At 39.0% G+C, this 65,019-nt stretch overlaps 1 protein-coding gene, 1 non-coding gene and 1 pseudogene across 2 annotated transcripts; all 3 read left to right on the top strand.

Moving 5' to 3' along the window:
* Positions 1-19,147: 19,147 nt before the first annotated feature.
* Positions 19,148-52,314, top strand: IGBP1 (immunoglobulin binding protein 1). Its single transcript, XM_049767313.1, has 6 exons — positions 19,148-19,369; positions 19,767-20,057; positions 30,431-30,626; positions 32,560-32,639; positions 33,562-33,668; positions 51,879-52,314. The coding sequence occupies exons 1-6, from the start codon at positions 19,179-19,181 to the stop codon at positions 52,013-52,015; spliced, it is 1,002 nt and encodes a 333-aa protein (XP_049623270.1). The 5' UTR covers positions 19,148-19,178; the 3' UTR covers positions 52,016-52,314.
* LOC125999868 (uncharacterized) lies at positions 24,873-25,050 on the top strand (annotated as a pseudogene).
* On the top strand, positions 27,970-28,076 carry LOC126000361 (U6 spliceosomal RNA). Its single transcript, XR_007492704.1, has one exon. It is a non-coding gene; the product is annotated as a U6 spliceosomal RNA (small nuclear RNA).
* Positions 52,315-65,019: the final 12,705 nt, after the last annotated feature.

Below are 65,019 nucleotides of genomic sequence, written 5' to 3' on the forward strand. Positions count from 1 at the left end.
ATCCTCAGAAACCTGGATACACATTCTTTTCCAATGTACATGGATCATTCTCCAGGATAGATCATGTGCTGGCACATAAAACATACCTCCATAAAATAAAAAAGATAGACATTTTGCAGGCTGCCTTTGCTGACCACAAGGCTCTGAAGTTAGATGTGAACTGCAAAGGGACACAGAAGAAAAAATTTAACACCTGGAAGTTAAACAGCCTCATACTCAATAACCAGTGGGTCCGAGATGAAATCAAGGAGGAAATCAAAAGGTTCCTGGAAACAAATGACAATAAAGACACAAACTATCAGAACTTATGGGACACAGCAAAAGCAGTACTGAGAGGAAAATTTATAGCTTTGCAAGCACACATCAGGAAGGAAGAAGGAGCTTACCTGAGTAGCTTAATGACACAGCTAATAGAACTAGAAAGTGCTCAACAAAAGGACCCAAAAATAGGGAGACAGAAGGAAATAACAAAGCTGAGAGCAGAAATCAACGAAGTGGAAACCCAAAAAACAATCCGAAAGATCAACGAAAGCAGAAGTTGGTTCTTTGAAAAAATAAACAAGATTGATAGACCATTGGCAAAACTCACAAAGCAAAAGAAAGAGAGAAACTTGATAACGCGTATTAGAAATGAGAAGGGGGAGATCACTACAGATACTGCAGAGATTCAAAGGGTATTCAGAGAATACTTTGAGAAACTCTATGCCACTAAATATGAGAACCTGGAAGAAATGGATAAATTTCTGAACTCATATAACCTTCCACGGTTGAATAAAGAAGAGGTAGCATATCTAAACACCCCCATCACTATTGAGGAAATTAAAACTGTAATCAAAAATTTACCCAAAAACAAAAGCCCAGGCCCTGATGGATTCACGAATGAATTCTTTCAAACCTTTCAAGAGGAACTACTACCAATTCTGGCCAGGCTCTTTTATGAAATCGAAAAAACAGGAATACTTCCAAATAGCTTTTATGAAGCCAACATCACCTTAATACCAAAACCTGATAGAGATGCTGCCAAAAAAGAAAATTACAGACCAATATCCCTGATGAACACAGATGCAAAGATCCTCAACAAAATCCTGGCGAACAGGATCCAGTGCCTCATCAAGAAGATCATTCACTTTGATCAAGTAGGTTTCATCCCAGGAATGCAAGGATGGTTTAACATCCGTAAATCTATTAATATAATACACAACATAAACAACAACAAAAATAAAAATCACATGGTCATATCAATAGATGCAGAAAAAGCATTTGATAAGGTTCAACACCCATTCTTGATTAAAACTCTCAGCAAGATAGGAATAAAAGGAACCTTTCTCAATATAGTCAAAGCCATCTACCAGAAGCCAGTGGCAAATATTATCCTCAATGGAGAAAAACTAAAATCCTTTCCTCTAAATTCTGGTACAAGACAAGGCTGTCCTCTCTCACCACTCCTATTCAACATAGCACTGGAAGTACTTGCTATAGCGATTAGGCAAGAAAAAGATATCAAGGGAATTCAGATAGGAAAGGAAGAAGTCAAGCTCTCACTGTTTGCAGATGACATGATACTCTACTTAGAAAACCCTAAAGACTCTACCAAAAAGCTTCTAGAAATAATAGATTTGTATAGCAAAGTGGCAGGATACAAAATTAACACACAAAAATCAATGGCCTTTTTATACACGAATAATGATAGGGAAGAAATGGACATTAAGAGAACAATCCCATTCACATTAGTTCCACACAAACTCAAATATCTTGGAGTCAACCTGACTAAAGATGTGAAGGATCTATACAAAGAAAACTACAAAACACTGCTCCAAGAAATAAGAGAGGACACGCGGAAATGGAAACACATACCATGCTCATGGATTGGCAGGATCAACATCATTAAAATGGCAATACTTCCAAAAGCATTGTACAGATTTAACGCGATTCCTCTAAAGATACCCATGACATTTTTCAAAGAAGTGGATCAAATACTTCTGAAATTCATCTGGAACAACAAACAACCTCGAATAGCTAAAGCACTCCTTGGGAAAAGGAATATGGGAGGCATTACTTTCCCCAATTTTAAGTTGTATTACAAAGCAACAGTTATAAAAACAGCATGGTATTGGAATAAAAACAGACCCTCAGATCAGTGGAATAGGCTTGAGTACTCAGAGAAGGTTCCTCAGACATATAACCACCTTGTTTTTGATAAAGGAGCAAAAAATCCTAAATGGAGCAGGGAAAGCCTATTCAACAAGTGGTGTTGGCACAACTGGTTAACCACTTGCAAAAAAGCGAACTCAGACCCCCAGCTAACACCATATACAAAGGTAAAATCCAAATGGATTAAAGACCTTGATATCAGAACTGAAACTATAAGGTATATAGAACAACATGTAGGTGAAACACTCCAGGACATTGAGACTAAAGGCATCTTTAAGGAGGAGACAGCACTTTCCAAGCAAGTGGAAGCAGAGATAAACAGATGGGACTATATTAAGCTGAAAAGCTTCTGCATCTCAAAGGAAATAGCGCCCAGAATACAAAGGCCACCCACTGAGTGGGAGAAATTATTCACCCAATACACATCAGATAAAGGGCTAATATCCAAAATTTACAAGGTACTGACAGAACTATACAAGAAAAAAACAACTAACCCCATCAAAAAATGGGGAGAAGAAATGAACAGACACTTTGAAAAAGAAGAAAGGCAAATGGCCAAAAGGCACATGAAAAGATGTTCAACATCACTAATCGTCAGGGAGATGCAAATCAAAACTACTATGAGGTACCACCTCACGCCACTGAGATTGGCACACATCACAAGAAAGGAAAACAAGCAGTGCTGGCGGGGATGTGGAGAGAAAGGAACTCTTTTTCACTGCTGGTGGGAATGCCGTCTAGTACAACCTTTATGGAAAGCGATATGGAGATTCCTTCACAAACTGGAAATTGAGCTTCCATACGATCCAGCTATACCACTCCTAGGAATATACCCAAGAAACACAAAAATACAATACAAAAAACCCTTCCTTACTCCTATATTCATTGCAGCGCTATTTACAATAGCCAGACTCTGGAAACAACCAAGATGCCCTTCAACAGATGAGTGGCTGAAGAAACTGTGGTACATATACACAATGGAATACTATGCAGCCATCAGGAGAGATGAAGTCATGAAATTTTCCAATACATGGATGTACATGGAATCTATTATGCTGAGTGAAGTAAGTCAGAGGGAGAGAGAAAGACGCAGAATGGTTTCACTCATCTATGGGCTTTAAGAAAAATGAAGGACATTTTTAACAATATCTCAGAGACAAGAGAGATGAGGGCTGGTAGGTGCAGCTCAGGACATGCAGCTCATCACATAGAGTGATGAGTGCAGTTGCAGAGATGACTACACTGAAAACTATCATAAAATGTGAATGAATGAGGGAAGTAGAAAGCCTGTCTCGAGTACAGGTGTAGGGGGGTGGGGAGGAGGGAGATCTGGGAAATTGGTGGTGGGAATGTTACACCGGTGAAGGGGGGGTGCTCTTTACATGACTGTAATCATACAACTATAATCATGTTTGTAATCACGGTGTTTAAATAAAGATAAAAAATAAAAAAAAAAAATATAAAAATGGAGGCTAGAGTAATAGCACAATGTGTTGAACACATGCTTTTTTAAGTAGAGGCATGCTATTAATCCCTGGTACCACATGTTCTCCTGAGCACAACCATAAGTATTCCCTGAGCACTGATAAAGTGGCCTACCCCAAAAAATACCTTAATGGTTTTAATAACATTCATACTCAAAAGATCAATTACCCTATAAGTTGAAAACTACATTAGAGAATATCATATATAAAATCAATAAGGTATTCAAGATCACAATAATTCCAACACACTTTAATTATTCTATAAAAATAAAGCTTTCCATTTATTTAAAGCATGAGGAGAGGCATATCACTGAGAAGTCATGCAGCAGGTGGGTTCCTAGGTCTGCATATTCGGGTCCAAGATTCACCTAGGAGCAGGACTGACATCATGAAGGCCACCTTGGCAAGGCACTGAGAATAAAGCTCTCTGTGATAGTTCCAGTTGAGTGGATAGAGAGGTTGTGGCCAATACACATAATTTCTGTGAAAATCATACTTAGTAAAATTTATCTAGTGTCTATTAAATGGATGGGGTAACTGGACAGGGACTTTAATGAAGTTCTAGATACTTAGAGAGGGAAGAACTCAGTCCTGTCATTACATGTAAGCCAGCAATGTAAATGACAGTTCATGTCTAACTTTATTCTCAAATGAGATATATACCAAGCCATTAAAAAACACATGGGTGTTGATGTATGGCATTTGGACATAGACATGCCCGTCTCTCTCGCTTACTTAAAGTATACTTGGTTTCTCTTTCTCTCAGTCCCAGGCAGATGGTTGTGACACATTGGGTACACTGGCTATACAGATGAAAACAGCAATCTTGGGAGGAGATTGAGCCAAATATCTGCCCTGCCAAAACCATGCCAGCTGCATCTACCACCCACAATCGCTTCTTCATCAATGTCCCAGCCTCACCACTCAAACACTGATCTCTGTAGAGACACCAAACAAACCAAAACTCCAAGTATGATCTATTCCAACAGTCTCCTTTTATGATGAGAAAATGAGGCTCAGAGACAGGAGGCTATTTATCCAAGGTCATGCAATAAAAGAGGATGGCAGAAATAAAATCTTTATGGTTCCTAATTTCAAAGAAGGTAGGTTCAACAGGAAAAGCAAAGTCAAGTACCTTTACCCAAGATCCTGTTTTTCCATAAGCCCTTCAAAATTTCTGGATATATAGAGAATAAGTAAAGTACCTGTCTGACACATATTTAGTTCTGGATACAGTGGATTCCTTTCCCACTTTGCTGAGAGAAGCATAACCAAGCCTTCATACCTTGGAGATACGGACACAAACTACAGCCACATCAGGAGGTAACGTATACCTTTCTTTCAGCAATCCAAGAGTTCTACATGTCTAACAGAAATTGATCCTTGCAATTTCCTGAAGATGGGATTGAGGGTCACCGTAGATATGACTAGGGGAGGGAGACAAGTTTCTATGGTTACAGTCTGAGAAGCAGATTGTGGTTTAGAAAAAAAGTTGAGAAGCCCCGACAAGTTTCTATGGTTACAGTCTGAGAAGCAGAATGTGGTTTAGAAGAAAGGTTGAAGAGCTCAACAAGATTCTATGGTTACAGTCTAAGAAGTAGAATATGGTTTGGAAGAAAGGTTGAGGAGACCGAAGTTCTTTCCATGAAGAAAAAGAGAGGACACTCTGAGGTTCACCTAGGACAGTACTTCTCAAATAGTGGGGCGCGCCCCCCAGAGCGGGCACGAGGCTCCTTAAAGGGGGACGCGTTTGACCTCAGCAAACACTGTCATAACAAGCTAAGCCCCCTGTTTATGTCTCTGTATGTCTCTGGAGCTGAGAGTTGCTGTGTCCTGCTTCAAACCCCGCTTCGAAAAGCTATGCGTTGCAAAACGTGCTCATTGTAGCACAAGATTAAAAAATCAGCTCAAATTATTTTATATATTTTTGTGTTGGATGTTAAAGATTTTTTTTAATAAAGATACTATTTACAGTCGGGCGGGGGGTGTCGCAAAATGTTTTCTTCTTCCTAGAGGGGCATGACAGAAAATAATTGAGAAGCACTGACCTAGGGGCAGAGGGTGGAGAATTAAAAAAAAAACAAGCCACTCATTTCTATGGCAACAGATGGAGAGTTAGTAACCTAGGAAACAGCTAGAAGTAAAGTCTTTTCATTTCTGATGTTAGAGAATTGCTAGAGATTCAATTAGACCTACATAAATTTGGGGGTGGAGGGTGGTGTTGAGCCACAATAAGCACTACTGGGAGTTACCCAGTCTCAGTGCCTGGGAGACACTCCCCATGGTGCTGAGAGGTGAAGAGAGATCTTAAATGGTGCTGAGAATGGAATTAGCCATATGCAAAACAGGTGCCTTACTTCCTATATTATCACTATAGCCTTGCATTTTTTTCGCACACACCTTTTATATTGTATTTTTATTAATATCTTTTTTTTTTTTTTTGGTTTTTGTGTCACACCCGGCAGTGCTCAGGGGTTATTCCTGGCTCCAGGTTCAGAAATTGCTCCTGGCAGGCATGGGGGACCATATGGGCACCGGGATTTCAACTGATGACCTCCTGCATGAATGGTAAACGCCTTACCTCCATGCTATCTCTCCGGCCCCTTTTTTATTAATATCTTTATTTAAACACCTTGACTACAAATATAGTTGTAGTTGGGTTTCAGTCATGTAAAGAACAACCCCCTTCACCAGTGCAACATTCCCATCATCAATGTCCTGAATCTCCCTCCTCCCCCCACCAGCCTCTGCTCTAGACAGGTTTTCTACTTCCTTCATTCATTCACTTTGTTATGATAGTTCTCAATGTAGTTATTTCTCTAACTGCACTCATCATTCTGTGGTGAGCTTTATGTCGTAAGCTGGACCTTCCGGCCCTCCTCTCTTTTGTCTCTGAGAATTATTGAAAAAATGTCTTTTATTTTTCTTAAAATCCATAGATGAGTGAGACTATTCTGCATCTATCTCTCTCCCTCTGACTTATTTCACTCAGCATGATAGATTCCATGTACATCCATGTATAGTATAGGAAAATTTCATGACTTCATCTCTCCTGATAACTGCATAATATTCCATTGTGTATATGTACACAGTTTCTTTAGCTATTCAGCTGATGAAGGGCATCTTGGTTGTTTCCAGAGTCTGGCTATTGTTATTGCACTGCAATAATATGGAGGTGTGAGGAAGGGATTTTTGTATTGTATTTTTATGTTCCTATGGTATATCCCAAGGAGTGGTATAGCTGGATTGTATGGGAGCTCAATTTCCATTTTATGGAGGAATCTTATGGCCTTGTATTTTTAAAATGCCCTTCAGGGAACTGGGGAAATTGATGGTAAAAAATGAATCGTATGACTAAAACTAAACTATCAAATTTTTAAACTCTACATCTCATGGTGACTGTATAAAATTAATTAAAATATCCTCTGTGTATCACCTAATTCATCATATATCACCAGTGTGTCTCCACACTTGTAGTCTCAGAGTTGAAAGGCACTTAAAATACTGTTGACCCTTTGAAAATGATATTCAAATGGACATGCGATTTGTCCTGGTTTCCTTTAATGATCCATGAAGGCAAGTTTTTTATCTCTCTTATTTACTCTAGCACCTCATACAATGTCTCACATTCAACAGTCATTTGGTAACAAAAAAAAACGTTGACTTAATTAATCACCTCAATCATTCAAGATGACAATTATTGCAACACTCTCACTTTACAATGGAAAAATGAGGCTCAGAGATAGGAAGCTACTTATCCCAGATCATACAAAAAAGGAAGCCTGTGGTAATAAAATCCCTATGGTTCCCAGATAGGGTAGAATAACAAGGGAATTTTATTATTAATTTATTTACAGTCAATAAGTCTTTACTTCTAACTTCAAGTTTCAATTATATTGAGGCTCTTCAAGTTTCTGACACATATTGTTACTATTCAATACTCAGTTTTTGCATTATCATCCTGGCGAGGTTTCTGTGTAACACTAAGGAGGTTCCTTTAGGTAGGTGTATTCATCATGTTATTGTATATCACTAAAATTGTGTTTACACTGAAATTATTTCTGTGTCTTAAGCTTAGCTTTAGAGCTTCAAAGACTAGGTATACTTATATTCCATAAAAAAGCATGGTATCTGTCACATAATAGGACCTTATTTAGTTAAACCAAACTTTTTCCTATTGAGCATATCATACACCAAGTTTGCATTCTTCTAGCCAACTGTTCATTCTTCAAAATGTGAATCAAGTTATACACTCAATATTTTCTTTATATAGGGTCTAAATCAGAAGTTCTTGGGGCCACCTTAGTGATTTTTTTTTTCGCTCTTTTTTTTGTCTGTCTTTTTTTTCATGCCACACCCGTTTGATGCTCAGGGGTTACTCCTGGCTAAGCGCTCAGAAATTGCCCCTGGCTTGTGGGGACCATATGGGACACAGGGGGATCGAACCGTGGTCGCGGTCCTTCCTTGGCTAGCACTTGCAAGGCAGACACCTTACTTCTAGCACCATCTCGCCGGCCCCACACCTCAGTAATTCTTGAATGACACAAGAGTCAGTGATCCTTGGTTGTATGTGAGACTTGTGCCTTTGAATATAATAAACATGTGCTTTATTGCTTAAGCTATCTCCTTGGACCTGATTTTACTTCTTAAGATGAATATTTAACATGTTAAGTTCCTTATTTGTTCTTCACTAGATCTGTAATAACTCCCCCATTTTTGGCAATATTTTGGCAATAACAGTTAAGAACACAGGTTCTTGGATTAGGTATGGATTCACAGATTTGAATTCAAATCCTAATATAAGGGAAATATATCAGGCCAATTAGATTAACTTCTCTGAATCAAAATTTTCTCTCTTGTAATACAAGAGTATATCAACACCTATTTTGGGTACACCTGCCATACTCAGGCCTACTCCTGGCTCTATGTTCATAGATTACTCCTGGCTGAACTCACAGAACTATATATTGTGCCAGGGATTTTATTTCTAGTGCTACTATAGATAGTACAGGTATAAATATTTATAGATCCTCTAAATAAAATCAATGATGGTTTTCTGCCAAACATATATGTTCAAATAGGCAAAGTGGTCAAATAATTCAATTAATTATTTGTAGAACACCACAAATCGATATTAAGACCCAGATATGACTAATAAAGTCGCATCATGCCTTTCAGAGTCACACAAGAAAATATATGAAAGACCATCTCACTTATACAGTCAAGCACAGATTACTTAAAATGAGCTATCTCAATGGCCTGGCATACATGCTTTGTATGTTAATGGTCCAAATTTGATTGCTGCCTACATATGAGTCCCCTAAGTACTAATCTAATCCAAGAGTATTCCCCAGCAACACATTTTGGATATGACCCAAAGTACACAAAGTCTTTCTATTATTCTACTAGAACTTTTGTTCTCCACATTACAACTCAGTTTTTAAACTGTTGCCCAGTTAACCTTAGGTGTGTGGCCTTGGGTAAATAATCTAACCTCTCAGAATTTTAGTGTTTTCATTTGTTAAGTGAAGATGTTAAACTAATTAGTACTTTTACATAGTGTTACTTAGATCTCTCAAATTAGTCAGAAGTGTCTTGGGTGTTACTGAGATGATTGGGAGAAAAATAGACCAGAGGCTTATTTGGTGGGCTTTCACATATCCATTTCAAAATCATAGACTTGTTTAAATTTAATTTGAAAAATTTCTGCTACTACAAAAATCTGCAAGTTCAGCAGGCCTTCCTAAATTATGTAGTTCAACACTGTTTCATTATAATGTTGAAGAAAAACTTAGCAAATCCACACTGGAGCCACTGTTTGTGTGGAGTTTGTATATTCTCCAGGTCTGTGTGGAATTTCTAGAGATAATGTGGTTTCTTCCCACACTCCAAATTTGTAAATATTAAATTTTTTAATGTTATAGTTCTTTCAGTCTAAGTAAGTATAAAAATGTAAAATGTGCACTGTTCGTCATGAAAGGGAATGGGGTCTAGAATTGGTTCCCAAATTGTGTCCTGAGTTAACAACATATACTCCAGCCTCTCATGATCCTGGACAGGAATAATCAGGTTGGAAATTAATGGATAAATATAAATGATTTTATAGTAAGAAACATCTTACATATTTTGGAATTTTGGTGATAGTTTAGTGATCAGGAATATGCTGTAAGAACTAAACTCATGTTTACATAAATCAGCTTATAGTAAAATTGGTTTCATAATTTTTGTACAGCTTCTCAGAACTTATTGTTATATAGTAAGAACTTGCATTATCATACTTACATGATTTCTAAGGATACATTCCAGATGCCCTAAACTAAGATTGGGGGGGGCTACATTCATTGGTGCTTAGGGCTTATTCTTGGTTATGTACTCAGGGAACAATATGGTGTATAGAAATCAAATCAGATTGGTCACTTGCAAGACAAGCATCTTACCCACTGTTCTATCACTATAGCCTCACTAAATTTAAGACTTTTAATTGCCCATAGAAAAGAAGGATTTGATCATTATGTGATATTTATGCACAGAAACACAAAAATAGCTCCTTTTGAGACGAATAGATAGCATGGAGGTAGGGGATATGCCTTGCATGCAGAAGGACGGTGGTTCAAATCTCAGCATCCCATATGGTCCCTCGAGCCTGCCAGGCCAATTTCTGAGCAATAGAGCCAGGAGTAACTCCTGAGCACTGCCAGGTGTGGCCCAAAACCAAAAAAAAATCCTTTTATCATGACTTTTTAATCTTTCCACTTTTGTTTTTATTTGAGAAGTGCACACCTGGCAATTCTTAAGGGTGATTCCTGGTTCTGCACTCAGGAATCACTCCTGGCAGTGCTTCGTGGACCACATGGGATGACAGGGATCAAACCTAGGTTGGCCATGTGCTAGGCAAAATCTTTACCTGCTGTATTATCTCTCCAGCCCCTCTTTACACTTTGTAATTTTGGTATCATGTCAATATAAGATGCAATGTAATACTCAAAATTATAATTGTAATATAATATGCATTCTAAAATTAATTTTCAGCTTTCATAAATACAATAATTTTGAAAGTAAATAGAATAATGACATACAAAGTTCAGGACCAGAATCAACATTATGTTTTTTTTTCTCTTAGATAACTATAAAGTTAAGTGGGTTACTAATTTTTATTATAACATTGGCCTAGAACATTATACAACCTTCAAATGTACACATTACAACTTTGTATCTATATATAAATATCACCTAAAATTGTTTCTATTCATAACTGTACACTTTTTAACTATACAATTACCTTTATTCATTTCACCTATTCCTAAATCCCCTCCCCTATGGTAACACCAGTTCTATGTATTTAAGTTTGTAAAGCTGTGTCTAAATCCAAGCAAATTCTGAGAAACAAATTATCTGTAGTTTCTCAATTACTATTCACAAATATTGTTTTTTATTCCTTTCCAAGCCCTGGAAAATTCTAGTTTACTAGAATTAGAGATCCTTCAAGAAAAACTACATGGGCATCTCAACAGTCTTCTTTCCTCTTTAGCTTCTAATGTAAGAGCTATGTATAGCCACTGGGCCAGTGCCATAGACTCATCTAATTTTCATCAAGCCTGAAAATTATCATGGATATACCAGTCTCAGAAGTGTTAGCATTGGAGTACATAGGGAGAGGTGCTAAAGTCCCACATCCTGCTGAAGTTTTGGTAGCTGTACACACAGACATATCCAACAAACACCAGTATACCAATGACCCAACTTTATTGCTTTTCCACTAATTTTTGTGGTAGAGCACCTCCCCTAGAGCTTCTGTACTTCCACTAATCCATTGCACAACACCTCCATAGTTTTAACACTGGCATTCTAGTAGGAATATACGAAATTGGATGTGATATTATCATAGAATTCACATAAGCTCAACAAACAAAACCAACAAGTGTTCACAGCTTCAGTGACATAATGATCTTATTTCAAGATATAATAATTTTCACCAATTTTCCCTTAATCTTTTTCAATAATTCGATTATTTAGTTATAAGACATATTAAGTAAATTACTCACACCTGCCAAAGGGCAGCCTTGGGAGATTTTGAGAAACTTGGGACAATGATGGAGGGAATTCCACTGATGGTGGGATTTGTATTGGGATATTGAATGCCAGAAATAATTCTATTGTGAGAAACTCTGTAAATCATGGTGTTTCAAATCAAGAAATTCATTTAAAAAATAAAGGGACTGAAGTAGTTTATAGTATTCCCTGAAATGTTTTCTTTCTTCCTTCCTTCTTTCCTTCTTTCTCTCTTTTTTCCTTCTTCCTTCTCTCTTTTCCTTCCTTCCTTCCTTCTTTCTTTCTCTTCTTTCTTTCTTTTTCTCTTCTTTCTTTCTTTCTTTCTTTCTTTTCCTTCCTTCCTCCCTCCCTCCCTCCCTCCCTCCCTCCCTCCCTCCCTCCCTCCCTTCCTTCCTTCCTTCCTTCCTTCCTTCCTTCCTTCCTTCCTTCCTTCCTTCCTTCCTTCCTTCCTTCCTTCCTTCCTTCCTGTAGAATCAAATAAATAACGATGGGGCTGGATGGCGATGGATGGAGGCCTTTATGCTTAGGCCCCAGCCACGTGGCTTCATCCCCCATTCAGCTGGCGGGTCCCAAGTTAGGCGAATGGTGAAATCAGACTCACAAGCAGGCAGGCCTCAGGAAGCATCAGCTTTATTCATGCCCTATCCACCACATATGTGTGGCCTACTCATAACCTTTTAAGCATTTAGCCATTCTAGGCTTGCCCTGCGTCTTATCCACTTTCAGTCATCTTCCCTTTGGGCTCCATGCTGGTCCAAGACCAGAACACAGAAACCCAAAGCCAGCAAGCTCAGCAGGGCCGAAAGGGCAAAAGGCCAAAAGGGCCGAATCCCCTTCGTCCCAGGCTTATCTAACTTTTCCAAGACCCCTCCCAGGAATGGGCCGGGTCTTGCAGGTAAGGTCACACCTAATATCCGGTTCCCAAGACCCCTCCCAGAAATGGGTGGGTCTCAGGTACACTACATTTCCCCCCTTTCTGAAATATTAAGACCCTTTTTGTAATTTTGACTCCACCTTTAGCCAAAGGTGGGTTAATATTTTCATTCAACAACGTAATAAAGTGAAAATTAATATACCAGCCCTTTTCAAAAACATAACATTTCTGCAAAATATACTATACACCTGTAACCTAAAATTCTATTAATGCTTTTTTACCAAGCACTATTTTGGAACTTTTATGTTCCTATACTTTTAAACTATATTGGGGGAACTTTCTGTTCCTATAAACCTTTCCTATACACAAGTATTACAGCATAAATGCATACCATACATTTTAAAAACAGGCTAAGTACATTAAAATACACACAGTAAAACATTTTGCAATTGAAAATATTAACTATGGGGGCCGGGCGGTGGCGCTGGAGGTAAGGTGCCTGCCTTACAAGCGCTAGCCAAGGAACGGACAGCGGTTCGATCCCCCGGCGTCCCATATGGTTCCCCCAAGCCAGGGGCGATTTCTGAGCACATAGCCAGGAGTAACCCCTGAGCGTCAAACGGGTGTGGCCCAAAAACCAAAAAAAAAAAAAAAAAGAAAATATTAACTATGAAAGACAACAAAAGACATTTAAATTATAAAGAAAATGACTAAGACAAAGATGCAGGTGGTTAGAAATTAGATGTTTAAATGGGCTAAACTATATTACCTCCCTTTTATTTATTATTTTTAAACCACTAACTTACTAAAACTTATGCCATCACCAACTATGAGTAAAATATAACTACCCACTAATTTTCTACACCTAAAACCATAGTTCAGATGATTAATTTGTTCCACGCTGATGTCACCACGTGGCTTCTGTAAACTTTTAAAGTTTAGATGCTGGTTTGTCCCACGCTGATTTTACCACGTGGCTTTCTTTCATAGTATCAGGCCCCGTAGACGGTTCTGTTGACCATGAGGTTGTAGGTTTCCAGGCTTGCCGCGGAGCAAAGCTGAGCTGAGGCGTTTCTGCTTTTGGGCTGATAGCTTTTCGCTGCTTTTTCCCTCCGGGCAGCACTTCGCAAGCCAGTTTTCGGCCACAGCTTTTTTGCAGAGGGCTTTTGGATGTTTAAAGTTCAAAGTTATTTAAACTAAAAGTTCAGTCTGAAATTTCCAAAGTTGAAATCCAAATTCAAGCCGCAGGTCATTTTCAGAAAATCAGTCCACTTTAAATACAGTCTTTTTTCTCCTCCGTTTCCAATTTAAGCTTTTAATCAGTTTTTGTACAGGCCGAGGTTTTTGTTTCTTGTAACAAAGTCTCAGTTCTGGGCCTGGGCCTGGACTGGAGGTGATGCAAGCTTCCACCTCTCTTGTTTTAATGGCCTTTGAGCCCCCAGATGGGGTGTCGGCCATCTTTGAAAATTGTTGCACGTGGTAGCCCAAGGCTTTGGGCTCACCGCAACTGAAAAAAGCCCAAATGAAACTGAAAAGCAGAAATCTCACCATCATTGCTGTTTTCTTGGGTCCAGGATTCAGGTCAAAGTTCGGAGCGCCATTTGTTGTATTACATAATTAAGGATGTAGCTGGATGGGGCTGGATGGTGATGGATGCCATTCCAGGCCACGTGGCTTCACAACCCCATTCAGCCGGTGAGTCCCAGGCCCAGGTGAAATCACTCACTCACACACAGGCGTCAGGAAGCAACAACTTTATTCAGGCCCTAGCCAATACGCGTGTGGCCTACTTATAACCTTTCAAGCATTCAGCCATTCTAGGCTTGCCCTGCATCTTATCCTCTTTTCAGCCATCTTCCCTTTGGGCTCCATGCGGCCCAAAGAGCCAAAGGGCCAAGGTCCAAAAGCCAGGCAGCCCAGCCGGGCAAAGAGAGGAACGGCCAAAGGGCCGAATCCCCTGGCTCAGAGGTTTATCTATTCTTTCCAAGACCCCTCCCAGGAACCTCCCAGGAATGGGCTGGGTCTAGCAGGTAGGGATACACCTACTATCCGGTTCCCAAGACCCCTCCCAAAAATGGGTGGGTCTCAGGTACACTACACCTTCCTTCCTTCCTTCCTTCCTTCCTTCCTTCATTCCTTCGTTCCTTCCTTCTTTCTTTTTTTCTTTTTGGTTTATGAACCATACCTGGCAGTACTCTGGTGTTACTCCAGGCTCTGTGCTCAGGTACCATTCCAGGAAGTGCTCAAGGGCTCATACAGGACACTGGGCTGGTGATAATCCCAGTTAAACTGAGTGTGAGGCAAGTGCCATACCTGCTGTGCTATTGCTTTGGAAAAGCTGTCTAACCAGCACTTATGCCAGCCTCTCCTTTCTTCGCTAAGCAGTTTTGTTTGGGGAATCATTCTTCTCACATAAGATATCTTATCCATCTTTCTAAACCTAAGATTAATGAGCAGAAACAGCTCAACTTTAGAGACATTGGCTTTGTCATAAACTGGTTGAGAAGTCACTTTTTAATCTCAAATTTTCCCTTAATTTTGAGATGCCCTTCCAGTTTTGAAAATTTGGCTGCTTTTATGTATAAGAAACTTTCTGGACTGTTATAGATTTGATGACTTGTTATTTTTTGTTTCCCAACAGAGTGCAAAATGCAACACATCACCGATATGTTGTCCTCTGTTGCCCTCTATTGTTTTTACATGGAAGTTTATCTTTTCAAATCTAGTTAAAATATATTCTACAAGCTTATTTTCCAGAGCAAGTATTTGGTGTTTTACTTGACTTAAATTTTGTAGAACTTGGGGGATGCCATAAGGTAAGCAGTCACATCCCTTCCTTTAAAATCCTGGAATTAGATATTACGTTTGTACTGGCTACTAGCAATATAATGTACATTATTTTTGTGGGCCCATATACAATTTTAATTTTTCTAGTAGGCACAGGTGAATGCCAGGGATATGCAGGATATGTAGCTCAGCAATTGATAACATGGAACATGCTTTGCACATGTTAGGCCTTAGAACCACAAAAAGGAGGGGATGCAATGCATACAAAATACTAGTATTTCAACAGTGGTCACTGCAAAATACACTACGTTATTTTACATCCTTAAATTTTTTAAGCATTGTAATTTACCGGAGTCAAAAGTGAAGTTTCAAGCATCCAACTTTGCAATACCACACTTACCAAAATCCCTCATTGTTGTATATTTTGTTTTTGAAATAATTGTTTTGAAATCCAGTATGAATCTTACATTTAAAACACTTATATTTTCCTTAGGGAGGGACTGGGTGGGGCTCTAAACTTCTGGCCTCCCAGCTTCTTGAAGGATCTCTCTCCTTCCTGGGAGCCGGGAGTCTAGCAGTATGGGGTTCGGCAGGCCTCCGCCATGCCAGAGGCCTTCTTAACCAGGCCTAGGGGGGTGTGGGACTTGGGTAACCCCAGCACCCCTCTACCGCCTTGCTCCAGATCTCCAGGGCTTCCCTGGGCCACATGCCTGGGCAAGCTGGTGAGTTGGGCCCCTTGGCGGAGCTTGAAGGTACCCTAGGCTTTCCCCCATTATCCATTCAGCTCCTTAGGGAAGGTCTGGGTGGGGCTCCAAACTTCTGGCCTCCAGCTTCTTGATGCAGTCACTGGTAATCTCTTTCCAGTCTATATTTTCAAAATTGCGCTGGGGCTAGTGCCCCTGCATGCACAAGATACATTAATAGTACTCACTATCATTGAATTATGTTTTTATGTATGCAGAATATCCATTTTGTACTCTGCGCTTTTGCACACCCCTACAAAAGATCACTTTTCTCTTTAACTTCCTTAACCCCTATCATCATTACTCCTCATTTATCCTTTCTAACTTAAGTACTGTAGAGTCCTAAGTCACAGACCAAAGTGGTGCCCTGGAGTTAACACCCACCCAACTATTCCAAAAGGCATAAAAAGGACACGTATGTCTGTTCAACATTTTATGGGTGTTTTCTTTGACGGCTATAACTTTTGCTGAATATTTTCTTATACAGTGACAACCCCCCCCCTTTTTTTTATCTTCCCTTTGTGAACTGCTCAATATGGAATTTAGTGTGAGAGAATCCCTCAGTTTAATGCTTATGTTTGAACCCAGTCATGGGTATTGTTAGACGTGTTCTTACGCCCCCATATACTCAGATAACATCACGTGGCTTCATTTCTTGTTTGCTTAGGCACACTAAAACGGGAAAATACTATACATACCAATAAGTTCTTATCTAATAGAGATGGGAACACACAAATCTTGTAGTGCAATGGGACCTTACACCCTGAACATTGACATAAAGACCTGGCACAGGCCTCAGAAGAATGGGCATTCTCCATTCACCCCTGATCTAGAGAAGACATCTACAAAACATCCAATGTTGTCTATAACATCACCTGGAGGCAATCCTCTACCAGGGAAGACCCTACAGCTGCTATGACATTGATCTACTCAAAAGAGACTTCCCTTAATACTGAGAAGACTTAACAAAAACAATGACCTGCTTACTGGACAGGGCTTGCTGTATTGCCCCTTAATTGTGAGGTGAAACTAGAGGATACTCCACACCAGCCTGACTTCAATGTAGGATGTGCAGATTCCAGGATCTTTAATACAGAAACCTGATGCCAACAATAGGACTGCGTGAAAAATAAAACTGAATTGGCACTACAGACAATGACTTGGATTGAATAAACTAGTTTGCCTGGAACCTAGAGTTGGTCTTATGCCAGGAAACTTCAGGGGTAGTGGTCTCCTTGTATTTAGACCAAGGCTATTCCTTTCTATGACCCCCATATTTTGGTGGGCCTATGCAAACAATATTTGCCACTGTTTTTACTGTGCCCTTTTGACTAACCCTTAAAAAAAACTCTTAAACTTTTGATGTTAACTTAAACTAATATGTATGTGCATGAATATATAAAAATACTATGCATTCAAAGTTAAGGAGTCGCATAAATCTCATGGCTTTAGGTTGCTTTGTGTACTGCTAAGAAATGTTATAATGTACTACAATCTGGGGACTTGTGGACAAAGTAATTGTACATGGGTTCTGCCTTATTTTTCTTAATGTTTTTTTTGACTGTAAGTTCAATATTTAGGCGTCAGCAAGGGGGAATTCTTCTGAGAACTCTGTTTATGGGTGATTGTTCTTTCACTGTAACTTTACCTTGTCCTCTTTGCATCATTGTTCTCATAATTAAAAATTAAAAATTAAAAAAAAACACTTATATTTAAGATAGCTACATTCAAATACTCCATAGCCATCTTAAGAGATGGAACATTGAATGCCAGAAACAACTCTATTGTGGGGAACTCTGTAAATCATGGTGTTTCAAATAAATTTATTTTGGGGCCGGAGAGATAGCATGGAGGTAAGGCATTTGCCTTTCATGCAGAAGGTCATTGGTTCGAACCCTAACATCCCATATGGTCCCCCAGCCTGCCAGGAGCGAATTTTGAGTGTGGAGCAGGAGTAACCCCAGCCTGCCAGGAGCGATTTTTGAGCGAGGAGCAGGAGTAACCCCTGAGTACTGCTGGGTGTGACCCAAAATCCAAAAAAAAAAAAAAAAAGAAAAGAAAGAAAGAAAAATTTATTTTAAGAAATAAAGGAACTGAAGTATATAGTATTCCTTGAAAAGTTTTCTTTCTTTTTGTTTTGCAGGTATGAGTAATTTATTTAATATGTCTTGTTACAACTAAGTAATAGAATAATCAAAAAAGATGAATGGAAAATTGGTGAAAATCATGATATCTTACAATGAGTTCTTACAATAACATAACAGAGCAGTTCGGTGTAATTGGTTTCTTTACAAAGCAATCACTTATTTTTCTATTTATACTTTTCTATGTATCAGGCATTGGGATTTCTAAACATGTGCACAAATTAAGACTAATTCTAATAATGGAGCTTTGTAACTTACCAGAAAATTCTTCTGAAATTATTTGTAATCATTGTAATTGCTCTATAGTATGGTAGATAAACGTTTTTAGAGGAATTAATATTTGACCTGATGGCACAGAAGAAAGCAAGCCTGAAGTTTCTGGTTAAAAATTCTCTGGAAGTGTGTGAGTGTGGCCGGAGCAGGGCTACAAGAAAAGTAATAAAGAACAAGTAAGAATCCGCAATCCAGAACTGCGGGAATGGCCTGCGACCCTATTACGCTTTCCCGGCCGGCCCTGGGGTTGGAGCAGATTAGAAAAATTGACAATAAATTTGCCTTATACGCGGTAACCAGGATTCGATCTTTCTTATCCCATAAGGTGCTCTGTGCCCTAAGCACCACGGGTGCGGCCAAAACACGCCCCCTCACAAACAACAACAAAAACTGCGTTGAAAGTTTGGAGTGTCTGTGTGCGCGCGCGCGTTCACGTGTGTGCGTTTTAACACAAGCCCTGGTATTATGATCGTGCAGCTGAGTAAATGAGCCCTTGGAAACTGTCACCAGGACCGGCAAGCATCACTTCCGGAGCTCTTTGTGCCAATGTAACAATGAAGCAACTAAACCAATAAGGAGCTGCTTCCGGTTTCTTTCCCGCTAGCCAATTTCTAAATAACGAAGGGTTACCTCTGACCCGGAAGTGAGTTCTCGGGATCTCTCCTCCCCCAAAATGGCAGCGGCTGGAGAAGACTTAGAGGAGCCGCGGCTCTCCGAGCTGTTTGAAACCTGCAAGCAGATTCTGGAGGAGATAGAACTGGCGACTGAGCCCAGCGGTTCCAAGATGTTCCAGAACAAGGTGGTCGAGGGGTTAGAATTCCTTAAGAAGGCCACCGAAATGTTAACGCAGCTCGACTTGTTCAGGTATGGAGGGGGGGGGGGATGCTATAATAAGAACTGAGAAGGAAAAGGTAATGCTGGTAACCAAGGGTGGAGCCAATGAGTCTGGTCAGTGGAGACCATTAAGATCAGGAATCTTTCCTGCCACCTAGTGCGATCGTGTGAACGGTTGTGTGTGTGTGTGTGTGTGTGTGTGTTACCCAGCTCTTCCGATTTCCTTGGTATGCCCACGAGGCTACCCCTTAGTGCCCCGAAAGCTTTGAGATGGAGCGCTCAGCCCTTTAATTGGGAAAATAAAAACAGCTGCAGTTCCTCATGGCCCCTCCCTTTGCACCACACCCATCCAATCCTCTTCCTCATGGAAGCTGGAGCCACGGGATGGTCAGCCAAGTTTCAAACCTCCCCCTTTTGCTCTTTCCAGCCGAAATGAAGAATTGGAAGAGATTGCTTCTGCCGACCTGAAGTACCTGATGGTGCCAGCATTTCAAGGATCTCTCACCCTGAAACAAGTCAACCCCAGAAAGCGTCTTGAACATTTGTTTGAGGCTCGAGAACACTTTCTAAACTACTTAACTCAGTGCCAATACTATCATGTGGCAGATTTTGAGCTCCCTCTACTAAAGCGCAACCTGGATGAAAACACTCCTAGTTCCTCCATGGCTTATCCTAACCTCGTTACAATGGCATCTCAAAGACAGGCTAAAATAGAGAGGTGGGTCAATGGCTATAAATTGAGGAGTACTTAATGTCGTTACAGTGCTTTCTTTTTTTTGTTTGTTTTTTGTTTTGGCCACACCCGTTTGATGCTCAGAGGTTACTCCTGGCTAAGTGCTCAGAAATTGCCCCTGGCTTGGGGGGGTACCATGTGGGACGCCGGGGAATCGAACCGCGGTTTTTGGCTAGCACTTGCAAGGCACACACCTTACCTCTAGCGCCACCTCACCGGCCCCATAGTGCTTTCTTTTGTAGGGAACCGTGTTAGTATTTTGTTTCTTAACTGAATATAGGCCCTGATAAGAGCAAACTTTCCTGAGATTTTCAAGAAGCCTCTTTCCTTTGTTGAGATGGTCATATGTTGCTGTCAGACCCTGCTTCCTACCTTCTTGTTATCAACAGCAGCAATATGGTTTAACAGTATCTCCCAACTTTTTCACATCACAGTATAACACTATTCAAATAATGCAAGAGATCAATATCCCTGAAAGGCACAGCATTTAGTATGGATAGTCCATTTATTTTTTATGTTTTAGGATTTCATATGTGTAACATCCTGTACTAATCTTGATTCCAGCATGCATTTATTGTGACACCTTAAAAGGGTTTCCTCTTTCATTTTAGTTCTTAAAAATATGAGTGCTCACAATGTCTGGGAGCTATGTGAGATACTAGGGATACAAATTGAATGTGGATGACTCTTGTAGGACCCTACATTTTAATGAGGATAAGAAGCATAGGAACAGAAGACAAGATGAAACAATATGGTAGATACACAAGGTACTTTGAAATCAGACAGGTGGGCACCCAACTGAAGAGCAGACAGGAAAAAGAAGGCTTCCTGGAAGAAGTGATTCTTGTGTTAAACTTAAAAAAGATAATATTATCTAGAGATGGAAAGGAAAGTATTAGCCAGCAAATAGTGTTATTAAAACTAGAAGGGCATTAAAGAATGCAGGTACTGTGGTAGGGGTGTGTATGTGATGAGAAATACAACCATTATCTAGAGGTAAAAGAAGTAGCAGGGGGAAAGGATGGGGATGATGTAAAAGAATAGTATATGCTCCAGACCAAGGAAAGTCTGGAATGTGAGGAAGGTAGAAATATGACCTTGTTGCTAAGAACTTTAGGAAGGATTTTAGATTTCTGCTCTACCTTTTTATTTTAGATTTTTAAAATAACTTTATTTAACCACTGTGGTCTACATGTTGTTCATAATACAGTTGTGCTTATTGTTTTCATAGTTGCAAAGTTGTTTATGATTGAGTTTCAGTCATACAATATACAACACCATTCACCAGTACACATTTTCTACCAACAATGTCACCAGTTTCCCTCCCTTTCCCCTGCCCTCCTCTCCCTTGCCTGCTTCTGTGGTAACGTTTTTCTTTTCTCTCTCTTTCTCTTCCTGTTTTACTTTTTAGACATGGTTGTTTGCGTTATTGTTCCTCAAGGATAGTATACATATCACTTTTTATCTTCAGCATCCAGTTCTTGTCCAGAACACTTGTTTCCAACTATCATTGTCATATTGGTCCCTTCTCTATCTTTTTTTAATTTTGTTTTGCTTTATTATCCTTTTTCTTTGCTAGTATTGGAAGTGTTATAATTTAAACATAACGTGATATCAAAGGATGATCCAAAAATTGAATTAACTGTCCGTCACTCAGGAGCCAAAGATTCAGCTGGCTTGCCTCTCATCTTGGCATGGTGAGTGCCGATGGTTACTCAGAAGTTCAGCCAGATAGGGGTTTACCTTGGCAATAGCCCTGCAGTCAGGCCTCTCTGTTCATCCAAAGAAGGAGTCGATGGTCATACAGATGTGAGAACTATGGGCCCTCCAGGTCTTCTTTATGAACAGCCACATCTGTGGCTGGTGGGAAGGAGCATAATCTCTACTGTGGAAAAACTGGCCACAGAGATACAGAGGTAGGAACACATTGTTATACACCCTTCTCTATCTTAACTGCCCTCCCTTTGTGTCAAGCTTCCTACAATGGACTTGTCATCCTGATCCTTGTCTCTGTTTTCTCTCGATATTATCACCATGTTACCTTTTATGTCCTACAAATGAGTATGTTCGTTCTATGTCAGTCTCTCTCTCACTGACTCATTTTGATAAACAATTATCTCCAAATTTTATTACTTCATTTTTTCTGACAGTCCTACCTTTTGATTCCGCTGTAATTTCAGGTAAGTTGTTAATTTCTTGGTACCTTAGTTTTTCTAGCTGTAAAACTGTATAATAATAGGTCCTTCTTTATAAAGTTTCATAAAAAAGCAAATATCACAGTATCTAATACAATAAGCACTCAGAGTTAGCTATTGGTAATCTCTGTACATAAGTATAAGATATATGTGTATATATATATATATGAGTATAGATTTGAGATTAAGTGTTACATGTCTAAGGAAATTAACCTATTATCGAGCCATGGGTTTTTTCATATGTAAAATCTAATTATGATACTTTCAGGACTAAGAAACAAATGTGTATCTGACAGTAAATATTCTGTAAATGTGGTCTACTGTACACATGCTAAGGAGCTTAAACTTGGGTGACTGGAATATACAGGAATATTGATTTTGTTTTAGGAAGAAAATCATGGTTACATTTGCATTTTACCTAGCACTCTCAGACAATAGAGAAAGTTCAGTTAGATCCAGTTAAGTCACAGTTGATTATAACTCATTACAGCATTAGACAGAGTGGACAAGGGGAGATATATTTATTTAAGAGTGTTGTCTGCAAAGATTTGTAATCTTGTGGCTATAGGAGGTGGGTAGAATGAAGCAACAAAAGTGTCCATGTTTTTTTTCCAAGTGTGAGACTGGATCTCGAGCTTATTATGGTGATTCAGTTAAACAATTTATTAAATATGGGGACTAAAGAATGGGCAGGGAATAGAGAACAGTTTCAATTTAGTATTGAGACATTGCATTTAAAGTGCTGAAGAGGGGCCGGAGAGATAGCATGGAGGTAGGGTGTTTGCCTTGCATTCGAATCCCAGCATCCTATATGCTTCCCCAAGCCTGCCAGGAGCAATTTCTGAGCGTAGAGCCAGGAGTAACCCCTGAGTGCTGCCAGGTGTGACCCCTCAAAAAGTCAAGTGCCTAAGAGACATTCAAGTAGCATTAAGTTCAGAGAAGAGGCTTGTACTAGATAGTGATTTTGAACCCTTTTATTCTCAGAAACTAGCAGTTGAAAGTCACTGTCTGGAGAGCTGAAAATAGGCTCGGTCTACAGATATTTTGTTGTTTTCCTGGTGTATAAGGAACTGTTCTAGGTAACAGAGCTACATAGATCTGTTACTTCAAGGAACTTTAATTTTGGTGAAAAAGACAGGGAACAATATACTAAATTATAATGTAATATCAGGTAGTAAGGGCTAGAAAAAATAATGAAGGATGGCTCAAGTTTAGGAACAGTGAATGACCTTCAAGGAAATAAGATACACTTATTTAAAATAGAATTAATCAAAACCTTTGTAAAAAAAAATATGGGGACAGCACATTGGCATTTAAATAGTGGGTTTGGTATCCAAATAATTATATAAAATTAAAAAAGGGTTATGCCACAAAAAATGACATAGTTTTGTAGAGAAATGTCAAGATGAGATTACATCAGATTGAGGGATAATAAAAAGAACTCAGATCATAATAGCACTTGTGATGAACTTTAAAGGGTGGTATTTTGCTTAAGTAATTGAGCACGTGCTTCGCATTTCAAGGCCCTCAGTCTAATTCCAACACCTCCCTCCCCTAGAACATCCTGAAGTGAGTCCCATAATTACAAAATATTCCTTAATACAGAATTCTCATTGTGGAAAGTTGGAAAAAATAACAGTTTTAAAATTAAAAGTAAGCCTGAAATATTTGCTAATTTGATGTTGTATTTCCTTCTAAATATATAGTGATTTTAACTAATAAATTTAGAGTATATAGTTTATATTCACTGACATTGTATTGATTGTATGGATAATTTTTCCTATCCTTTGAAACCATACTTAATGGCTACATAATAATCCATTCTATAGTTATGTCATAATTATTTAACATTATCAAATGCTATTTTTTATTTCTTGCTATTTTAACTTCATTTGCCGCTGTTTCCTGAAGATAGATTCCTACAACAGGCTGGGGGAATAGCATAGCAGGTGGAGCGTTTTTCTTGCATGGGCCCAACCACAGTTCAGACTTTTGATATCCCATGTGGTCCCTCAATTTAACTAGAGTGATTTCTGAGTACAGAGCTAGGAATAACCCCTGAGTACTGCCAGGTGTTCTGCTATGCAAGTATTTAATGCCAATTCTTAGTTCTATGTTCAAAATGCATTTGACATAGAGAAAAAGATTTTCCCTATTATCCAAAAGTACAGTGTCCCTTTGAAACCTTTTATAAAGTAAAATGTTATAAGCTAAAAAGTTATTTTTATAATGAAAACTATTTCAGTGCACTCCAGATCTGCAACAAACCTGCTACATCATACTAAGTAACCAATTACAAAAACTTAAAATAGGGCCCGGAGAGATAGCACAGCGGCATTTGCCTTGCAAGCAGCCGATCCAGGACCTAAGGTGGTTGGTTCGAATCCCGGTGTCCCATATGGTCCTCCGTGCCTGCCAGGAGCTGTTTCTGAGCAGACAGCCAGGAGTAACTCCTGAGCACTGCCAGGTGTGGCCCCCCCCAAAAAAAAAAACTTAAAATAACTCTAACATAGAATAACAGTAGGAATTATATGATAAATACACAGTTTATATAAATAACTCCAGGGAATGAGCTTAGTAGTATTACTTAGAAATTATATTATTTATACTTACTTGGCAGGGGAGATACCATGATCACAAAGGTGGTTTCCCCAGGGTGAGGCTTATCCATTGCACTCCAGATGTGCTGACCCCTGCGATTTCCCCAAATGTGGGAAACTCGACTGCATAATTTGTGGTAGTGGGGGACTGTGGTTGGGGGACTGCGTTCGCACTCTCCCCTAAAAAAAAGAAAATATTTATATATTATATTTATTATATATACATAAATATGCAGATTATGTAAAGTGATTCCAGGGAATGAATTTAGCAGTATGACTTTCTGCTTTTGGTGTGCACTACCTGTATATTGCCTTATTGAAAACAAATGCTGAGCACTATTTCCCCCTCCTCTTCATTATAAAAGGGAAAATCGTCTTTAGATATACTTTGTGTTTGGCAAAACAGGTTTATTTTTTTTCATAAAAGCCTAAAGACATAATATGAACTTCAGGAAAGTAGGGATGACTTCATCTCATTGAACTGATTTGTGCTTCTTTGGATAGCAAGCTCGATTGTGAAAATTTTTATTAAATGCCTAATTAAGAATATAAAAACATTATCTTTTGTTGGTGAATTCTTCATTTAGGTGTCACTAACACTTAACATGTCACTCCTAATGTTCAGACATTGCCTAACCTTCAGACTCCACTGCCCATGACTTACATGGGTATTTCACAGACTTTTTGAACTAGATATGCTCTAAATTTAACCTTTGCTGTGTGTGTGTGTTTTTTTTTCTAAGTGTGGTTTTTTTTGCTGTGTGTGTGTGTGTGTGTGTGTGGTTTTTGGGTCACACCCGGCTGTGCTGAGGGGAAACTCCTGGCTCCACGCTCAGAAATCGCTCCCGGCAGGCATGGGGGACCATATGGGAAGCCGGATTCGAACTGATGACCTTCTGCATGAAAGGCAAACGCCCTACCCCCATGCTATCTCTCCGGCCCCTAAATTTAACCTTTGACTTTTTAACAATCCACACTAAACCATCCAACACTCATTCTTCACCATTTCACAAGGTTATTTGTCATCCACCCTGGTGTTTAAGTCAGACCACAAAAGTTTTTGTTTCCATCCCTACCATCTGAATTTCTAAACTCAGTCTATCCATAGGCTCCCAGAGACTATTTACAATATGTACCTTTGATCCATCTGTAACTTTCAATCTGTATTAGCATTATTTTGTCTAGGATACAGTACCTCTCACCAAAAGTAGCCAAATTTTTAACTAAACAGGCCCACTCTCTTCCCTCTACCGAATCTTTGTTTTCTTAATATAGAATACTCTAATTCTGTCTTTCTTGGTTTTGTCGTCTATCAGAATGTATATTCCATAAGACAGGAGCTGTTTCTGTCTTGTTCTTGTTGATATGCTTAGTAAAGGGCCTCACATATAAAGGCATTCAGAAATACATGTTGAGAAGTATGAGAACCTAAGCAAAACTCCCAAAGACAGTAGTTTGAGGTGTATAGTTTGGCAAGAGTTAAAAAATAGTATAGTCTGAGGTCTTTATAAGGAAGTATGTAGATGACTGAAACAGAAGAGTAACAGGCAGAAATGACGGTTAGCATGTTAGTGAGGAATCCCCTCCCTAGAAGAAATATTGAAACAATCCAAGGAAATGGTAGTAGTCTCTAGTGTTATTTGGGGGAACTTTTCTGTTTGTTTTTTATCTTTATTTTGGGGTTTGGCCTTACCTGGCTGTGCTCAGAGCTTACTCCTGGCTCTGCACTCAGGGATCATTCCTGGCAGGCTTCAGGCTATATGGAATGCCAGGGATCAAGCTTGGTTCTGTCACTTGTAGTAGAAGTACCTTACCCACTGTACTATTCCTCTGGCCCCTCTTTTCCTTAAAGATAGCAGATGAGTAAGGCATGTCACTGAGTAATTCTTTATCTCAAAAGGGGATGGTATGCCAAATTAGTATTTGCTCTAAGAATTTATATGATCTAAAACAAATTGTTCTGATCTTTATTGTTTTTTAAATCTACCCTCTTCCCCATTACGGTTTTAAATCCTGAAGCCATTCAACATAAACTATTTCTATGTGGTCTTCTTGCAAAGCTGTTTCTTCAGGCACCTTCTCTAACCACCAACTTTAAAGAGTAAGGATATGTTTAGTTTATTAACTGTACCTCCATTCTTTTAACAAAATAGAGAAGAAATAGAATCTGCATAAGAAAAAGGTCTTGTTTTAGGTATATGGAATTTAATAACTACTAAACTGACAAGACAGCCATCTTTGTAGTCAGGTGGAAATGTACTACTGAAACTTATGAGGCTATTGTAGCTAGTGATAAAATTTTAGAAACTGGTGTGTGGATAGTTTGCTGAGAAAAAAACACATAGATATAAGAATCCAAAGAAGAATGGAGAGGTAATACAGCAGGTAAGTCACTTGCCCTGGTTCAGTCTCCTGGCATCCTGTATGGTTCCCAGAGTCCTTTCAGGAGTGATCCCTTTGTGCATAGCCAGGAGTAAACCTTGAGTACAGCTAGTTATGGACCATCACCCCCAATTAAAAAAAAGACTGCATTTGAAGTAAGACAGTTTTTACTACTTATTCAATGGGGTATCATCTAGCACTTCCTATCCCCACTTTTCTCATGAGTTAATATTTGTATTGTTTACAAAGGACCTTCATTGTCTTGTTACATTTGATTTTCCTATCAATTCCCATGAATCATATACCAGCTCTATTTTGTTTGTAGTACTGGGGATTGAACGTGGTTTCTCTCACTTTCCAGGCTTGTCCTCCTGCTGAGCCACAGTTCTGGCTCTATCCCCATTTTAAACATAAGAAAATGGCTTTGATAATTTACTTGCCTAAAGTTACGTATCTATAGTAAGTGACTTAACTTGGATTTATACAGTGAGTAGACTTGGATTTGAAATTCAAGTCTGAATTTCCAATTGGATTGCTCTTTCCACAAGAGAATAGGAAAGTGGTCTGTTGAAATGATAGAATATGGCTTGAGGGCATCAGCAAAGTCAGTATTTGTATAGGATAATTGATAAGAGTGAAGCTTAGAATACATAGAGACTGAAATAATAATAAAAGTGGAATAGTACAGACAAGGTTAGTTTCTTAAGAATGAAAAATGGAGTGCTTGCTTCAGCTGCACATATACTAAAATTGGAATATACAGAGAAAATTAACATGGCCCCTTGTGCAAGGATGACTTGCAAATTCATGAAGCATTTTATATTTTTAAAAGAAAAAAAAGAACTATGGAAAGCTCCAAATATTTTTAAAGATTAATAAGAAAATTGAATTTTACAGTAGCTGGCTATCTGGTGAGCATAATAGTGGTATGTTCATAAAAGATGAACATGGGATAGATAATCAGTTAATAGCACTCAGCAAAAATTTCATAGGGATTTGTATTTGACCCATTTATAATGTAAGTGCTTTTCAGCAAATTGGAGACAAAAAGATTGGTAAAAAGTTGCCTAAATTCGGGGCCGGAGAGATAGCATGGAGGTAAGGCGTTTGCCTTTCATGCAGAAGGTCATCGGTTCAAATCCCGGCGTCCCATATGGTCCCCCGTGCCTGCCAGGAGCAATTTCTGAGCATGGAGCCAGGAGTAACCCCTGAGCACTGCCGGGTGTGACCCAAAAACCAAAAAAAAAAAAAAAAAAAAAGTTGCCTAAATTCAGAATAGTGATCGAAATTGGGCATTCTGTGATGATAAGAATTCCTGCATTTCCACATAATCACTCATCTTGGTGTACCTATAACACTGATAAAGATCTGGGATAGTGTTTTTCTTTTTCTAAATGCCTTACTGTGTGGCATTGTTAATGTGGCCCACTTGTGCCAAACAATTGGGTCTGCACTTTTGGTATATGGGCTGCTGAAAGCGAACACGGGTCTGCACATTTGGACCAAGCGTTACATGGACTTCTGCTAGGTGTGGTTCATGTTAAAATAATATTTTGAAAGCATTTAAACTGATTTTCATGGATCATAGACCTTATTAATAAGTGTGTTGAAAAGCACAAGACCTCTCTAGAAAAGCAAAATATATAGGTGGAAATGTCAGGATAAAAATTAGGGGAATTCAAGTCACCCCTGCATTCAAAATATATCCCTTGACCTCAGATTTAGTGCACCTCACATTTAGTGCACAGACACCTTTGATTGTGAAGGTCTAGAGCGGGGAATCCACATATGTGGAGAATCAAGATCCTTCTCTTGGAAAATGAAACGTTTTGTCTTGACATCTCACTTTCTGTCAGACTATTAAATCAGGAAACATATATTTGAAATATGTTTATATCTTATGGCCTGTTTCATGTTGCCATTTCTCACTTGGATGACAGCAATATCCTATTCAGTGGTGCCTCTGCTACCTTTGCCTTCCAATTCCCAGTCTATACCTCACTACATAGCCAAAGTGGCCATTATATTTAAGTCTTTTTATTTCACTTCCTTTGAGTCATGTATTCTATGTGGAAGCCTCTACTTGCTTTCCTATCTTACTCAAAATAGTATGTCATGTTCTAGGTCTTAAGGCCTACAGAGTCCTAAAAATAATGACACTGGTTCCCTCACTGACCTTATTTCCTGACACTTTTCTTCACTTGAATCCAACAACAATTTGATGTTTCTCAATCATATCTGTCAGGCAGTCTTCTATCCTGGGAACCTTTTACTTGCCTTTTTACCTTAAAACCATTTTAGATGTTGAAACAACTTTCTTATTTCCATGATGTTTTTCTTAAATGTCACCTCTTCTCAGAAGTTTTTCATCATTTTATTATATATAGTGACACCTTTATTCTTTTATCATCACTCTGTCCAAATCCTTACTTTTTGCATTTTCATAGTACATAGCACCTTGACTCCTTTATTTCTTTTTAATCTTGCATTAAATTACAAGTGAGAACAAGACTTTTGTTATATATACTGCTGTGTCTCCAGCACATCAAATAGTTTCTATCACTCAATAGGTATTTGGTAAATATTGTTCAATAACCAGTAGATGGCCAGTAGAATGCATCCTGAGAAAGGCATGTAGGGTGTTTAGGGGTTTTGAATTTTGTTAATTTAACAAAAGAAAATAAGAATGTTTTGCCTTGGTCAAAAGAAGAAAGAACTGTCTTTCAGGCTGTTCTCATAAGGAATTCCTGTATCAGTGGCAGGCTGATGACCCTAAGATTCTGTAATTCTTTGAGGCTATAATTCCCAAGTGAATATTGCGTATCTGGGCACTCAACCTAATCAAATTTAATTGATATGACCAAATTACTAATGTTCATACTTTATTCCTTAAGATGATGTGAAGAATTCAAAGAAGGTTACTTCTGGTTCTTTGTTATTGTTATTGTTGTTGTTGGTTTTTGGCCTCAGAAGTTTTTGTTACACTCTGTGGAGCCTATCCTTCCCTTTTACTCTTGAGGGAACTACGTTAGTGGCAAACTCATATGTAGAATATTCTTTTATTGTGAAAGTAGAAATTCTTATACTTCTGTCTGGTCAATTGTAGTTGTAAAATGCAATTGTGGCTTTCTTTTGAAAGAATATATTTTAAGTTTATGGGTATTGTTCTTCTGTGGAACAGGTATAGGTTGAAGAAGGAGGTAGAAAATAGGTTGTCTGCACTGAAGTCTTCTGTGGAAAATGGTGAAGCAGATGATGAATGTGTTCGTGAGTATTACATACTTCACCTTCGAAAATGGATTAGTATCAGTTTAGAAGAAACTGAAAGCATTGACCAGGAGATAAGGATCCTGAAAGACAAAGACTCGTTGAAAGAGGTAAGCCTGGTCTCTCCTTATGTAACACAAAAAGCTACTGTCAGAGATAGAAATATTCTATAGGAGGCAGGTCTAATTAAACTCCTCTTGGGAGGCAGGGGTGATAGTGCTGAAGACAGTACGTTTGCCTTACAACCAAGAGTTAACCCTTTGCATACCTAGGTGTAACCCAAAACCAAAACAAAAATAAAAAGAGCCCTCCTAGAAAGTAAGGAGATAAATTCAAGTCTGGAGCATATTTGCCTAGCATACATGCAGTCATGAATATGTTCCCTGGGAATACATAGCCCCTTGAGTACCTTCAGATGTGTTCTTAATGGCCCACAGTACCACTAGTGACAGTATTGTTATCTCTGACCCTGGCTTTCAATGGTCAGACCTACACAAACTAGTATCAGTTGCAAGTTACAAATGACTAGTTGCCCAGAAAAAAGTCCTTTAAAAGCTCCATAAAATGCTTAATTCATTTTTTGATGTGGGAGATGAGCCATGCCTATGCTCAGGGCTTGCTTCAGACTCTGTACTAAAAAATCACTTAGTGGTAGGGACTTAGACCTTACCTGCAGTACTTACTCTCTGGTCCCAGCTTGTTTTAATTAGATCAGTAAGAATGAAGAAGCTGGAGGTTCACTGGAAGAAACTTTTGTCTACTTATAGTAGTGTTTCCCCATGCTTTGGAATCTGTAACATCTTTCTAGTCATTTGTAATTTTGTGACATATCACCGTGAGGTAGGAAGTACCTCTGAAGTAGGAATTCATTTTCACTCTATTATTTCATAATTGCTGAAGGAAAACAAAGGTAAGTAGGCCATTACAATTTGTTCTTGAATATAGTGAAGAGGGAGAAGATTAAGATTGGAATGGAAAAGGCATTGGCAGTAAGAAATAAGTATAAAAGTTAAAATGAAAAAGACAGATTATGTTTATGTTGGTCTAGGGACAGGAAATCAGAAACCTTCACGTTTCAGATCACACAGATAAAAGACAAAACGAGGATATCTTCACCCAAAATGTCAGAAGGACTGCTAAAACAAGGTGTAGCACAGCTTAGGCTCTTTTTGAAGATCTTAGCCTTTCTTTGGAACTACTTCTTCAAAAAATTAGTTTCTGCTGCCAGTTATTGGAAGAGAATATGATATGCATTGATTTCATTCATTATTCATTGCTATATTTAGTACATTAGCTAAAACATGGGATCAACATAGGTGTCCTCTGGCATGAATGTTATGAAGATGTAGCACATATACACAATAGAACACCATACAACTGTAAGAAATAATGAAGTCATGCAATTTACTGTAACCTGGTCAGAACTAGAAGATATCTTATTAGTGATGTAAGCCAGAAGAAGAAAAACACAGTATGATCTCACTCATCTATGGTTTATAGAATAACTGGATGAAGAAATGTAAAGGAAATGTAGTAAAAGGAATGCCTAGAACATTCCTGAGCCCAGAGCTATGGAGGAAAAGGGCAGAGATGAAAATAATCAAGATGGAACAGAAGATAAGAAAGGGAAGTAATTAGGCGTCGTGTTTGGGCTGAGTTATATTGGTGATGTGGGAAAGTGGTATAATTTAAACTATAGGCTCAACCACACTGAAAATATGAGCTCTAAGCTGCAGTCACTGAATTTTGTAATGTACCTGCCAAGGTGGCAGGCAGGGGTTGCAAAGGGGATGTGGTAATGGTGATAATAGATAATGGTGATAGGCATTGACAGCAGTGGTAGAATTATTGTTGAAATATATATATGCATATATACATATATACATATATATATATATAGAGAGAGAGATGCCTAAAACTCAATTACCAACAACTTTGTAAATCACAGTTCCTTTAAAAATTGTAAAAATAAAATAACTAAGAGCCTGCATAGTGTGGTGGGCACAATAGCAATATACTTCTTATAATTAATTTCTTTTTCAGGCACCAGCTTCTCAGTCATCTCAACTGGACAGGCCTGCAATGAAACCTTTTATTCTCACTCGGAATGTAACCCAAGCCAAGTAGGTAGTAATGAAAAGTGGGTTGCCTAAACAGATATCCTTTTGGGTCAGGGGGCCTTGAGCCAGTGGTGCTCAGAACTTACTTCTGCCTCTGTTCTCAGGTCACATTACTCAAGGGACCATGTCAGGGACCGAAAGCAGGTCAGCTGGATGCAAACATTTCTAATTTTATATGTGACAGCTTAATAGGTGCTTGACCTGGTGATACATGCTTGATAGTTTGGTGCTTAGTCTCAGCAGTGTTCAAGAGCTTCACACTAGGGCCACTCTGATAACAAACACCTATTTTTATGGCTCAGTTTCATGACTATTAGGTAGAATGGACACTGTTCAAAAATCATGCATTCATTCACCTCTCAGAGCTACTTTTTCATCCAAAGTGATACAATTCTATCTATTATGTTTTTGTCTTCACCAGACATTTTCCTCATGAACTTGAGCTTATAAAACACAAAAGGAAATAAAAATAAATAGAAAGTAAAAATGAAAGTGATCTAGAGTGTAAAAGAGTACTTGTAAATTATTTTCTTCTATTTGTCTTTAGCTATAATTCACTAAAGAAGTTCTTTGCTTTTCTAGGATTTATTTATGATTTCTAGAGATGCTTTAGATGCTTTTCTACAAGGCAACAAAGTTTCCTTCCTCTGTATAACCTTTTAGATATACTATGGTATCATTGCTCTTTTCTGGGACTTTGATCTCTGGAGTAGGTTATCCTCTGTTATTTATCATCTCACGAAAGCTCTTGACTTTAATGCCACTTTTTGATGCCTCTTTTTATGTATCCTCTCAGGCATTTACAAACCTCAGCATATAGCTAGGTAGAGAGTGGGTAAGAAAGAGACGCATGTTTTTGTCACTGAAGAAAAGATAGTTTTAAAATAGTGCTAATAGCTTTCTAATTGTAGTGTGATTTTTACAGAGTATTTGGTGCTGGATATCCAAGTTTGGCAACTATGACAGTGAATGAATGGTATGAACAACATCAGAAATATAACACATCAGATCATGGAATAGCCCAGACATCAGGTACGATGGGCAAAAGGAAGGTATTTATACTTATACTGATCCTGTTGTAAAGAAGATATTAGAGGATGTTTTATTTATAATTTTTAAAAAGTGGCAGATGATTCTGGGAGAATGGGAGAATCATGACAGCAGGATTTTTTATTCTCCAAATACCACATATAAAAAGACTGAGCAGCTTGATAGCAATAACAAAAAATTAAGTAGCAGTTTTGCTTTTGGTAACGGCAGAATAGGTTCTGTCAGGCCTGTACCAAATGCAAACTAAACAAAACGTATGAAAAACTAAGTACCTGGGAACCAGGGAGGTAGTATAGGGGTCAGGGACATGTGCCTTTATGTACAGGTCACTAAATTTAATCAGTGACTCTGCAGCCCGAGGTCACTAAGTAATGCTGGGCCTGACCAGCTTCACATCAGATCACATGGTCCTAGCATTGAGCCAACTGATCCAGTCTGCTGAGTGTCTCCAGGCGTACGCCCTGAGCATTGCTTAGCAGAACTGAAAAATCAACTCTCTGAAAGCCCTGACAGGCAATCAAATATAGTCAACACTGAAGTGGAGGGAACAACATTTGGAACTTCCTGAGAGCAGGGACTTTGACTATGTTCTTGGTGCTCAGCTTGGTAATTGAACGGAGTGGTGCTTCAAAGTTTCTTTGGAAGAGAAGTTAAAGAGACAGTTCAGCAGAATCTGGTATAACAAGAGAAAATGTAGACAGAACTGGGATAACTCACCACCTATAGATAGGATGACATGTAACTCCTCTGAGCCTATTTCCATATCAATTTTTACTTCATTTGATCCTTTTAACAACTGCATGATGCAGTTAAGGTGAATCCTGATGTAAACTATGATCTTTGTGATAGTCATATGTCATTTTAGTTTCATTGATTTTAACAAATGTAACGCTGGTGTAATATATTGCTATCTTGTGAGGCTGTGTTGAAAATTGAATGTATAGTATATGGGAACACTACTTGTCAGTTTTATTATGAACCTAAAACTTCTCTTTTTTAAAAAAAATTGTATTTTAAATGTTAAGAGTCAAATCTGCAATGCCAGTACAGAAATTAAAAGGAAAAGGGTAAGAAAGAGGCTGGGAGGAAAGGAAGATCAGATTAGATGAGGCATAAGGACACTGGTGAACATTCATGGGCACTTTGGAAGTGATAGGCATTTGTACACAGATTAAAAAAAAACAATACTTGTAACAGCCTGATTTTTGTAATTAAAATAGTAAAACTTTAACACAATTATAATAAACTAATTTTATATGTAGAAACCATAAACTTTAACATGACTGCAATAGATCCGCTTTTGTACATAGATATCATAAATCACAATGCTATTATAATTCTCTAATTTTTGTACAGAAAAACCATAAACATTAATGCTGTTGTAATAACCTAATTTTTATATGTTGATGCTCTAAACATTTAACACTATTGTAATAGACCAAACTAATAAAATTAATTCAGTGCAGTAACTGTACATTGAAACTTAAACTTTCAGATTATTATAACAGCATAACCTAATAAATATTAATAAAAGGAATGAACAATGAGCAAATGTAATGAATAGATAATAATAATACACCAAAATTAAATATATTACCTCAGGGGCCTGAGCACAGCAGATAGGATGTTTGCCTTGTACACAGTCAATCTGGGTTTAATCTCTGGCATCACAGGTGGTCTCCCCAACACCACCATGAGTAATTACTGGGCACAGAGCCAGGAGTAACCCTGCTAACCACTGGGTGTGGCCGTAAAACAATAAAAAGACTATTACTTTAAATATAAAAGGAATCAATGTTCAAATGAAAACTGAGGACTAGAAAGATAGTATAACTGATAGAGTGCTTATCAGATTCAGTCCCTGCCACTATATATGGGCCATATCTATTGCCAAGAGTGCTCCCTGAACACAGAACCAGAAATAACCCCTGAGCATCCGCAGGTGTTTCCAACAAGGAAAAAATATTGGATTATCAGATTTAACTACATGCTACCTTCAAGGGGTACATTTTTAATATAAAGACACAGATTAGTTGAAAGTAGAAAGAACAGTAAACTAACAGTAAACATAAGATTAAGTTACTGTAGTAATAACAGAAAAATTAGATGTCAAGACAAAATATATTACTTTATATAAAAAGATCATTTCATACTGATAAAAAAGAAATTTCCAATAAAGGCAGCAATTATAAATGTGTTTATGCCTAACAGCTTTCAAATTACATGTAGAAAAATAAAATGGGGAAGTTGGAAAATCTATAACCATAGATTCTAACACTTCATTTAATTGATATAAATGAGTTAAAATTAGTAAAATTATTTGTCTGGACATTAATAGGCACTTAGTCTCTTTTACATTAAAACCATTTGTAGTATACCAAATAACTGCAAAAACCACACTTTTTTTCAGATATACATGGTGTGTTTACCAAGATAGAACATATTATGGACTGTCACTTGTCATCAAATTTTCATATATTGAAATCAAATTCAGTATATTCTCTCACCACAATGGAAGTATTTAATAGCAGCGTAGCTTGGAACTCCCCAAATATTGTAAAAATAGAGAACACACTTTTGGATAACAAGTGAGTCAAAGAGAAATAACAAGGAAAGTCCAAAAATTTTAATTGAAAATGCATCAAAATTTGTGAGATACAACTACAGTCGTACTGAGAAGGAACTGTAGTACTTTCAGTACTTATATTAGAAAAAAATGACATTTTAACAGGTTTCTATCTTAAGAAGTTGAAACTGGGGGTATGAGTCATTAGTATAGAACTTGCCTTGCATGCATGATGCCCTGTGTTCACTTTCTCATACTGTATGGTCCCCAAGTTCTGCCAGGAACAACCCTAAGCACAAACAGATGTGCCATCAAAACAGAACAAAAGAGGCTGGTGAGATAGTACAGTAGATAGGGCACCTGCCTTGCACACAACTGGTTTGATCTCCAGTATCCCATTTGGTTACCTAAGGAATTCTGAATACAGAGCCAGTAGTAATCCCTGAGGATTGTTGGGTGTGCCCCCCCCCAGAAAAAAGAATTTTTATGGCAGCATTAATATCCCAAACTGGACACTACTAAAAATCTATATATAATATAATGAACAGGGGCCAGAGAGTTAGCATGGAGGTAAGGCGTTTACCTTTCATGCAGAAGGTCATCAGTTCGAATCCTAGCATCCCATTGTTCCCCCGTGCCTGCCAGGAGCAATTTCTGAGCATGGAGCCAGGAGTAACCCCTGAACACTGCTGGTTGTACCCAAAAACCACAAAAAATAATAATAATAATATAATGAACAAATGAATTCTGGTATATTCATTCACACACAAATTAATCTTCAGCAATAAGATTAAACAAATTCTAGTTCTTATTCATAAACTGTAAAATAATAGCTGAATTCTACAAAAGTAATTATGAATGGAAAAAGTCAGACATAACAGCATGTATGAATTATATGATTCTTTTCTTGAAAAGTTTAGAAGTCAGTAAAATTTGCATATAATTGTTAAAAGTCACTATGGGTGGGTTAGAGAGTTAGCTCAGTGGTCTGGGGCATATGCTTTGGTTCAATCTCTGGCACTGTTGGGTAGTGGCCTCCTAGCATCAAGTATCAAGCCAGTCAAGCCAATCATTAACTCCTGAACAATGCTCATTGTGGCTCAAAATCAAAATTAGGGGAAACAGTATGGTGTTTTCTATTAGTAGAAGATTATGAATAGAATTGGGCTTGAGGGGGACTTTTGAAATGCTTTGCATTTTATCTGTGTACTGATTACATTACTACATCAATCTATTGTTTTTTGAACCTTGTTTGTAGAGTTTTTAGGACTTTTTAAATATAGTATCTTGTCATCCACAAGCAGTGAGATCATGACTTTTTCCTTTCTTAACTGTATGACCTTGATATATATTTTTTGCTTAATTACTCTGGTAATACTTTCGGTACTATATTAACTAGGTGAGAGGGGCCAAAATTATCTTGTACCAGATTTTAGAGGAAAGACTTTTAATTTTTCTCATTAAATATGTTTGTCATAGGCTCGTAATTGGCCTTGATGATACTGAGAAAAGTCCCTTCAATTCCTGTCTTGTTGAAAGTTTATATTATGAATGGTGGGTACTAAATTTTGTCAAGTGCTTTCTCTGTGTGATATGATCATATGATTTTATTTTTCCTTTTATTGATAGTGGTATATTATATTGTTTGACCTACATATATTAAACCATCCTTGTATCTCTGGATGAATTCTATTTTGTCATCACTTTGTTGATGTCTATTTGCTTGTAGTTTATTGAGGATCTTTGCACTTGTATCCTCAATGATTTCTGTCTGTAATTCTCTTTTTTGGTAGTATGTCTATCTTCTTTAGGTATCGGGTTAATGATAGCTTCATAACAACAATTTGGGAGTGTTTGTTGCTTGAATTTCCTGGAAGAGCCTGGAAAAGATTGGCAGTAGGTCCTTTTAAAGGTTTGAAAGAATTCTTTAAATTGAATTCTCAAAATTATCTAAATTGAATCTATCTGTATCTGGACTTATGTTTTCCTGGAAGCGTTTTAATTACCATTTCTATTTCCTCAATAGGTGTAGGTCTACTCAGATATTCCAGATTTCTTGGCTCAATATCAGGAGGTTATAAAAATTCAAGAATTTTTATCAATTTCTTCCAAGTTCTCTTGTTATATCAGATTTTGAATCCCTTTGCATTTTTGTGGTATCTACTGACATCTCCCTTTTCATTTCTGATTCAGCTCATTAGCTTTTTAGCTCTGTCTTTGAGTCTTACTAATTGTTTATATCTTTTTTTTAAAAAAACACACCTCTTGCTTTCATTGATACATTGGATGTCCTGTTCATTAATTTCTGCTCTACATTTTATTATTTCCTTTTGCCTATCTACTTTCAGTTTGTTTTGTTGGTCATATTCCAATTTCTTAAACTGGGCTCTTTATGTAAGCCCTTCCTTCCTGATTAATGCTTGCAAAGCGATAAATTTTCCTCTTAATCAAGCTTTTGCTGTGACTCACAAATTCTGATAATTTGTTTCTTCATTCTCATTTGGTTCCAGAAATATTTTGATTATCTTTGATCTGCTTAGTTTCTGGACATTAAATTTATTTCTCTGTGTCTGTTTTAATTCATTTCTATTTTTAGTGCATCCTATTTTGAGATTTTTTTGGGAGAGGGAATACTCGGTGATGCTCAGGGGTTATTCCTGGCTATGCGCTCAGAAATTGCTCCTGGCTCTGGGATTTTGAACCAGTGTCCGTCCTGGGTCAGCCGCTTGCAAGGCAAAAGCCCTACCGCTGCTCTATCACTACAGCCCCTTGAGAAGATATTTGATACAATTTCTATCATATTGATTTTATAGAGGTATGTTTTATGGCCCAGAATGTGATCTTCTTGGAGAATGTAACATGTGCATTGAAGAAGAATGTGTATTCTGATTTGAGGGGATGAATAGCCCTATATATATATATCTACTAAGCCACTGTCTTTCATTTCTTACTTCAAAGCCAGAATATCCTTGTTAAATTATAGCCTAATTGATCTATCTATCAAGAGGTGATGGGCCAGTCATGAAGTCTCCCACTACTATTGTGTTGCTATTGATGTCTTTCTTTAAAGCTGTTGTCCGTTTTCTGTTTGTTTTGGTTTTGGTTTTTTGGGGAGGGCCACACCCATTTGACGCTCAGGGGTTACTCATGGCTATGCACTCAGAAATCGCTCCTGGCTTGGGGGAACCATATGGGATGTAAGGGGATCGAACCACAGTTCATCTTAGGCAATCACTTGCAAGGCAGATGCCTTACCTGTAGTGCAGGGGTGGCCAACAAGTTCGACACAAAGAGCCAAAATTTTAAACTGTGAGAGTCTGAGAACCACACCACACAGTGACCTGCCAAAACAGACAAACACTCACACAAAAGCATCTAATTTTAACAATAATATATTAAACACATATTGCATTTTGCCATTTTGAGTGAGGGTAAAAATCCTGCAGTGATGGTGAGGGTGTGCTGCGTCCTCCACACTAAGAACTAAAGGCAAGATGTGACCCAACACATGACACACAGGATCCCCCACTCACTGGCCGGTGCAGTTGTTTCCAAGGGATAGGAGATGGGATGAAGCAGCCTGGGGGCGGGACTCAGCACTCAGAGATCTCTCCTCAGAGTTCCCTCCTCAGAAGCAGCATAACAAAATCCAAACTTGGCAAAGAGCCACAGTATACAAAAGAATGATAAAAGGCAACGAGCTGCATTCATTTTGGCCGGGAGCCGCATGCGGCTCAAGAGCCGTGTGTTTGCAACCCCTGCTCTAATGCCACCACTCCGGCCCCTGTTGTCTGTTTTTTAAAGTATTTTTCTGGCCCCTCATTGGGTGCATATATTTAGGAATGTGATTTCTTCCTGATGTGTATATCCTATGATTCTTAAGAAATGAGCCTCTGTTACATAATCTTTTTAAGACTAAAATCTGTATCATCTTTTTTTTTTTTTTAATTTTTTTTTTATTTAAACACCTTGATTACATACATGATTGTGTTTGGGTTTCAGTCATAAAAGGAACACCACCCATCACCAGTGCAACATTCCCATCACCCAAGTCCCAAATCTCCCTCCTCCCCACCCAACCCCCGCCTGTACCCTAAACAGGCTCTACATTTCCCTCATACATTCTCAATATTAGGACAGTTCAAAATGTAGTTATTTCTCTAACTAAACTCATCACTCTTTGTGGTGAGCTTCCTGAGGTGAGCTGGAACTTCCAGCTCTTTTCTCTTTTGTGTCTGAAAATTATTATTACAAGGGTGTCTTTCATTTTTCTTAAAACCCATAGATGAGTGAGACCATTCTGCGTTTTTCTCTCTCTCTCTGACTTATTTCACTCAGCATAATAGATTCCATGTACATCCATGTATAGGAAAATTTCATGACTTCATCTCTCCTGACAGCTGCATAATATTCCATTGTGTATATGTACCACAGTTTCTTTAGCCATTCGTCTGTTGAAGGACATCTTGGTTGTTTCCAGAGTCTTGCTATGGTAAATAGAGCTGCAATGAATATAGGTGTAAGGAAGGGGTTTTTGTATTGTATTTTTGTGTTCCTAGGGTATATTCCTAGGAGTGGTATAGCTGGATCGTATGGGAGCTCGATTTCCAGTTTTTGGAGGAATCTCCATATCGCTTTCCATAAAGGTTGAACTAGACAGCATTCCCACCAGCAGTGGATAAGAGTTCCTTTCTCTCCACATCCCCGCCAACACTGTTTATTCTCATTCTTTGTGATGTGTGCCATTCTCTGGGGTGTGAGGTGGTATCTCATCGTTGTTTTGATTTGCATCTCCCTGATGATTAGTGATGTGGAACATTTTTTCATGTGTCTTTTGGCCATGCGTATTTCTTCTTTGTCAAAGTGTCTGTTCATTTCTTCTCCCCATTTTTTGATGGGGTTAGATGTTTTTTTCTTGTAAAGTTCTGTCAGTGCCTTGTATATTTTGGAGATTAGCCCCTTATCTGATGGGTATTGGGTGAATAGTTTCTCCCACTCAGTGGGTGGCTCTTGTATCCTGGGCACTATTTCCTTTGAGGTGCAGAAGCTTCTCAGCTTAATATATTCCCATCTGTTAATCTCTGCTTTCACTTGCTTGGAGAGTGCAGTTTCCTCCTTGAAGATGCCTGTAATGTCCTGTAGTGTTTTGCCTATGTGCTGTTCTATATATCTTATGGTTTTGGGGCTGATATCGAGGTCTTTAATCCATTTGGATTTTACCTTTGTACATGATGTTAGCTGGGGGTCTAAGTTTAATTTTTTGCAAGTGGCTATCCAATTGTGCCAACACCACTTGTTGAAGAGGCTTTCCCTGCTCCATTTAGGATTTCCTGCTCCTTTATCAAAAATTAGATGGTTGTATCTCTGGGGAACATTTTCTGAGTATTCAAGCCTATTCCACTGATCTGAGGACCTATCCTTATTCCAATACCATGCTGTTTTGATAACTGTTGCTTTGTAGTACAGTTTAAAGTTGGGAAAAGTAATTCCTCCCATATTCTTTTTCCCAATGATTGCTTTAGCTATTCGAGGGTGTTTATTGTTCCAAATGAATTTCAAAAGTGTCTGATCCACTTCTTTGAAGAATGTCATGGGTATCTTTAGAGGGATGGCATTAAATCTGTATAATGCCTTGGGGAGTATTGACATTTTGATGATGTTAATCCTGCCAATCCATGAGCAGGGTATGTGTTTCCATTTCCGTGTGTCCTCTCTTATTTCTTGGAGCAGAGTTTTATAGTTTTCTTTGTATAGGTCCTTCACATATTTAGTCAAGTTGATTCCAAGATATTTGAGTTTGTGTGGTACTATTGTGAATGGGGTTGTTTTCTTAATGTCCATTTCATCCTTATTACTATTGGTATATAGAAAGGCCATTGATTTTTGTGTGTTAATTTTGTAGCCTGCCACCTTGCTATATGAGTCTATTGTTTCTAGAAGCTTTTTGATAGAGTCTTTAGGGTTTTCTAAGTAGAGTATCATGTCATCTGCAAACAGTGAGAGCTTGACTTCTTCCTTTCCTATCTGGATTCCCTTGATATCCTTTTCTTGCCTAATCGCTATAGCAAGTACTTCCAGTGCTATGTTGAATAGGAGTGGTGAGAGAGGACAACCTTGTCTTGTGCCAGAATTTAGAGGGAAGGCTTTCAGTTTTTCTCCATTGAGGATAATATTTGCCACTGGCTTGTGGTAGATGGCCTTCACTATATTGAGAAAGGTTCCCTCCATTCCCATCTTGCTGAGAGTTTTGATCAAGAATGGGTGTTGGACCTTATCAAATGCTTTCTCTGCATCTATTGATATGATCATGTGGTTTTTATTTTTCTTGTTATTGATGTTGTGTATTATGTTGATAGATTTACGGATGTTAAACCAGCCTTGCATTCCTGGGATGAAACCTACTTGATCGTAGTGGATGATCTTCTTAACGAGGCATTGAATCCTATTTGCCAGGATTTTGTTGAGGATCTTTGCATCTGCATTCATCAGTGATATTGGTCTGTAATTTTCTTTTTTGGTAGCGTCTCTGTCTGGTTTAGGTATCAAGGTGATGTTGGCTTCATAAAAGCTATTTGGAAGTGTTTCTGTTTGTTCAATTTCATGAAAGAGTCTTGCCAAGATTGGCAGTAGTTCCTCTTGGAAAGTTTGATAGAATTCATTAGTGAATCCATCTGGACCTAGGCTTTTGTTTTTCGGCAGACATTTGATTACTGTTTTAATTTCATCAATGGTGATGGGGGTGTTTAGATATGCTACATCCTCTTCCTTCAACCGTGGAAGATTATAAGAGTCCAAGAATTTATCCATTTCTTCCAGGTTCTCATTTTTAGTGGCGTAGAGTTTTTCAAAGTAGTTTCTGATTACCCTTTGAATCTCTGTCATATCAGTAGTGATCTCTCCTTTTTCATTCCTGATACGAGTTATCAAGTTTCTCTCTCTCTCTTTCTTTGTTAGGTTTGCCAGTGGTCTATCAATCTTGTTTATTTTTTCAAAGAACCAACTTCTGCTTTCGTTGATCTTTCGGATTGTTTTTTGAGTTTCCACTTCGTTGATTTCTGCTCTCAGCTTTGTTATTTCCTTTTGTCTTCCTATTCTTGGGTCCTTTTGTTGAGCATTTTCTAGTTCTATTAGCTGTGTCATTAAGCTACTCAGGTAAGCTCCTTCTTCCTTCCCGATGTGTGCTTGCAAAGCTATAAATTTTCCTCTCAGTACTGCTTTTGCTGTGTCCCATAAGTTCTGATAGTTTGTGTCTTTATTGTCATTTGTTTCCAGGAACCTTTTTATTTCCTCCTTGATTTCATCTCGGACCCACTGGTTATTGAGCATAAGGCTGTTTAACTTCCAGGTGTTAAAGTGTTTCTTCTGAGTCCCTTTGGAGTTCACAAATAATTTCAGAGCCTTGTGGTCAGCGAAGGTAGTCTGCAAAATTTCTATCCTCTTGATCTTATGGAGGTATGTTTTATGTGCCAGCATGTAGTCTATCCTGGAGAATGTCCCATGTACATTGGAGAAGAATGTGTATCCAGGTTTCTGGGGATGGAGTGTCCTATATATATCCACTAGGCCTCTTTCTTCCATTTCTCTCCTCAGGTCTAGTATATTCTTGTTGGGTTTCAGTCTGGTTGACCTGTCCAGTGTTGACAAAGCCGTGTTAAGGTCCCCCACAATTATTGTGTTGTTCTTGATATTATTTTTCAGATTTGTCAACAGTTGTATTAAATATTTTGCTGGCCCCTCATTCGGTGCATATATGTTTAGGAGAGTGAATTCTTCCTGCTCTACGTACCCCTTGATTAATATAAAATGTCCGTCTTTGTCCCTTACAACCTTCCTGAGTATAAAGTTTGCATTATCTGATATTAGTATGGCCACTCCAGCTTTTTTATGGGTGTTGTTTGCTTGGATAACTTTTCTCCAGCCTTTTATTTTGAGTCTATGTTTGTTCTGACTATTCAGGTGCGTTTCTTGTAGGCAGCAGAAGGTTGGATTGAGTTTTTTGATCCATTTAGCCACTCTGTGTCTCTTAACTGGTGCATTTAGTCCATTGACGTTGAGAGAAAGAATTGTCCTGGGATTTAACGCCATCTTTATTTCAAAATTTGGTGTGCCTTTTGGGTAGTCTTGTCTTAGATTAGGTCTTTCAGTTTTTCTCTTAAGACTGGTTTTGTGTCTGTGAATTTTCTGAGCTGTTTTTTGTCTGTGAAACCATGTATTCTTCCATCAAACCGGAAAGTGAGTTTTGCTGGGTATAGTTTTCTGGGTGAAGCATTCATTTCATTCAGTCTTGTCACAATATCCCACCACTGCTTTCTGGCATTGAGCGTTTCTGGTGACAGGTCTGCTGTAAATCTCAGGGAAGCTTGCTTGAACATGATTTCCCCTTTTGATCTTGCTGTTTTCAGAATTCTGTCTCTATCTGTGGGATTTGTCATTGTGACTAGGATGTGTCTTGGGGTGGTTTTTCTGGGGTCTCTTTTGGTTGGTACTCTTCGGGCATGCAGGATTTGATCACGTATATTCTTTAGCTCTGGAAGTTTCTCTTTAATGATGTTCTTGACCATTGATTCTTCCTGGAAATTTTCTTCCTGGGTCTCTGGGACTCCAATGATTCTTAAGTTGTTTCTGTTGATCTTATCATAGACTTCTATTTTCGTCTGTTCCCATTCTTTGACTAATTTTTCCATTGTCTGCTCATTTGCTTTAAGTTTTTTGTCCAATCTCTCCTGCTGTATGGAATTGTTATGTATCTCATCTTCCACAGCACCAAGTCTATTCTCAGCTTCTGATACCCTGTCCCAGAGCTTATCCATTTTGTCATTCACTTCGTTTACTGACTTTTTCAGTCCTGTTAGTTGACATGTTATTTCAGTTTGGAGTTTTGTCATTTCTGCCTTCATATTTTCTTGGTTCTTATTAGTGTTCTGTTCAACTCGATCCATGGTTTCTTGGAGTCTGTTGAGCACCTTCCATATTGCTAGTCTAAAGTCCTTATCTGAGAGGTTGATTAGTTGTATTGTGGGTTTTTCTACGTGTTGTGGTGGTATTCATTGTCTATATGATGTAGGCAGCACACTCCTCTGGCTCCTCCCTTTCTGGATCGGCTGACTTGCCTCTAAGGGAGGGGAGTCCTCCGTGGATGAAGCCTCTCACTGGGTCAAATCTTAGGCCCGAGCATGCAACAGAGAAGACAGTCCAGAGAGAAATGTTTGCTTCTGTGATATAGCGCCGTTCTTAGTGTGATTTTTCCTTCTTGTTGCAATGGAGTTCTTTCCTTAGAAAGAGTGCACGGCCGCGTAGCGAAGCGGAGCGGCCGTGCTCCTCTGAGCCTCTTTTTGCCCCACTCGCAAGAGTTTCACGCAAGAGGACAGTAGACAGACATAGACAGGTCACACTCACAGTCTTTCACAGCTGAGCCCCACTGGGCCGGTGTACTTTCGCGGATTTTCCCCGCCTGGTGTCACACACAGGGAGCCAGCTTTTGCAAAGGTTAGCCGGTTTTTATGCTCTGAAGTCCCTCCCTGAAAATGGCGTCTGGGCGAGCGAGGTTTCTGGAGGCTCTTTTTGCCCCACTCGCAAGAGTTTCACGCAAGAGGACAGTAGACAGACATAGACAGGTCACACTCACAGTCTTTCACAGCTGAGCCCCACTGGGCCGGTGTACTTTCGCGGATTTTCCCCCAAATCTGTATCATCTGATATTAGTTTGGCCAACTTTTAAAGGGAATTGTGTGTTTGAAGGATTGTCCTTCAACCTTTGACTTTGATTCTGTGTTTGCTCTGACTATTCAGATGTTTTTCTTGCAGGCAGCAAAATGTTGGATTCGATTTTCTGATCCATTTCTACTTTGTGTCTTTTAACTCTTACATTTAAATCTAGTGACATTGAGATAGATGAGTGTCAGGGGATTTTATGTCATCTCATCTGTAAAAATCTGACTTTTTTTTGGGTTTCTCTTGCCTTAAAGTAGACCCTTCATTTCTTCTTTTAAAGTTGGTTTTGAGTCTGTAAAGTTCCTGAGCTGTTGTTTATCTTTGAAGCTGTATCTTCTTTCAGACCTAATTGAAAATCTGGCTGGCTGAAGTATTCTAGTGGTGCATTCATCTCATTGAATTTTTTCATTATATTCCACAACTGCCTTCAAGCCTTGAGGTTTGCTTGTGGTAAATCTTGCTTGTGCTATAAATCTTAAGGTTGCTTCTTTATATGCAATGTCTTTCTTAAATATTGTTGCTTTTAGTATTCTTCCTATAGTTTTTATCAATGTTACAGGTTTTGCCTTGGGATGCTTTAATTTGGGTCTCTTGGCTGGTACTCATTGGGCATCCAAAATTGGGTGCACACACTCTTCAGCTCTATTAACTTCCCAGAAATGAAGTCTTTAACTATTGCGTCTTCGTGGTTGCTTTCTTCTTGGCCTTCTGTGAACCCATTTATTATAAGTTGTTTCTGTTGAACTTATCCCAGATGTCTGTTGTCATCTCTTCACTTATATGACTCCCATCCTCTTCTGTTGTAAAGATATGTTATGCAGGTCATTTTCTAGCTCCCTGATTCTGTCTTCTGTAACTGCTAATCTGCTGGTGTGGACTTTTGGTGAGCTTTACAATTCACCTACCTAGTTTTTCAGTTCTATCATTCTTAAATTTTCTCATTTCTACTGTCATATCCTTTTGAGTGTTATTGGCTTTCTTTTCCAAGGTTTATTTGAGTTCTTTGAGACATGCTCAAAATTTTCTCTCTACAGTTCTTATCAGAGAGGCTATATAGGTAGCTGGTGATGGTTATGTCTTCATAACTACCATATTTATTCACTAAGAACATTGGGGTTCTGCATTACTTCCCCACTGTGACCTTACAGTGTGGTGGTATTTCTTAATATTCTGAACATTAGAGGAATTATGTGGCTGCACAGCGACAGCACTCTTCTTGCAGTTTGCTTATTAACCTCCTCTTTTTATTTTTTATTTTTGAGAATATGTTTGTTTTATTGATTGAGATTCTCTGATTTACAATACTTTTAACAGTTTTTCATTCATACATATAATACTCTTCGGACATGCATGGTTTGGTCACATGCACTCTTTAGCTCTGGAAGTTCCGCTGTCATCATATTCTTAACTGTTGATTCTTCCTGGGGATTTTCTTCCTGGGTCTCTGGGACTCCAATGATTCTTATGTTGTTTCTGTTGAGTTTATCAAAGACTTGTATTTTCAGCTGTTCACATTCTTTGAGGATTTTTCCCATTGTTTTGATCATTTGTTTTAAGGCTCTTTTCTATTCTCTTGTGTTGTATGGAGTCACCTCATCTTCCAGCTCACTGATTCAATCCTCAGCTGCTACTACTCTTGTGGAGAGGCTTTCTAGTGAGGTTTTCATTTTGTCTACTGAGTTTTTCAGTCCTGTTATTTTAGTTTGGAGTTTTCTTATTTTTATCCTCATATCCTCTTGATTCTTATTTGTGGCTTATTCAGCTCTGCTTTCTTTAAGTTCTATAAACATCCTCCATTCTTCTCTAAAGTCCTTATTTGAGAGGCTAAATAGGTGGTTGGTACTTTTCAGGTCACCAGAGCTCTATCTTCATTCTCTAAACATAGGACTGCATTATTTCTCCATGCTTGTAGTATGGTGTTTTCTATGTGTTATGCTGTGTTTCATTGACTAGGTGAAGTGCACAGTCAGGGCATAGTTGCTCACATGTGTTGAAGTTATGTGCTCTGCTGGCAGGGGAAGGGCCTGTTTTTTGTGGTGATGTGCATCCAGGCGGTTGCTGCTGGATTCTGGGTGGGGTCCACTCACCTGCATTCATGTGTGGGCCCGTGGCAGGGGAGGGGCTCTGCTTTTTGAATAATGTGTGTTGGGCAGGTCCAGCTGAAATGTGGGGGTCCATTTCCCTGTATTTACGTGCATGCAGCTGGCAGGAGCAGGCTCTGCCCTTTAGGGCAGAGTTTGCTCACCTGAGTTGATGTGAAGAGTTATGCTGGTTGTTTGTGGCTGGGTTCACTCACCTGAATTCATGTGCACGAGCCTCCTCTTATTAAACCATGGGTTACAACCCTATATTGGCTCATGTAACTGTGGGTGATACCAAAAGAAGCTTAAAAGTTTGAAAATGAGTTTTTTATGAGTTATCATCACTAGATATTGAATTTGTTTATTTTATATGCCTTCTTCATGTAAAAGTTCATGTAAAAACTTTAGGTTATAGGGCTCACTGACATGCTTTAGTGGATAATATTTCCCTTGTACATTTGTTGCCTGACATTCCATATGGTCCCCTCAGGCTCACCAAGAGTAATCCCTAGGGTAGTACCAGGAGGAAGCCCTAAGCATGACTAGGTGTGGTCCAAAAACAAAGAAATTGGGCCCGGAGAGATAGCACAGCGGTGTTTGCCTTGCAAGCAGCCGATCCAGGACCAAAGGTGGTTGGTTCGAATCCCGGTGTCCCATATGGTCCCCCATGCCTGCCAGGAGCTATTTCTGAGCAGACAGCCAGGAGTAACCCCTGAGCACAGCCGGGTGTGGCCCAAAACAAAAACAGAAACAAAACAAAACAAAACAAAAACAAAGAAATTTTAGAACATAAAGGTAGGAGGGTTCATGAATAGAGCAGTTGAAATAGTTTTGTCCTCCAGTAAAAACTGGGTAGAGTACAATGTGTCTATGATCAGAGCATCTGAAATGAATACAACTGCCTAGTCCTTAATGAATTATAGAAATTTTGCCTTCCAGGACAGTCCCATACTGACAGGGAATTGCTAAGAACAGAATTGAAATTGAAGGACTGGAGAGAAAGAAAAAAGAAAGGCTAGAACGGAGGGATATAGTAGGAGATAAGTGAAAGGAAAGAGGGGGAAGGAATGAAGAAAATGAAAAAGGGAGACCAAATTCAGATATTCTAATTAAATTTGTCACATTTAAACTTACATAGAACCTATGGAAAGGGAAGCATTTGTCAAATTAGAAAAGCTGGAGCAATAGCACAGTGGGAGGGCATTTGCCTTGCATGTGGCCAACACAGGATGGACCTGGTTTGATTCCCAGAATCTCATATGGTCCCCCAGAGCCTGCCAGGAGTGATTTCTGAGCACAGCCAGGAGTAACCCTTTAGCGCTGCTGGGTGTGACCAAAAAACAAAAAACAAAAAAAGCCATTTTAAATTGTGTTTTTCTAAAAAGGAGAGGATCATAGAGATAGTGTCAGGGTAAGGTGCTTGCCTTGCAGGTATTTGACTTGGGTTCAATTTTCTGCACCCCAAGCACCACCAGGAGTGACCATTTTGGGAAACACTGCAGGAAAAAAATGAAGAACTGCTTGTAGTGGTGATTATATATTTCTGGGTATATTGAAACTCTCTATAAAGGTCCACACTTCAAATTGGTGACATTTTGGTATATGAATTATATCTTAATAAAGCTTTAAAATAAATGAATAGAAAATTATCAAGATCAAATATATACAACCATTATGTAAGAAAGTTATATAAGACATAGAAGAACAAGATAACACACAATTAAGGAAAAGCTCAGATATGTGGTCACAAATTTTATAAATTAGAAGCATCATATTTGTTGTTTTTCTTTGTGCCCAGTAGTACTTGGAAAACCATGTAGCTCCTAAGTGCAAAACATGTGCCACAGCTTAATAATTAAAAAGTTGAAGAAAATGATCTTTTTTGAAATCCTCAGAAAATGATCTAGGCATTATTAGTAACTGCTAGCATGACAATATATGTGATACATGTTATATGCTTTCTTGAAGAATATAGCACCATTTATAATCATGCCAAAAGAATCAATCAAGTATCTATCAGGTTGTCAAATTGAAGAAACACAGAAACCCCTGTAGGCAGCTTGAATCATGGCTATGCAGTCAGCAAAATGCAGACACTGAGAAACTGGGGAAATGCCTCAGCCCTTTCAGCAGATATTTGTGAGGGAAAAAGGGGGCTATAAGAAGAACCTTTAGATTCAAAGCTATAAAATATTTTAAGTGGGCAAGACTAACCTCAAAGACTAATCTCAAAGACTAACCTCATTATGCTATGTGAAAGAAATTGGGCATAAAAGATCACATATTACTTGCTTACATTTATACAAAAGGAGTGAATACTAGGAGTGATTGAAAAAGTTAACTGGATTATGGTGATGACTGCACAAATTACTAAAAATCATTACACAAAATGAACATACATATGGATAGCTATGGTATCTAGAATTTTAGACATGGTGGAAAACTCTAACAGGAGGCTACAGAGATAATGTAGTGGATAAGGCACTTACTTTGCACACTGCCAACCTGGGTTCAATCCCTGTAACTAATTACAGTATACTGAGCACAGAGTCAGGAATAAGCATTAAGCACATCTGGTACAGCCCCAAAATCAAAAGTAAAATGAAACTTAATGGGCCAGAGAGATATTAAGGAGCCTACCTTGAATGTTCCCTACTTCAGTTTAATTTCTGGCACCATGCAGGCCCCACAACCACATGGGATATAGGCCCCTTAAGCACCTGTGGAAGCAGACCAGGTTGTCCACAAGTACTCACCTAAGATTACCACATTCTCAGGCCCTTGCATTGAACCTTCAAAACCAGTTTGCCAGGTATTGCCGGGAATAGCCCCCTGAGCACAATTTGGGAGGCTACCCACACCAAACGAAAATAATAAACTCTGAAGAGTAACTATTATAGCTTTTCAATATAGAAGTTACATTTGGGGTTTATAAGTTTGAAGAGACTCATAGAGAAGGTTTGGGAATGGGTACAGAAGAGTTGTTCTCAATCCCTTGATGGCTATAAAGATAAGGAAGTTCTCTGACTTATGAAAGAACACATATGTAGGTCTGTGTGTGTATATATATATATATATGTTGTATAGATAAATGTATGTGTACTTTCTAATGTCTTGATAATAAAATTATTTTTAAAAGAAACAAAGACTCCTAAGCTGTTAAATCATGTTCACATGCATTTCTTTTCTTATCATAGTATTGTGAATTTTTCTCATGGGAAATCTCAGAGTAGCTTGGAAATACTCCCTTTTTGCACAAAAAAAATGTAAAAGAGAGATGTAGTAAGTGGTTGTATTTGGAGTGTACAATGCATGAATTCAAACCCTGTACCAATACAATAAACATTCTTATTTAGTATATCCAGTAACTACATAATTTTCAGACATACACATAAAAATTTAGCTGTAATAAAATAAAAAGCATGAAAGAACCATTACCCCTGAAGAACGCAAACCCCTCTCCTATCATAGCTCATAAAATCCTAAGTATTTTTCACTTTAGTATTTTTTATTTGATTGGTTGGTGATTTCTAGGTTTTTTTGATAGGGGTTGGATGAGAGAGAGCAGTATTGGCCATTGTAGTTGGAATTTTTTCCCAAACTAAAATTTTGAGGGACATTTTGTCTGTTTTCCCTGCTTGCAAAAACCAGATTATTCTTCCTTACTATTTAACATGCCATCTTTTAAGTAATATAAATTTTATCCCTTTCTGCTAGGCCCTTACTAGGCAGTTCTTTCTTTTTATCCTCATTTTATGTAGCTATGTTATTCAGAGTCGAGCTCTGATACTCTCAATTTCTCACTTCTGCTTCTTCATCTTCCTGTCTTTTCAGATTTCAGAAAAGCATCTGAGCAACAAGATCAGGAGGAAAAGGAGGAGGATGAGCAAAAACTTCGCCAATCTCGGGAGTGGGATGACTGGAAGGACACCCATCCTAGGGGCTATGGAAACCGACAAAATATGGGTTAGTCTTCCCACAAGACTCATGGGCTTACATCACCCCAACAAAGAAAGCTTTTTAGTCTTACCCGCCCTGGGCTTCTGCTTCAACTGTGTATAAAAGAGGCAAATACACTTTTGTTCTCTATTGAATAAAGTGTCAAATGATTGTGTGTTTATACCTTAGGTGATGAGCCCAATTCTTGTCTTAGCTCTATCACCCTCATCATGTTATGTTCTAATTTCTTAAAAGAGTGTCAAGAATTGGCTCTGTATAATCAGTGACTGTATGAATTCTCTTTGAAAATAAAAGTCCCTTCTGTTACATAGCCTTGCATAGAAATATGGTTATCATCTGCTTTTGGAGTAGGATGTGGGGGACCTGTGGGTTTGTGGAGAGATTCATTGAATTTTCCAACATCTGAGCTTCTTTGAAGCACATTTGGGTGAGACTTGCTTTCTCTCTGTCCTATCCCAGCACTGTGAAAGAAACCAACATGAGAGCTCTCCTTGCCACACAGCACTATTTTCAGTAGTGGATCTTTAGAATGAATCATACATTTCTATCAACCAGTCTTCCTTGAATAGCCAAGAGCAGGGGTGGCGAACACGCAGCACTCGAGCCACATGTGGCTCCCGGCCAAAATGAATGCGGCTCTTTGCCTCTTATCATCATTTTGTATACTGTGGCTCTTTGCCAAGTTTGGATTTTGTTCTGCTGCTTCTGAGGAGGGACCTCTGAGGAGAGATCTCCGAGCACGGAGTCCCGCCCTCAGGCTGCGTCATCCCATCTCCCATCGGAACTGCACGGCCAGCGAGCGGGAAGTGGGGGGGGGGGCCCGTGTGTCACATGTTGGGTCACATCTTGCCGTTAGTTCTTAGTGTGGAGGACGCAGCACACCCTCACCATCACTGCAGGATTTTTACCCTCACTCAAAATGGCAAAATGCAATATGTGTTTAATATATTATTGTTAAAATTAGATGCTTTTGTGTGAGTGTTTGTCTGTTTTGGCAGGTCACTGTGTGGTGTGGTTCTCTAACTCTCACAGTTTAAAATTTTGGCTCTTTGTGTCGAACTTGTTCGCCACCCCTGGCCAAGAGCAGTGAAAACAAAAGAGGAACTATGAAAGCCATCCTTCTGTGTAACTCAATGACCATGACCTTTATTTTCGTGGAAATATTTGAAACCAGAGTTATAGCACAGCAGGTACTTGCCTTGCATATGGCCAACCTAGGTTTGATTCCAGACATTACATGTGGCAGCCTGAGCACCAGAAGTGAGGTGTTCCAGGAGTGAGACTTGAGCACAGCTGGGTGTGGCCCATAAACAACTACAAAAAAGGAGTATTTTCCAATGATTCCTAAGATAAAGAACAGCTTTTTTCAGTCCTCCTGGCCTAAGTTGTGCAATACGTGACACCATCCAAAGCTGTAGCCTGATTACATATGCCATGGTGGCCATTTCTGATCATTCTGAGTATGAAGGAGGGGGACCACAGAGATGACACTAAAATGTACATATTTGTGTAGTAAAGAATACTCGCAGCTCTTGGGTTGGTACTCTTAAAAAGCTACCATGTGTGAATAAAAAGGATCTTTCTAGAAAGCATACCTTTAAAGCTGGGGGAGAGAGTGCAGCAGATAAGGTGTTTACTTTGCACACAGCTGACTCCAGTTTAATCCTGATACCCCTTAGAGTTCTCTGAGCATCACCAGGAGTGATCCTAATTACAGAGGCAGGAGTAAGCCTTGAAGACAGCAGGATACCTGCTCCTCTTCCAAAATAGAAAATATACTTTTATTCTCTATGGTTTGGTTAGGATTAAGGGATAGATGACTCAGCCCTCTTTGGCTTGCTTCTGTAAGCTATTTAAGAAAGGTGTTAGGAAGGGAAATTAAGTTCTCTTTTTTATAGAATTGGTAAGTAGAATGCCATCCTGCCAGGAGTAGGAGGCTGTGTTTAATGGGAGATGACAACACTATCCATAATATATTTGTATACTGTTCATTAAAGGACTCCACACCCTCACAACAGAAGCTCCTGAAACTGGTAGAGCTTAGATTAATTCCTCCAAGGACTTGGGAAGCAAATATATGTTTTTGGTTCTCTAACTCTTAGTGCTTCTACCTCTTACAATGGTCTATTTTCTTTTTTTTTCTTTTTTTTTTTTCGGGTCACACCTGTTTGATGCTCAGGGGTTACTCCTGGCTAAGCGCTCAGAAATTGCCCCTGGCTTGGGGGGACCATATGGGACGCCAGGGGATCAAACCGCGGTCCTTCCTTGGCTAGCGCTTGCAAGGCAGACACCTTACCTCTAGTGCCACCTCGCCGGCCCCAATGCTCTATTTTCTGATCTTGAAATTACACCCTATATTCATTCTCAAAATGAGTAAGTTGGGGCTTACTGGTTTACCTTCTTGTTCTGAGTCTTTTTAAAAGTATGCCTTTCAAAATATCTAGTTTGATGATGCCCCTCACGCATTCTGATATTGAGGCTGAGTGACCTTGGACAGTAAACAATGGGCATTCATTTCATTGGTGTGTGTAGTTAAGTCCTGTTATAGGATTGCTGTGACAATTAAATGAACAATGACTGCCAATTAATTATAGTCTTAAGCAACAAGAATAAATGAATAAATATTCATTGAGCTCAGTGACTGCAGTCTGTTCATTCAGATGGGAGAGGAAAAGCATGTTGGGTATCTGTTCTATGAAAGATATTGGATTCTGCAGTTTGCAATGCTATGTACTCACTATGACCCTAAAACAAAGTAGTATCATCCCCATTTCACAGAGGAGAAAATAAACAGGCCTAGAGAAGCTGAATCATTTTTTTCTTTTTTTTTGGTTTTTGGGCCACACCCGGCAGTGCTCAGGGGTTACTCCTGGCTGTCTGCTCAGAAATAGCTCCTGGCAGGCACGGGGGACCATATGGGACACCGGGATTCGAACCAACCACCTTTGGTCCTGGATCGGCTGCTTGCAAGGCAAACACCGCTGTGCTATCTCTCCAGGCCCGAGAAGCTGAATCATTGACTCATCATTTTCCATGTGCTTTCCAATTGAGTTTTTCTTTTTTTTTTTTGGTTTTTGGGCCACACCCGTTTGGCGCTCAGGGGTTACTCCTGGCTATGAGCTCAGAAATTGCCCCTGGCTTGGGGAGACCATATGGGACGCCGGGGGATCGACCGCGGTCCGTCCTACACTAGCGCTTGTAAGGCAGACACCTTACCTCTAGCGCCACCTCCCCGAGTTTTTCTTATGTTGTCATAAAGCTGATTCAAAAGTGGGAAAGGCTTTTGAAACCCAAGCCACCACTTATATATCATTGGAGCTCTAGAAATTCGTGCTTATCTGACTCAACCAAAGAATAGGTTCTCCCATTTCCCCTCAGTGAGAGATAGAAGCAGACAGTGAGTAATCTCATCTTTCTCAGCTGTTTTCACTGGTTTTGCCTGTGTCAGAGAAACCAAAAAGAACCACCTCTAGTCCCACCAGCCAGTTTTCAGGTTCCAAGCACAAGCTAAGTTTAAAGGACCCTTCAGAGCATGAGGAATCAAAGCTTTCCACAGTTAATGCTGCATCACTTTTTACTGTGAAAATCTGCTGCTATTTCACCCTTGTAATGCCAAGTTTGGGGGAATTAGTTATTTACTTCAGAGACAAAGAGTAGGCCCTGAGAACATCAGGCATAGCCAAAATGTTTTCCCTCAATGGCTTTTACATGGGGCCAATTAGATTTGAGCACATTTCTTTTTTATAATAATTTTTATTTTGACCAAAGTGGATTACATATCTTTCACAGTAATATTTTAGGTACATATTGACATTGAATCAGGGGAATTCCCACCACCAAATTTGTCCTCCCTCCACCCAACCCTGCCCCCACCATTTCAAGCATGCATCCCATATCCCCCTCCCTTACCCCCCTGGCTGCTAGTATAAGTGGCCCCCTCTGTCTAGCTTGTTTTATTTTGGGTATCAATTCTGTTGTCGTTGGCTTTGAATTTGGTGTTTAAGTCCGATCATTTTTTATTACTACTTAGTGATCATACAAAACTGTTTGGTCTTGGTATCCTCCATTATTTCCCCCTCAGTTTGTGAGATGGAACAAGATATTTCAAGTTATGTGGTTCTGTTTGAAGAAAACAAATAAAATGGGGCAAAAATCAAACAGCAAAAAATGGGCAGAGTCCTTCTAGAGGCTATAAATACCTATTTGAGAGAAGAAATGGAAAAAGGAAGAGAAACAAAAACAATACAAAAAGAAAAATCAAACAAAAAATGCAAAAGGCACCACAGCAATGAAGACAACCACAACATCCACGGTCCTGAAATAAAAACAAAACAAAGCACAAAAAATGAAAAAAATAACAATAACAAAACAAAAAATTATTTTGTGCTGCTTCTTTTTTTTCTGCATACACAAGTAAATACTGGAGAGATTAGAAAGGGAATTCCCTTGGCCTAAGAGACAGAGGGTTTCTCCACCCTTGAAGTATACTGTCATGGAAATAACTACAGACTCCATACATGTTTATTTACTCTCCCCTAGGTCCTTTTGTAGTTTATGGATACCTTCTGCTCCATCATGGATGATAAAATCAGACCTCTGTATCTAGAGATCTTGGTAATCTGCACAGGTTAAAGAATGGAGCCTAGGATGGGGTTTTCTTTACGGTTCTAGAAGTTCTGTTTCATCACTTGTTTTAATCAGTCTTCTGTAGTTGGTGGATTTGGTTTTTGCACTGATCCTAGGACAAAGCCTAGGATAGAGACTTTCATTATGTTTCCAGAGACCTGTTCAGTTGCAGTTGTCTCAGTGAGACCTGTAGAATTAGTGGTCTTGGTTGTACAGATGCTGGACCAAAGCCTAGACTAGGGTCATTTTTGTTGGTCCCAAGATAAATTCTGCCAAGTCATGGTTGTCACAGTCAGTCTTCTGTAGATAGTGATCTTCGCATTTGCACAGATCAAAGGATGACAAGTCTTCTGATTTAATCTTATCGTTAGATGGTGAGGTAAGACAACCTGATCTTAGATACAAGTTGTTGCCATTTCCTCATTGTCAGGATGTCATATCAAAACTGGTGCATGTTGGTATCAGAACAGTATTAAGAATGTCCCAGAGCGAGTTTGATTCCTGGAGCTGTTGTGGAGAAAATGTGTCGGTTCTATGTCTGGGATCTAGGGTACAGGATTGGACGGTCGCTGTCTAATTACCTGAAGTCTAAGGTGGGTCTACATGACATATGTAAAAGGGAGCACATTTCTTTTAATGTCATTATGCAATGACTTGTCCTTTCCACTCTTGCTCCTCTCAGCACTCTTATAAGACAGGGCAGTGGACTACAAGCTCAAGAAATCAGTTAAGAATCCTGAGTCAGAGTCTTAATCCATAGCCTTTTGCTACTCCCTATGTGGCTGTTCAGGTCAGAGCCACTTTTTACTTAAATTTGAAAATGAGAGTAACATTTGTTGGGGTGAGAGGCTACTTACAGAGCAGTTTGATGCTCAAAAGCCCAAAAGTGCCTGGGGGAATCAAACCTGAGATTCTCCTTATGCAAATCACACACTCTTCCCTTGATACTAGTCCGGTGGTCCTCAAACTTTGTTTTTTTTTTTGTTTTTGGCCACACCCAGTAATGCTCAAGGGTTACTCCTGGCTATGCGCTCAGAAGTTGCTCCTGGCTTGGGGGACCATATGGGACGCCGGGGGATCGAATCGTGGTCCGTCCTAGGCTAGCGTTGGCAAGGCAGACACCTTACCTCTAGCGCCACCACGCCGGCTCCAGTCCTCAAACTTTTTAAACAGAGTGCCAGTTCATTGTCCCTCAGATGGTTGGAAGTTCAGACTATAGTAAAAACAAAAATAATGAACAAATTCCTATGCACACTGCATATATCTTATTTTGAAATGAAGAAACAAAATGGGAACAAACACAGTATGTGGCCCGCAGGCCTTAGTTTGAGGACCACTGCATCTAGTTCCTTAAGGAGGATATTTTTGTTTTTTATTTAAGGCATTGTAATTAACAAAATTATTCATAGTTGAGTTTTAGACATACAATGTTTCAGCATCAATACCACCACCAGTGTCATCTTCCCTCTACTAATGTTTCCAGAGTGCCTCGCATACCTCCTCCCTTCCCCACTTGCCTTCTTAACAGACAACTTTTAAACTTTGGTTGTTAAAGTTTAGGTTTCATGATTTTGAGGTTGACTTCATGGTTTGGATATTTAGTTCTGTTCTTCCTTAATATCACCAATGTTCCTGAATCCCCATGACTCCTGTCCCCCTTTTCATATCTATCTTCACCTCCACTCTGTTTTTTGAAAAATCTCCTTCTGTGTTTTATCTGTATCTCAAAGCCCTTGCTTTACACTGGACTTCCCGTTTATTCAACATCACCACCCATGTCTGTTGGACCTATATTACTAATACCATCATCCTCTTGCAAAATAGCTCCAACACCTGCACATTTGTTTCCTCACAGATGACTTTTAACTCATTCATCCAAGTACAGCTTAACCTGACACAATTCTCTCATATTCCATCACATACTTCTAGACCCAGGGCTGTAGTTAGGTTAGCCCCTCCCAAATACTTATGAGAAGCAACTGTGAAGAAATCAATGAAAGAACTTTGAACAGTTTATACAAAAAGGCATGGGAGTGAGGACAAGAAACAGGAACTTGATAAGTTAGAAGGTAGAGGAGATCTTTCAATTTTTAATGCAATGTGTGACAGTTCTTGCAACAATGATTTTAACCCCTGCCCCTCTAACATTTGCTCAATCTACTTTATATCACGGAATAAGAATAATTTTATGAAATCATTTTCCTTTTGTGATGATCTGACTTGCAAAAGAAATAATCATTGCATATAGTGGAAGCTGAGAATCAATTTTCCATATCTTGTTCCCCTGCATCCTAAGTGCCATTTCACCTCTGATTCCTTGATCAAGTATATTCATATACTCAGTATATCCATATACTGATATGTATATGTATATCCGTAGTTAGTTCTTTTTTTAAAATTATCTTTATTTAAACACCGTGATTACAAATATAATTGTAGTTGTATGATTACAGTCATGTAAAGAACACCCCCCCTTCACCAGTGCAGGATTCCCACCACCAATTTCCCAGATCTACCTACTCCCCACCCCACCCACACCTGTACTCGAGACAGGCTTTCTTTTTCCCTCATTCATTCACATTGTTATGATAGTTTTCAGTGTAGTTATTTCTCTAACTGCACTTATCACTCCATGTGGTGAGCTTCATGTCATTACCTGAACCTACATGGGAGAATGGGAGGAAGCAAGGGTTGGGACTGAGGCTGTAAAATATTAGAAATGAGGGGCCGGGCGGTGGCGCTGAAGGTAAGGTGCCTGCCTTGCCTGCGCTAGCCTAGGACGGACCGCAGTTCGATCCCCCGGTGTCCCATATGGCCCCCCAAGAAGCCAGGAGCAACTTCTGAGCGCATAGCCAGGAGTAACCCCTGAGCGTCACAGGGTGTGGCCCAAAAACCAAAAAAAAAAAATATTAGAAATGAGCTTTGTAGGGCAGTATCAAGTTCCCAATACAAGATGGATATTATGGATATATGCACACAATACTATCAATATGAAAACAAAGAGAAAAAATTTCCACTGACTGACCCACCATAAACCAGTGCTAGAACAGCCTTCCCTCTTCCCAGAGCGCATTCACATTAGTGTAGGGAGAGATAGGGGGAAAGCCTGTTGACCCCTATAGAGTCCACCTAGACCGGTGCCCAGGGAAAGATTGAAGTCCAGGGGAGAAAAACCCTATAACTGGCAAGAGCTGGTCTCCAGACTCAAGCAGGAAACCGGAAGCCAGATGTCTGCCCGCCCTCCTCCCCATGCACCTACCCCCTGGAGTACGGAGGGTGGGGGGAACCTGAGGACCACTAAGAGTCCACCTGAACCCACTTCTGGCCACCTGAGCTGGCACCCAGGGAAGGCCTGGAGTCAGGGGGAAAAGACAAGGACGGCTGGGGGCCTGCCAAGCCTCCCAGCACTCCCCAGGCTAGGGAGAAAGGCTCTGGTATGGGGCCTACCCAAACCCCATACCTGGCAAGAGCTGGTCTCCAGAATCGAGGAAACCGGAAGCCAGATATCTGCCCGCCCTCCTCCCCCGTAGTTAGTTCTAGCACTAACTTTTCCCCTTACTTCCTAGAATGTCATCCTGCCCATCTACCAGAGCTTTTATGAACTGATGTTACTCAGTCACCAGTAACAAGACAGTCTTGAAATTGACTCATCCTCCCAACCCTGTAAAAATCAAGCTTTATCAGAGCATTTAATTTTGATATTATGGGGCCTGTTCCTGGCATTTGCTCAAGTCATAATGTTGGGGATCCAATCCAAGGCCTTGCACTTATAAGACTAATGCTCTACTCCTTGAGCGAAACTTCTGTCCTTCAGCAGGGATTATGTCCCCATCACCTATGCTGTGAGAAGCTCGATATTGTTTCTAACTTTTTCCTACTGACAAAACCAGCATTCAGTGTTAATAGTATGAATTACTGAGTGAATGAGTCCCATATAAATCATTCTTTTTCATCAGGCAGATTCACAAAGATTCAACCTCTTTCTTTTCATAGCCAAACATCTTCACATAAAAGAAAACTCAGAATCCCTTTTTCTTCCACCTTAAAGGAGCAGTGGTTTTTTTCTGAGGCCTCCTTTTATCTTGTCACTGTAGCTACCACATTTTCACAAAGTATTCAGTGTGGAGGTGTGCTTTATATTCTGCTTTTAAAGCTTAATATAACAATTTACAGAGCCTGCTTTCCAATAATTTCAGTGGCTTTTAATGACTGCAGATTAGTCTATAATGTTGCTATAATATAGCTTAGCTCCAGATTTTGAATATTTCAATTGTTTCCAGATTCTTACTGTTCTTTTACATATGTATTTATTTAACAAAGGACATTACTTTTTTGGAATTTTCATAAATAAAATACCCTGGATATTCAGGGTGTTGGGTTACTAGTGGACAGGACTTTTCACCAAATATGATTTATTTGGAATGTTGAAGCATGACTACACCAACTATACAAAATGTATATACCTCAAGTTTACTCATTACTATTGAATGGAGAGACAAGTCTACACTGACAAAGTAACTCCTTGAATTATGTATAAGAACCCAGAAAAAAGAACAAATAAAGAGGCTCAAGGAATGATATTTTCACTGATCCTTGAAAAGTGGATTAGAAGTCAGTAGTCAATGACACAGATTAAGAAAGTGCACCGATTAAAGGGGTGCTTCCTGGTTGGGGAGCAAAGCTTTATCTGGTGCGGTATGGCAAAAGGGGGTTAGAAATCACAACACAAAGGACTCAGGATGTCAAGACTTGTCATTCATATTCAAACACGATGCCAAAGCAATCAGTGAATTTGTGGAGCTGGGGCCTGAGTGGGGTTGGGAGATTGAAACAGGAAGTCTAGTGTGAAGTGATTCAGTAACCTCTGGCTCTGACTCCCACCTCCATTGACCCTTCTTACAAGCACCCCTCCAGTGTCTACTTTCAGAAGACCCACCGAGTTTTAGATGCATCAGATTATTGAGGAAAGTATCCCTACTTTCCAATTAATTTCCAGCCTTTTCGCTTATCTCCACACAACTGAAGCACCGATTAAACTAAGCTAGTCCCTGCACCAGAGCAAACCTCCAGCATTTTGTGTCTTCTGGGTCACCACAGAAGTACCATGTTCTTAATTTCTCCGTTGGTTGGAGTCCATTGCAAATACCACCACCTCCACAGTGTAATACTAGCACTATCAAGTAGCCCAGCAGAATATGAAGGATGACATTGTCAGGGAAGCTTTACAAACATTACCACTATTCTCACAACAAATAAATAAGATTAATCTCTATCACTAGATAAGTAAATCAAGAGTCAGGGAAGGAAAGTATTATATCTAAAAATCAGAGAGCTATTAGCCTTGTCCTCTAGAATTTTCTGATCATCCCAATACTTGTTTTGATGATATGTATCGTTCTTTCACTGTCTAGATCCCCACAATTGCCAGCCTAAACAATATAAAATTTATGGTGAGATCACAAAAATAATCGAGGATTAAGGGAGTATGCTTTAAGGAGGTGTAGTACACACCTGGCCCTGAGTTTAATCCCTGTTACCACATACCCTCCAACCCATCTCTTTTTTTAATATAAGCACAATGAGATTTATTGTAACTTTAAAATGATTTTTGGGGAAAAACATTATTACTGGGTTATCATTGGCTGTAAAGACTAGATATTTTGGAATATCAATAAACACTGTTTCAAAATGTGTGTTACCATACCACAACTGCCTCTAAGATGCTGGTATCCTTCCACCACTGCCCAAGCTTCTTTTTTTTATTGTGACTGAAGTTCATTTACATAGAATTATTTATGATACATAGTGACAATGAATGAAGGGCATTCCCACCACCAATGTTATTCTCCCTCCACTCTTGTTCTCAGCATGTCTCCCACATCTCCCTCCTGTACCCCCCAGAATCCTATTGCAAATGGTTGCCGCCTTACAGCTTGTTATAGGACTCCAACCCATCTCTTTAGCTCTACCAGATCTCCTGGTGGCCCCCAACATCACTGGACCCTAGCTCTGAACATTAGGCCTCCACCTCTTGGTTGAATATCATAATAGCACATAAAGGTGAAGAAATTTAAAGTACTGTACTTTCTATGATACCTAGCCTGGTAGTAAATAAGTACTAAGCTGCCTGGCATTAAATAGGTTCTCTATAAATGTTTTCAATTGAGCTAAATATTAGTACTTAACCAAATAAAGATATGACAGAAGGCAAAAGATCAGCAGAACATATGATGACAATACCCCTACTATCCCAATCTTACTGGAAATAAGTTGTTCTAAAGGCTTTTTGATGAAACTTTGACTATAGCAAAATGAACCCTGGGTTGTTTCCTTGGAGCTAGGCTTGCTTTCCACCGATCTTTCTGAGCTCAATTTGCTTGTTTTGATTTTTCTTCCTCTTTTCTCCTCCTTTTTTTCTTTCTTCTCTCTCTCTTTTTTCATATTTTTCTCTTCCTCCTCCACCCCCTTCTCTTTTAAAAGCACCTTAGCTTTTGGTTTGGCCAATTAATTGACCAAATCAATTGTTTACTGGACTATCCCTTCGTACAATTTATACCTACTCCATTTCTCCTTGCTGTAGCACTCCTCTTTCATGAAGCCTTCCCTGACTGCCTCCCTCCCCCTGACACCACCCCGAGTTAACTGATTTCTTTTGTGTACTCTCAAATATCCCATGGGAGTTTCTTTTGTAATTTTTGTAATTTTTGTCTACCTCATATACTAGACTGTGAGATTCTCAAGGCGAGAATCAGGTCTTCCTTAAACAGGAATAAAATTCTCAGACCTTTGTGCTCCTTGGAAATGCTTCCATTGGTGCTATTCTTTTGTTTATTGGTTGGTCGACCTGTAATTGGGAAATCTTTAGTGCTGGTTGCCTGTTGACCTACTTTTATTCTTGATCTTACTACATTCTTTGTAACAACTGTCTACTTGGCTCAAGAGTTCTACCTTGGCAGCAGGTTTGCTAGGAGGAGAAATGAGTGTTCAATCAGTCTTGGTCTTCTTTTGCCACTCTGTCTTGCTTGAGAAATCGAAAGACCAGAACTCCATTTATCCCACAAGTACTTATTTGGGTAACAATTTGGTCCTGCCTGAGTGTGACACTGTTGCTCTCTGGAGATATTTCTAGACCTTTTCCATTCATCCATCTAAAAGTGAAAGTAAAGCAGTGTAGAGACTTGCTATGTTAGTGGACTTGAAGTTCTTTCTTATCCTGAAACTCACTATATTGTGGCTTTCCCTTAAGAAGCCAGGTCTGCCTATATTACTGCTTCTCCTCCTCCCCTGAAAATTCAAGCATTTTACAGTGTACAGAAGTTCCAAGAAGCATACTGAGAGCCAGAGCTAATCAAGGAAATAAAGATGGTAAGGTTGGCCTGTCTGGTGGTTATATACGGTACAAGTGTTATGGAGAATAGAAGTGCTTCTCAACAACAAACAAAAAAGCCCTCTAAACTCAGCTCTAAAGAGTTACCTTAGTCTTTTCAGGGATGTATGAACCAGGTTAATGGTAGAGAAAAGGCCACTCTTTTTCCTGAAAAATACTAAGAATAAATATTTTCATGTACATTCATGACTTTTGATACAATTTTTGCTTTTTCTTTTTCTTAAAACCCTTTGACTTGCTTGTAAAATATTTTCTTTAATATTCAAGGCCTTATGCTGAGTATACTGGCCTTTTTCTTTAGTTTACTTGCCATAACTACAAGTATATGAACAGTTTTTTGATTTCTTTATTTAAATGTTGTTTCATCATGATTCTGTAAGTTATATGAAGAAAAAAATCTTCCTTCTTCCTCAGTACCTTAAAATAATAGTCACTTACAATGAATAACTATAGAATAAAGAATATGGAAGTCTAGGACCCAGAGTGAATCTTCAAGTTTTCAAAATGAATATTAAATATGTACAATAAACATGAACAGAAGTAAAGGAAATCATTGTCAGGAAATATACAAAGTATATCAGACCCATTTGCACTTACTTAATCCTTAAAATAACCCTATAGAATAGGAACTGTTATCATTCCATTTAATGTGTGAGGAAAATGAGAGATAGCAACTTATAGGCTCACCAACTTGAAAGTGACAGGACTGAGATTTGAATTCCAGCTTCCTAGCTCTGAAGTCCATGGCCCTAACACCACACCATCTTTCAACAATAACTTTTCAAGCTGAAAACTACTGAGATAAAATTATTTTCAAAGTTGTTATAGGAAGGTTATGGTAGAGCTGGAATTATTTTGTAATAAAATCCAGGTTTGCTCTCATTGAAATCCATCTAGCATTCATCACGTGGAATTTGGCCACTGATAGAATTCCTGTGATTAAAAGTATAGGAAATATTCAGTAGCCCACGCAGAAAAAGTCCCATTTGTACAAGGTGGCTC

This window comes from Suncus etruscus, chromosome X (assembly GCF_024139225.1).
Source record: "Suncus etruscus isolate mSunEtr1 chromosome X, mSunEtr1.pri.cur, whole genome shotgun sequence".
NCBI lineage: Eukaryota > Metazoa > Chordata > Mammalia > Eulipotyphla > Soricidae > Suncus > Suncus etruscus.

Coding starts and splice junctions, on each gene's coding strand:
- IGBP1 (XM_049767313.1), top strand. CDS start 19,179: ATGGCAGCGGCTGGAGAAGACTTAGAGGAGCCGCGGCTCTCCGAGCTG. Junction 20,058..30,430: donor AGACAGGCTAAAATAGAGAG/GTGGGTCAATGG, acceptor TCTGTGGAACAG/GTATAGGTTGAAGAAGGAGG. Junction 33,669..51,878: donor TGGAATAGCCCAGACATCAG/GTACGATGGGCA, acceptor CTGTCTTTTCAG/ATTTCAGAAAAGCATCTGAG.